This window comes from Halichoerus grypus, chromosome 8, assembly GCF_964656455.1.
Source record: "Halichoerus grypus chromosome 8, mHalGry1.hap1.1, whole genome shotgun sequence".
Lineage (NCBI taxonomy): Eukaryota > Metazoa > Chordata > Mammalia > Carnivora > Phocidae > Halichoerus > Halichoerus grypus.
In genome coordinates this window covers 110,365,590-110,437,678 of record NC_135719.1, presented here as the reverse complement: position 1 = coordinate 110,437,678, position 72,089 = coordinate 110,365,590, and the positions used below count along the sequence as shown (strand labels likewise).

At 41.0% G+C, this 72,089-nt stretch overlaps 1 long non-coding RNA gene across 1 annotated transcript; it reads left to right on the top strand.

Moving 5' to 3' along the window:
- Nucleotides 1-24,956: 24,956 nt before the first annotated feature.
- Nucleotides 24,957-35,629, top strand: LOC144382783 (uncharacterized). The gene is made up of 4 exons (XR_013450184.1): nt 24,957-25,219; nt 27,254-27,357; nt 28,980-29,085; nt 35,500-35,629. It is a non-coding gene; the product is annotated as an uncharacterized LOC144382783 (long non-coding RNA).
- Nucleotides 35,630-72,089: the final 36,460 nt, after the last annotated feature.

Genomic DNA, 72,089 nt, shown 5'->3' with positions numbered 1-72,089 from the left:
GGTAGGGAGAAAAACATTTCCATGTCTGAAAGGATGCCAGGCCAGCTGGGGTCGTATGGGATGAACTCATTAGTTGGCTCCTCTTGTTCCAAAGGGCAGAGTTTACACACTCTCCTTCCGTGGCATAGTGGCCCACCTTCCATATTCATATTAGGAAGCTTTTCCTTATGTCTATCCCAAAATTATCTTGCCCTAGTGAAAGTCCCGATGCAGTTGTCGTTGAAATGAGAGCTTAAGTTTGCATGTCGTCAATGGCTCAGGAATCAGATCTGTTCTAATTCTAGGCACTGATTCTTTGGTGACCCTGGATCACTCACTCCTTCATTGCCTCCATTTCCTCAACAAAAAAGAAACTGCCAAGGAGGAGGCTCTGTTGTATGTTTAGCAAATACCGGGCTTCCAAAGCTTACTGAAGTTTTGGATTGTTTTTTTTTTTCTTCCTTTTCCTGCTTCTTACTGTTTACATGTTTTGTAGAAAGCAGAAGCACCAACATCCCAGGGTTTCTATGCAGATGGGATGAAAAGAAATGAGTAACACAAACTAGGATGAAGTAAAGAATGGCTGCCCTTGATAGTCCATCCAGGAGTTGACCCCAGCCTCCTGAGAGCTACTGTCTTTGTCGTTAGGTCTCCCTAGGGCTGTCATGTGGTTTCTTGCCCTTTCCTGGTTCTGTAAACTGGAATATTTAGTCTGCATTGTGCTCTAACAGATACTTAATGTGATTCTGAACACCAAGCTGTTTTTCCTCTGCACTCTGGTTCTTAGCTGTGGGATGCCTTTAGTCTGGCCTGCTTACCTGGTGACTGCAACCTTCTCTTGCTTTTTGGGGAAGAAATTAGGAAATTGACTGACACCTTTGCTGCACAGACAGACTCAAACTGCAGAACAAATAACTTGGAGTCAGGAATCAGTGTTTCCCAATGTCGCCTAATAATGCTGAACTCATTAGCACACCGAATGTCTTAGTGTGTTTAGCATGGGCAGGTTAAAAGAAAAATTTTTAATAAAGCTTAGCCTGATATTTTGTCCTACACTGATGGACTTCGGAAAAACCATGGGTGTTGCTGCTCTAACATGCCGTTCTTTCATGTCTTAGAGGTATTGTGAGCTATTAAGTTTTCTTTGTGATACAGTTGTCGCACTTAAATTCTAAAACGATCAATATAGCTCTGTGACGAGAACGCCAGGCTTGTATAGCGTATGCCATTGCTAGCTTCAGAAGTTTTATAGCCAGAAGAGGTCTTAGTGATCATGCAATTTCTGTTTCAGACAAGGGAAACTGAGGCGCAGAGAGGTGAGCGAGTCCCCTGTCGTTGCTGGCGAGAGTGAGCGCCTTTCTAGCAGATCAGCGCACTTCCCGCTTGACTGTCCCACGAAGCTCTGCTGCTTCCTGGGAAGCTCTAAGTGCAAAGTGGAAAGAATATTCTAACACCCTAGGACAATCAGCTCAGACTTGGACTTGTCTAGAACTCTGTGCTAGTGAACAGAAAGCGGATGTGGGCTTGTAGACAGCTCCTACATTATTTGCACTGAGGTGCCCTCAAATGTTTAAGGTGCATCCTTATAAAATTTTCTTTCGTTATTTACTGAAAGAACTCCTTTAGACTTACTTAGACACTGATTTCTAGACTATTTTACTCTGTGTATCAATAAAAAGAAGATAGAAGCAAATCTAAAGATATTTCTAAGACTTCTTTATGCACAGGGTTCTTTCGGGCTTGCAGTTGGTGCTATGCGTGTCTTTCTGCCCAGTGTTCTTTGCGCCGTCAAGAATGCCAGTCATGCAGTTTTTCTGAAAAGAGTGCCCTATTGTGGTCTTGGGAGGTGTTTCCTGAGCCACGGGCATTCATCCTGAAGCTTTGATGCACGTGTCCAGGTCAAGACAACTATGCCTTAACTGCCACCCGGTGACAGCAAATTTAAGATACATTCCGATTTCATAGATGTTAAAGTGCTGAAAAAAATGAAACAAAAGAAAGAAAGAAAGATGGAAGGGGTCTTAGAATGGATGAGATAGAGTATGTCATTTGTGTTCCTAGCACGGCTTCTCTATTCAGTGTATAGAATGTATGTGTGTGAGTTTGGGAACCCCCAGCAGCCAGGCCCTTTGAGGAAGGACATTTGCAAAACAAGATAATTAACAATTCTCTCAATTTCCCATATACAGTGGAAGGTAAATCTGAAAGACCAAAAGAGTTTGGATGACATTTGCCTCTGGATTCAGCTACTCTTGCACTTCTCATTGAAGTGTGCCAATCAAATACCTTTCAAGGCTTACACTAGCTTGATCTGGCTCTTTTACTAGCACCCCGAAGAGTTTTGACTAACTAGTACATGGGACAACTCAATGCATATTTAAGAAATGTACTATAGATTTAAACATTTATAGGACAGTAAAAAGAGAAAAAAAAAATTAAGCCTGGCTGCAATGTCAGATAATCATCTTCGTGGACATGGACCAAAAAGAATATTGGGAAAACAAAAAAAGACCAAGACAAATGACAAAGTTTATTAAATAAAGCTGCACTTTTGAAATCTAGTCTGGAAACTACACCCCGAAACGAAAAGAGTGTTTGCTGCTAGAACAAAAGTCTCTGGACTTGCTCAGCTTCCTCCTTCGTCCTTCCGCGGGGCGGTCATGGCGTCTGCGCACCTGCACGTGGACAAAGGCTCTTGGTCTTCCACGTGGTCCCACAGACACTGCCTCTTGTGGAGGATGACATACCACTGACACCTATTTGTCATCCCTGGCTGTCACATAGGAAGTAACTAAGAAATGCTAGCTTGCTTGCCTTCTTCCCCTCCGGTCACTACGCACGGTTTCAGAGGAAAGTTCAGAACCTAGCTCCCCACTTTCCTTCCGCGGAAACTTAATGTACACCCTGCCCCCCGTTGCTCGGGAAGGCCTATCTTTAAGGAAAGCTCAGGAGTCTGGCTGATGGTCATGTGCGTGCACGTCCTCACCCAACAGCGAGGGTAACTAGAAAATTTAGCCTCTAAACTGGGATATGTTGGAGGCTGAAAGGGGACACCAGTACTAAATACTCAGGAACAACGAGTACCTGGACACGCATTACTAGCACTAGCTTGCATAATGCTTTGTCCTTCAACTTCCTTTCCTCATTAGCCAAACTTCTGTCCTCTACTAAGCAGTGAGTCCCTCGAGGACAAGATTCAGACCTCCTTCCTGTTCCTAACGCAGGAGGGCCATACAAGCGCTCAGGGAACATTGAGTATTGCAGAAAACATCGAGAGCAAGGGGACAATAGTAAAACGCAGGGAGGAAAATGCTGTGCTTTTTAATTTTTTCCAGGTGGTGAGCGGCCACCCCGGGCTTCATGAGCACAACTTTCAAGAGATTGAGCAGAGATCAGTAGTCATCCAGAGCAGAAGACATATGACTAAGTCCAGATATCTGATGCATTCATGGGTATGCCCAGCAGTGAGCTTCCTGCCTGGTCGCTGGGCAGACGTGGGAGCAGTTCATGTGACTTACACACAGTTACAGCCAACAGAGGGAGGGAGGTGACATAAGGCAGGAGGTCGCTCTGAGACCTGCAGGCACCTATCCCCAGATCCTAGTGTGTGCTGGGGGGAGGGGGGAGCCTGCTTTCTGTGAGGAGGGGGTGCCTGATCCCCTGGTGTTACTAGTCAGGACAGGGAAGAGCGTAGGTGTTCAGGTGACGTGGGCTCAAAGCAGAGCTGCCTTCCCCTCCTCGTCCTCCCCGCGTGGTATCTTTCTTCATGGAGAGAAACCAGAACCTCAGAATCAGGAATCCCCGGCTTCAGAGCCACACACACAAGGCAGGGGGGGAGTGGGGAAAGGAGGGACAAGAGAAGTGTCACTGACTCATTGGTGTCACTGTCCCTGGCAGGGAGGGACTCGGGCCACCCCCTGGGGTATCCCCTTCCCTCCTCTCCCTCCTTCCCTTCCCTCCTTACTTCAGAGTTCTCACCTAAGTCTGGGGGGGCCTCCGAGGTACTTCCTACTCTAGCAAGGTTAGCTTTATATTCTCTTCTTTCTTCTCCTTTTCTCTTTGCTTTCCTTCCCTAAGGAGGTGAAAAGATGAAGTAGAAAGGAGCAGGAGCAGAAAGTGTGGTGGAAGTTTTGTGAAGGCCGCATTCTGACCCAGCCCGGCTCACAGACAGTTAGGGCTTCACGCTGAAGGCCGCTGGGGCCGGGTCTTGGCAAGGTTTCCCCTGAGCTGCGGTGCGGTGGGGAGGAGGGGGGCCGGACTGGGCCATCTCAGTAGAGAGAGCGTGACAGGTCACGTGACTGAACCAGGGAGTGAGCACTAGAGGGCCAGGCAGGGGGCCACACACACTGGAGACCCCAGAACTGAAGGGGCAGGCAAAGCCCGCAGTGGTGAGGACCTCACAGAGGGACTGGAGAGGGATGGGAGAGAGGGAGGGGTGGGCCTGGGTCATGAGACCAAGATTTCGCAGCCAGTGAAAATGGGACTGAGGCACTTGCCGAGAGGCTGACTGAGTTGCGGGCAGAGGGTCTGGGTCTTGGACCTGCTTTGTGATTTTCCTCTATGGGCCAGGAGGACAGCTTGGCTGGTTTCCAGGCCGGCACTGAATAGACACTGTTGGGAAGGTTGGGGGTAGAGAAGGAGGCGGGGGCACACTTTAGAGGGAGATGATGTTCTTTCTTGAAGCCCTCACTTCCACACGTGGAGATCCTTTTATAATGTTTCTAGGTATTCAGTGCCACAGGCACCCTGGCTGCTGAGGATGCTTGGGGCCTACCCGGGCCTGCCTGCTGGCTGGGGGTGCTTGCCCACAGCTCATCTCCTGTCCTGCTTCTCATCCCTCCCCTTCAGTCAGTGTCATCCACAGAAGTGTAAAGTTAATTCGTTTACTGTTCCATGTTAATAACTTACTAACATACAGCTCTCCAAACATAAGGACACTTGGTCCCGAAAACGATAGGAGTATTGGAATCAAGTGCACCTGGGTTCAGGTGCCTACACTTGCTGCATGGCCCCGAGCCCATTATCTTATCTTTCAGCATCTCCATCCATGCAACTCGGAAACCAGTGTCTCTGCACTCGGGGTTGTATATTAATCACTTAGCCTAGTGCCTGGTGCCGAGCAGATGCCAAGTAACTCTCCCTCTCTTTGCTCCTTTCAACTTCCTCAAAAGCATAGAGCAGTATTCCCCACTTAATGATCAGTACATAACTCGTTTGCATTTGCAGGAGTCACTTACAGGAAAGAGGTCAAGTCACTTTAAACATCAGATTCAGTTTTTAAATGCACGTAGGGGCAATTCTGCTTCAAATGACATTATTTTGCTTATTTGGAGGAAAACGGTAGTTAATATTTAGGCTTCCACTTCTAGAATGAAAAAACGGACTATTTTATCTGCTTCCAATAATCTTTCATAGTAAAACCAATAATTAACTGTGTCCCATCCTGACAGAAGGGCCATCTGGCTGCTCGATAGCAAAGGCAACTGAGCAAACGAGGACAGCAGTGGATTCTAGGGTCTTGTTCTTTAGAGAAAGGAAGTAGATCCTGCAAGGTTGTGGTTCACTGTGTAAGACTGCTCGAAAATTAGAGAAAGGAATAAGAAGAGAATTAGATGAAAGTAGTTAAAAGGTACAGACTCCCAGTGAGAAGGTAAGTCCTGGGGAAGTGACGTACAGCATGGCGACTGTAATGGACTCTGCTGTGGGGCATATTTGAAAGTCGTCGAGAGAGTAGATCCTAAGAGTTCTTATCACAAGGGGGAAAAAAAAACCACATTTTTTTTTCTTTTTCTTTTCCTTTTTTTTTCTTGTATCTGTAGGAGATGATAGATGTTTACTGATCACAGCAATCATTTCACCATTTATGTGGGTCAAATCATTGTCCTATATACCTTAAACTCACACAGTGCAGCTTGTCAATTATATCTCAATGAAACTGGAAAAAATGGAATTTTCAGGTATTTATTTATGAATGGAAAACCGAAATTCTTTAGGCCCGTGGTAACAAGCATAGAACTAGGGCGATCTACAGGCCTAGGGCAGCTTCCTGGTAGGGCCCGGCAGCAGGTGATTTGTTGGTATTCTTTTCTATGAAGACTAACGACTCCACGTCAATACGTATATAAATTCACTGCAGTGAGAAGAACCCGAGTAAATAATCACTCTTCTGGAGAATTGCACAGTTACTTTTTTGGGGGTTCATATCTGAGAGTTGAGGGAATACAAGGGAAGAAAGGATGTGGAAATGGTCTAGCAGGGTTGTGAGGGAAAAGGCTTTTCTCTTGCCTTCCGGCTGCAGCCCTCCCCAGATGGGGAGCAGAGCAGAGCCAATTCAGTGATGAGGAAATGTTTAATGAACTTCTCCGAGTATCCCCACCACTGCCTGAATTAACCAAATGTGCACCAAGCTGATAATAGAGAAGCTCCGGGTTCCTGCCCCTCTCATATAAAATGGTTTCTTTTTCCCATAATTTCTTTCCTGAGAATGTTTTCGGTGGGAGATAATGCACAGAAGGTGTACAATACCACTGGTCGTCAAAGAAAAGAAGCTGGGGTCCCTTCTAGTGGGTGGTAGGTAAGAATTACTAATCCAATCTGCTTGAGTTAACTCAAAACAAGGATTAGTGTAAAGTTCCAGAATATGTTAATCTTCCTTTATAGAAGTAAACTTCAGCACGGCCACCAACCCCATGGTTTATAGTTCCTGGGAACAATGAGCCAATTAAACTTGAGAGGAAAAAGGGATCTTGCCCAAGTTTGCTGATTGTTACCTAATACTCTGAGTTGCTTTGATTCTTGATTATTTGGCTTTGTATCTCAGACATAGGAAATAAAACATCATTTATCATTCATTAGAATGTTCCGAAGTACAATATACCTCCGAATTAAACACATATCGTTGTGCACTGGTATTTTTCATCTCCTATTTTATTAAAGAGGCTGCTTAAAATGGCTTTTGTATATAGCTGATACTGCTTTGCCAAATATGTCCGTCAATATTAATATACTCTTTTCAAAAAGCGTATTTAGAGCTTAATGAATGGAACAAATTATAAGTTATTTAGATTCAGATCTACTTGGAAGACATTTCCAAATGGAAAACAGATTCTTATTTTCAGAGTAAAAACATCGTAGGAAAGACTAGAAAAACATCTCCCCTTCTTCCTGCCAATCTGGCATTTTTATTTGGGGGAAAATTTTGCACCTAAAACTGATGACATGAATTTAATTTTAAGAAGGTTTTGATATCTGAAAACATTTTGAAGTTATTTGCTTTGTTTATTTATGTATTTGTATTCATAAGTCAAGATTGGCTTATTTTATTGAACTATTGGATCAGGAATAGAAGCTATAGAATATCAAGTACTTTGATTAGTAGTCCGATATTTATTAGAAACCACTCTAATCACTAACAACAAACAACATTTGCTAAACACTAGGTATAAGGCAGTTTATATATGTATTTCCTCACCTTAAGTTATTTAAATCAATTTTAAGGTTTAAAATTACTTTGGAGTTTGTGCTGCATAAAATGGGTAGGGACATACTCGTGTAACGTCCCAAGTGATCCCGATTTAGAGTATGTGGTAATATACTTTTTATAGTGAGGTTTTTTTTTTAAGAGCTTAATGGCAAACTAGTTTTTTTAGAAATTTGCAAGCTGATAAGTATATTTTGGAATTCTGTACCTTTCAAAGATATTTTTATTATTAATCTAAATTTTAGGTGCCAGAATCATTTAAAACTAGCTCCATTTTTTAACCTTAGGTATATTATTCAGGTTAAGTAATGACTTGGTAACATCATGTGTATTTTATTTTTCTATAACCAGTTTCCTTGTTTTAATTTTCAGCATCAGGAAGTTAGACACGTGAAAATTGAAAAGGCCACTCATTTAAGTGTAAAAAATCTAGATTCTCTTTTCTCACCGGTGCCCATGCGTAAACCCCCCCATGCATCAAGGGGAGCAGAGTCTCCCACAAATAGGCTTACGTGCATGTGTTTCAAGAATGTGGGCTGTGGTACAGACAGCCTAGCAATATTCTCAAAGGACTGGAAATTGCTTACATTCCAAGTATGTGAAAATGTGGGTGCGTGGTGTTTTTTGGTGTGCTTTTGGATTTTATTTGCAGTATCAATATGCAAATTTATTTATTATAAATTGAATCTCATTGAAATGAAAATGAAAAGGCAATACTATTTCTTTACTATGGTTCACTAACCCTGTTCACACTGAGTTACTTATGCTCAGTAGGGGTTGGCTAGAACCAGTTCTACTCAACCCTTGATGATTATGGAGGATTTAATTATAATTGAAAATGTAAAAGAAAGGAAAGAAAGAAAGAAAGAAAAAGAAAGAAAGAAAGAAAGAAAGATGAAATCTAATCCAAAACTCAATCCTGCACAGAATTTAATAACAGATAAAAGCTCAAAATTCTATAACTAACAAATGAAAAATATCAGCACCAGGAAGTAAAACTAATTCCCAGCATCAATGCAACACCTGTGTAGATGCTTCCTGACCTGGCTTCTTCCATCAACTTCATGACAAAGGGATTGGTCTCACACGGAGGCATGGTAAATACATTATGAAGTAAAGACAAGCATTATAAACAATACAAACCATGTGAAACAAAGGCAAAAACAAGGCTGCAAACAGAAACGGTTTCTTCCTCTTTTATACTGAAGCAGAGATGTCCTCACATTCACAGCCTCTGGTTTTTAGATTCCCCTTCCTGGGCCCGCTGTGACACGTATGGTGAACAGCCCTCAGTGGCCGTGCACCAAGTTAAAACAGCCCAGGGATACCTTCTCTCTCTCAGATGGTTCTTCTGTATTTGCCATGCACTCCAACCGAAAAACCACAGGAAAGAGTAAGCGAAGCTTCCTCCATGTCCTTATTTGGCTTGAATGCCGGAAGTAGGGGTTTAGGAGCGTGGGCCCCCCACTCTCTGTTTGATACATAATATGAACTTCTTGACCCACTACAGTAAAAAGTTAGCAAATATTATTTCAAGTGTCACGTATGTTTCTATTTCGTTTTCTTGATGCAATTATCCATGCTCTGAGAAAGTGGATTTTTGGGGTTGGCTTTTTTTTCCAACATGGACAGAGATAAAATACAGAGGTTTATGAAATGCTTTCCATTTAAGCCAAATCAAAATCCACTGCTCAAATTGCAAAGGAAGGACATCCAAATAGCAGGTGCATCTTACGTCTCAAACCCAGTTTTGCCATTAGGCATCCATTAGGATTTTGTTATTAAACAACTTGAGTGTTCCCCAGCCAGGCCCCCTCACTAGGTCCTGCTGCAAATAAATAAACAGTGCCCTCCCCGGTGTCCTGGCCATCCCCAGGGGAGGGGCCCTGGTTGGTGCGCTTGGACAGCGGACTCGAGCTCGGGGTAACACTGGTCATAATGTAACTGTATTACGGTGCTAGGCTGAAGGGAGTAGGGGATCATTTGCTTGAAAACATGACCTTTTAATTTAAACAAAAGGCTTGAAAAAATAAAAGTGGGTCTTAAATGCAGTTTAGTCAGTCAGGCGAGAGATGTCTAATGAAGCTGCCAGACAGATTTGTAGCCAGGCTGTCACTTCGGCCATCGTGTTTACAGCTCCGGGAGTGAGATTAGCACCTTGTGAAGGCACAACCTCGGTCAGAATCTTCCGTGTCTGCGATGGCTGTAAATTTTGACGATTTGACAAATTACTTTGTTGCGGTGATGACGGTTTGGAAAACCTGACCTGTAAGAGTTTTAGTTCCTTGAGGCCTCCCTTTTTCCCACTGGACCGAGAGAGAGAGCGGTTTATCAATGCAGCAAAGGTAGCAACCTTTGTAAAAAAAAAGAAAAGGGGTGTGTGTGTGTGTTCAAAACCAAAAATTGGTAAGTGGGCTTTCATGTTTTCATCACATATTATTCCATCTAATACCTGCAGAGAAAATTTGCCATTTTGGTCCCTACTTCAGCTAGAAGTTCTTCCCCAAGATTTTTGTTGCTGTTGTTGTTGAGGGGAAAGTCACCCGCGTGTCAGTGTGGCGATATCAGGTCATAAAGCAGTTCTTCCAGAATTTGAATTTCCACTGCATTGTGCCATTGCCAGCAGGGAAGATCTGAGTGTAAGTTTCAAAAGGTCCATCTTCCTTGGGAGGCACTTCCTGAATGCTGGAGAAGCTCAGCAAGTGTGTGTTGCCCTGAGCGCCGTTCCCCGTGCCAAGTCTGAATTCTCCTCTGAAGCAAATGCTCACCACGTATTTGGTTGAGGACCTGCAGTGGGAAGGGGTGTCAGGAAACGCAAAGAGGATATAAACTTTTTTTATTATTGTTTTTCAGAAACATTTTTCAAAAACAGAAAATTAAAGGAAAAGGAATTATCACCCCGGGGCGGGGGGGGCAGTTATGGTTGAGTTTCCTTTCTTCACTTGCCATATTTATTTGCAGCAAATGGCATGCAGTTGTGCATAAACACTAATATTATCCACTTTGTTCCCTCTTAATAATCTAGGGAAGCCTCAGCTTAATCTCTCGCTCATTTCATGCCGAAAGCACAAATGTATTGCTTTTGTTTTACTACATGTTTCATTCCATCTGTTGGAAGCCTAGTAAGTCAATATTTATCACATTTATAAATTCCGAATCACTAGGGGGGGAAAATCACATTGGGGAAAAGCGTGCACGTCATTCCACTTTTTTTTTTTTTTTTTTTTACTATTTTAAAGTTTAAAAGTATTGTCTCTGCAATGTTAATTTAGCTCTTTTGAGTTAAAATAATGCAGCCTGCGTGATGTTTTAATTTAAAAAACATTTTTAACTACGTGTTCTTGAGGTTTCTCATTTCCCCCAAACCTTTCTATAATTGCCTTGTCATGATTATCATTTTCCTTTCACTGTTGCTTTCTATGGAAGCCCCAGGAAAGAGTTCCTAAAAATTAAATTTCATGCTCGCATGTGTTTCTGTGATCTGCAGCGTGTATGATCTCTGAGTGGAAAACTTCTCTAAAAATAAATGGATTACCCTTTTTACTACACTGTCTGATGTCTCTTCTACAGATAGCCCTGCTTCCCTGTGATCTCTTACCCACCACAATTGAACTGACAAGCGTTGAAATGGGAGCCTCACGGTGGCGCCCTCTACCTTTGCCGGCCCCTTCTGCAGCGTGGAGCCGGTCCCACTGCAGAGCACCAGTTCTCAAACTTGAATAAAGCCCGGACCCCTTTTAGAAGGTTAGATTAATCTTCACACAACCCGCAATACATCCGTGGAGTCCACTTGGGGAAACACTGGCTTCAAAATTAAGATCTCATTCTATTAGCTATGTCTTTCAATTCACAATTACAACTGCAAAGAAAAGTTCTGTCTTTATAACTGCTAAAAGGTAGAATGTTGAAATCTTTATTCTCTTATCGAAACAAAGCGATTCAAAATACTTTACATGCCCTAAAAGTCTTGGAATCCTGAAAACACGCCCATGAACTCCCAGTCTGAAAAACCTGCTCTCCCTTTTGCAGGGAGAGGCCTCACTCCTTGGCAGAGGACGTACATTTGACCTTTTATAAACTGCTCTGTAAATATCATCGTTGCTTGGTTTGTGAAAGACTAATGTGTTTCCACTAACAAAACTGTCTTTCCAGGGTTGCTGCTCTCTAGAATAATGCTTGTTTTCCTACTGGGCTTTCTATTGCTGGCGTTTTTTAAAGGCAACTAAATTTGTCTAAGGGATTGCACTTTGAGGCAATCCAAGGAATTTTAATCAAGAACCAATGAGAAAATCAAGGTTTCTAACGGGGGGAAAATGTGACAAAGTAGCAGACCTCAAAAATTACTAACCAAGTAGATTTTCTAATATTTGGCACTTTAGAGACAAACTGTTTTCTAAAACCTATTTTTAAGCAAGTGTTAAAATAATATTTTTTCTGGGATAACTGCTCTTATGTTAGGTAATATCATCAAACACTAGAGCTGGCTTTTCTCTCCTCGTAGCAATCGACAAGCTGGACTTTCTTACGCCAAAACAAATGTCTCTAAAGAATCCATTCTCTCAAAAAGGGTGAATTACAAGGGAACATTGCAGAAATTAAGTTTAGAACATTGGCATTCCCATAACATGCCGTCTACTCTTGTTTGTAACAGAGGAAGCAGACAAACTAATTAATAGTCCTGTTAATAAATGAGCTTTGACTTAAAGTCTTTGGCTGGGAAAATCAGGCCACGTTGCTCAAAGGTACTAGGGCTACCTTCGATCCTTTATGGTTCTTGGAATTCGAGGCTAGTGCTGTTGTCTGCCCCTGAGCCAACTCACACGCCTCAAAAACAAATATATATAGTTACTCATGTGCCACCGTGGGAAAGTACCATAAAACCAACAGAAAGAAAAATAATAAACATGTCATCCAATAAGCACATGGTATGATGCGGAACTTCAGGTTTTCAATAGCTGAGCTTTATTACAGTAACCACAACATGAACAGCTTTGGGAAACAGAACAATAAGGTCAACATGTAGGCCAAAAGAATCTATCACTCAAACGGTCTTCTTTTCAAAACACAGCTATCTGTGCCCAGCTAGAGTGAAGTACCTGGCACCAGAAGACTTTGTTCATCCCAGTAGATTCATAGATAAAAAAACTGGTAAGTCTGACTTGAAACTCATTTTTGATAGGTCATCAAAGTTTTGTAAGGAAATTCTTTGTTATCAATCTTAGAAAAGATTCTACTTTAATTAACCTGATATGTGATCAGGCTCTATGGGGTAGAAGACCCCAGGTAATCTGTCATAAAAGCTTAAAAACTAGAAAAATGTGCATTTTCTGAGAGTCTCAATATGCCTCGTATGTAAGGATAGGCAGTGGTTCTTTTATGTGATTATTATTGGGTGGGCTTAAAATACTGTATAAGAAAATATTTTTAATTTTTTATATAAAAGGACAATTATACCCTCTTACCATGGTGATTCTTAATTTTAAATATATGACAGTTCTCCAGAAAAAAATTAACCCCTAAGCAGTTTCTTTTCATTCAGAAATATAATGCCATTGTGCGAATGTTGTTTTTTATTAAACCAGAATGTGGTAGCTGAGGACAGGGATTTTGTTTTCTCTTCTCACATCTCCTCAGCACCTACATCAGTGCCTAGCATTGTGGGTGCTCGATAAATATTTGTTGAATGAATGAGTGAATTTTATGCTAAGCCTAGAAAAGCTGTATATTATAGTTATATACCACATGAAGATTGCGATTATGGTTATCACAGTAAAAACAGAGATTGCCTTTTGATGTTTGCATTTCCCTACATATGAACAGGGAGCACCTAGTCCTTTTTAATATTGATTGTTGTGCCAAACGGGACTGGTTCTTCTCCGACCTGGAAAACTTTCTGCTTCCATAAAGGATCTTACTGAAATGAATGCTCATCAGGAAATGTCAATTTACGTAAATCACATAGAATTCATTTAGTTCATGCAATTGCTGCTTTGGATCTTTCCCATAATATATTTGTTTGTGTGTGAAATAGGGAACATGTTTTTTTTTTTTTTCTTTTTTACCCCTAATTTACAGAATTAAAGTACAGTATGTGTTTGGTATGTGAGAGTTCCAGCTTGGATGTAATGTATTATCTACCTGACCTTAGGCTCTAGGTGTGTGCGGAAATTTGCTGGCAAAAAATAAAGGCTCTACTTAACGTCCAGAGAAGTATCAAGTCTTAGTTCTTTTAGAAACTCATTCTATTACAAAATCCTAGCACTCGAGTATTTCTAATTTTTTTCCTATGAAGTAGAAAAGTATACGTACTAGGGGCAAAAGAATTATTGGCAGCGATTAAAATATTTGTCCGTGCAATCCAGGCAGAGGAGAGAGATTTCATCGACGAGTATTTTTAAGCATCCATGGTGCCCAGACCTGTATAAGGCACTTTGGGAATTCAAAACAGAAAGAAATAAAGGATCCAACTGAAGGGACCTGTAGTCAATTAAAGGAGTGAAGCATATAGGCGCACGTGCACACACACACACACACACACAAATTAATAAGAGAATAATTAAAAACAACACATGAATAATAAAAATTGCAAGATGGCAAGATTAAAAGCTTATATAGAAATCCATGAGTACAAAGTGCCTTCTGAGAGTGGGATTCGTCAGGAAAAGCCCTCTGAAGTAGTGGGATTTGAGCAGCGCTTGTTAAATGCAATATTTTATGTTGCCTTTCATTCCACAAACGTTTGTGAAGGGCCTCTGTGGGCTGGGTCCTGGGTTAGCTAAAGTCTGGAGGGTCAAGACGAACGAGACAAGGTCGTGTTCCCAAGCCTCCCGGTTTATTTTGCCCCTAGCACATACTGTGTTTGGGATCACGTTAGAATTTTTACTAACTGTTCCTAGGTCTAGGCACTGATGTTGGCTTTCTGGTCACTGCAAGAACAGGGAAAATCCACAGGGCAACAGAGTCTGTTATCTCAGACATCTCTCAGAGCTAATGTGGACCGGGCACCCCAAAACTCTGGACCAAAGGGAGTTTAACTATGGTCTTGGGCACACGCCCACTTCTAAAAATCATCTGGCAGTTTGGCCTCTTCTGTCAAAAAGTGTTCTAGGCAGTTTTGTGCCCTTTTGCTTACAAAAAGTTACTATATTGAACTTTTTTTTTTCTTTTATTTATTTGTCAGAGAGAGAGCCCAAGCAGGGGGAGGGGCAGAGGGAGAAGCAGCTTCCCCACTGAGCAGGGAGCCCGGTATGGAGACTCCATCCCAGGACCCCGAGATCAGGACCTGAGCCGAAGGCAGCCTCTTACCGACTGAGCCACCCAGGCGAAGCTGTATTGAACTTTTCCACCAGTGAGGCAGCCGTTACAGAGATTAGGTTTAAAAGCTCCCTTCCAATTTCCACCGGGGTTTTCCATCTCTAACACTTGTTATATTGTATTGAAAGGTTTAATCATTTTTCATGGAGTATTTTTTTTAGCATTTTTTTTTTTTAAGATTTATTTATTTATTTGAGAGAGAGGAGAGAGCACAAGTGGGAGGGGCAGAGGGAGCGGGAGAGAGGGAATCTCAAGCAGACTCTGTGCTGAGGCCGGATCCCTAGCAGGGCTCGATCCCACCACCCGGAGATCAGATGTCAGCCGAAACCGAGAGTGGAAGCGCAAGCAACGGCTCCACCCAGGCGCCTCTTAGGATTCTAATTAATTGCTAGCTTTTTAAATTGCAAACTTTCATGAAAATGAAAAATGACGGCAGCTGGCCTGTGTGAAGCCCCGCACTCCAGCAGCCACTGCCTCCCCAGAGGCCTCCGCGTGCGTTTCCCCGCACGTCCGGCTTACGGCCGCCTCGCCCCTCTGGTCCGCTTGGGTTGCACCTGATGCTGCGCTCTCTCAAAGGCCTTTGCCCACTTCCGCAAACCCGCACGTCACTGTCCCACGTCTCAAAATCCGTGTATCCAATTTGGATTTCACTATCTCCCCTCCCCAACAGGCTGCTTCTCCCGCTCACTCCGTCTTGGCCAGTGCTCGCGTTCCCAGCCTCCCAGCACGAGGGGCCGTGCTTTCCCGGCTTGCTTCCTACCTCGGGCTCTTCGTCCTCCATCTCTTCTGTAGATTCTTCGACCACTTGTGCCCTAAACACGATGTTCGCCAGATTCCTCCTGGCTTCTCCTTTCTGGTCACCCTACATGGTCTCCCGTGTGCCCTCCTTCGAATTTATGTCTCCAGCCCCGATCCTCAGTTCCGTGTGCCCAAAACTGTATTCGTCATTTCTCCCCAGTGTAGCCGCTCTCCTCGCTCGGCGCATGCTCCCCTGTCTTCAGGCAAACGCATGCACCTGCCCATCCGCTTTCACAGTCTGGCGATCACCCTTGACTCTCTCCTCCACACACAACCCCCTCCCGAAATTAGGCAATCCTGTTAATTTGGCCTCCTTATTGTCTCCGGGGCTTAGACTCACCCTATGCCCACCACATTATCATTGCCCTCTTTCCAGCCCTTGTCATTTCTCAGCTGGATTTCCAAGATACCGTCATAGTTAATACTCATAACAGAAGAAAAAACTAAAATTTAGTTAGATGAGGTACCTGCCATTTTGCTTACAAATATCACACACATGTGATGCGTGTGATGACATTTGTTAGCACCAGGATTTGAGCCACAGATTGTATTGGTTCTTTGCTGCTCACAGCATCACCTCGCCTGGGACCTTGCTAGGAATGCTGAATATCAGGCCGCCCCTGGCCCAGGAACTCAGAATCTGCATTCAACAACATGCCCGACCGACCCATGTGCTCGTGCAGCCCTATTTGGGCCAGCTGCTGAGAGTAATGTGTGCAGTTAAACCCAATGCTTCCTTCACGTCCCTACTCTTTGCCTCCCTCTCAAATGGACTTATCTGAGGTTTGAGATGAGAATTTTTCTCTTAAAACAGTAGCACTCCTAACCGATGGTAATGCGTCTTTCTAACACAACTCAAGAAAGCTTTGGGGACACATGAGAAGAGAAGTGTGGGACTCGGGTCACAGCTGTGTGAGCTGGAGACTATCTGTCCCTCTGGGGTGCTGACTCCATGCCCGGCCATGCCCTGCACTGGTTTCTACCTACGCTAACACGAAAAGGTACAAAAAAAAAAAAAGGTACTTCTGAGAGGCCAGCTAATGTGGAGGGAAAAAATAGCCCCTCCCATAGGTTTATGGCACTAACCTGTGGCCAAGTTATATTCATATATAGTCATGAGAAACAGTGGTGGAGAATCCCGAAAGCTCAAGTGCACAGTGAGTTGGCAATAGATGTAATCACAAGACCCAAGAATTCCTAGCTGTCATTGCCTGGCTCCAGCAATGGGACCACACACATGAAATCACCTTTTGTACTGATTATTGAGTCCTCCTTTACAAAAATCTTGCTCCGGGTACTTGTCTCCATTTCTGAGGCCATGTGCATGGAAGAATCGTGAATGCCACCTCATCTGCTGTGTGGGGGAAACGTTTACTTTCTGCATTTGCAGCGACCTCGGTAGCCTGTGTTCCCCTTCTGTGATGTCCCAGAACTACATCAGAAGCCTGCCCCTGCCTTACTGCTTATATAAGAAAATCCTTATCTCGGCTTTGCAATTAACACGGGAGTGCTCAGTGACCATATTGATGAGTTTGGAGAGGGAACCCGAAGTCTAGGGGAAATGTGTATGAATTTCTTTTTGTTGTTGCTGTTAAAGCAGGCGGTAACATTGATAACACTGAATCCAATCCCATTAAAATGGGTTCTAAAAAAATAAAGTTTCCATGCCGCTAAGCTGCTTTTATGTGGCAGTGGGGTCTTTGCATGCAGCGTCTATGTTTGTGATGCTTCTGTTCCAAATCAAGCTGGCGCCAAGGTAGACCTTGGATCTGCTGCCTTCACGTCCCAGTCTTCCGAGAGAGAGACACCCGCCAACTCAATCTCTCTCTGAGTAAGAGACACTGGAGCCTTCAGGTGGGAAAAAGGGAAAGTTTAATCAAGCCCAGTTTCATAAATACGTGCAACTCATTGTGAAGTCCTCACTGTAGAAACCGCCAGCAGGAGCACATGATGCTGACCTAGTTTGCCAGAAGAGGATTTACTTTTTTGGTGTTGTGAATTTTTCTTCTTTATTAAGGGAGAGGAATTTAATGAACATGAGTTCTTAAGGACACCGGAGGCCGATAAACGGAGGGTGGAGCCGAGTCCCCCTTCTCCTCCATCTTTCCCCGCCTAGCCCAGCCACCGGACCTCAGCCTCCACCTTCAAAACCCTTATCTGTCCACTGAAGTGGCAGACTTCTTTAACCTTTGACCTAAATTGTGTTGGAACCTTCCTCTTGAGGAAGGAAAGTTTTGAACATTAAGCCATTAAAGACTTCAAAAGCCCCTGGATTTATGTCCCATTCTTTAGCAAGAATCTCAATGCCCTTGTCTTTGACCAGCACAGAAAGTGGGACCTGCTCATCCCAATCCGAACAGTTCATATGCTAGGCGAAGAATAGCCATCAGGAGGAAGGTATTTATTTTGTTGGTTGGTTTAGTTTCTTATTTCTACTCACAGGATAAATGTGAACATAGCATAAGACTTTCAATTCTGCCTCCCTGAAAGCACCTTGGAGGCATTTTATAAAAGTAAGTCCTGTTAGTATTTTAGGGTCCAAATTTTAAAAGTCCCAAAGTGAGAATATCTTGTGATCTTTTTTAGAACAGGTTGCATTTGAAGCAACAATGGCTATTTTAATGGACTGCCCTCTACACTCCCAACAAAATTCATGGGGGATTTGCACTTACCCATAAACACACCCAGATGAGGATATACCTCAAAGAGAATATTGGAAGGGCAGAGTAAGTCTGAGAGGATTAGCAGCAAAATAAAACCCAGATTAAATCAAATAACCAAAGGAAAATTAGTAGAACAAGAAAGATTTTAATGTTTGTCACGGGGAAATGCCAACCTCAGTGCGCTGAAAAATGAGGGATACCCGGCAGACTTAAATCAAAGTCCCAAACTAACTTTGATTTATATTTGAAATTCTTCTGACTTGCTCTTAAAAAAAAATAATTTACATTAGTTTTATTTGTCCTGTCAGTTAAAGTAACCGAGGCTGCCAAAACACTGTCATTTCTTATAACTGATTACTCTCCCTTCCCATGGCTGTCATATGTGTCTCAAGTGCATTTGTCTTTGGAATGTTGTTCCTTTATTGCCTTTTGTGGGACCTGTCTTACTCTGGCATTTTTACTGTGGTAGACACATTGCTATATTACAGTAGGCCAAAGGTCACCTACACAGCCATCAAGTCTAAGAATGATTTTTTGGTTAATAAAACTAATTTTCTTAGCTGAGGGCTGCTTGCTGTGAGGAGTTATATTTGCCAGGTCATGTTTTCTAGAAAGTGATAGAATGCCAGCCATTAAACTATCATTTATGGTGCTACAGTAGTTTGTCAAAAACAAAAATTTTCCTTTTTTAGCATGTGGATTTTAAGTCCAATAGGAAATCTGAGGTTCTGAGGTTAAGTGACATGAAGAAGTAAGTATGTGTTTCGGGAGAATGTGTAACAAGGGTGATTTTCCCCCTGGCTCAGAAAGCACCTAGACAGAGAGAACAGAGGTGGAGGGCCGATTAAGAGCCAGGATTTGGGGCCACAGAGATGTGGACTAAAAAACTGCCTTCGCCATCTGCAGTGTGACCTTAGACAACTTAATTAACTTCTCTCAGCCTCGGCTTTTTCATCCGTAAAATGGGCATGACGGTAGTACCTGCCTCCTAGATGTATTTGGAGGATGAAATAGGTTATGCAAAAAAGTGCTTAACTCCACGAAGCGTATCAGTCAGTCTTGGCTGCTCATGCTACAGAACAGACTGCCTCATATTCTCATGGGCCTAAAACAATGAAATATTTCTTATTTATGCTACACGTCCATGTAGGCTGGCAGGGCGGAGGGTCTGCTCATGATAATCATTCAGGGGTCCGGGTGATGGAGCAGCTGCCATCTTGGACCTTGCTGGTCGCATGCAGAGGGGAAGAGAGCTCTAGGGATTCCATGCCAGCAATCGGAGGCTCAGCCTAGAAGTGACACATATCACGTCTCATCAAACTCATTGGCCAGAACCAGCCATTTGACCCCACCTATTCTGCAGGGCACATGCTCGGGAGGCAGAAAGCTGGGAATATTTAGCGAACAGCATTAATGGCTGCTACAAAATGGTGTATGTACCTGCATATGGACATGAGTACAGATGTATATATGTACACACAGATGTGTATATGGTGTGTGTGTGTGTACGTGCACACGCGCAAAGAGAACACCCGATTCACTCTCTTTCCACAGAATTACCCCGGGAGGTCAGTATCCAAGGAGGTCACCGTGATCACATCCAGGACAACCAGACAAGCCGCAGGTGGGAGGGGCCGCTCTCCTGAATGCCGCAGGCAACGTGAGGAAAGAGAAGAGCTCAGACGGAAACTTATTTTTTTTAAGTTTGTATTTATTTATTTGAGAGAGAGAGAAAGAGCAGGGGGAGCAATAGAGGGAGAAGCAGGCTTCCCGCCGAGCAGGGAGTCCGATGTGGGGCTCGATCCCAAGACCCTGGGATCATGACCTGAGCCGAAGGCAGACGCTTAACGACTGAGCCACCCAGGCGCCCCTCAAATGGAAACTTAATGTACCTGGGCCCCTTTTCAAGGGAAGAGCTTCCCTGACTCTACAGGGAAGCAGCCTTTCCAGCATTCTTATTAGACGTTCAGGGGAACAGTATTATTTGAAATAATCTTTTCTTCCAGTAAGTCTATGCGGAACACATGAAGTAGTCGGCAAGACAGTGAGGAGTTAGTATGGCTGACCTTATCCATCAGGCCAAATGCCACACAGGACAGCAGCCTTTGGGTAGTGGGACACTCAGCTGTAGTCAGGGCACTGGCGCAAAATCCACACGTGGTGTGCCTCTTAGCAAGAGTCCCTTCAGCTCTGGACTCCTCAGTGTCATCATGTGTGAGGTGGGGATAAGACGTGGCTTGGCAGGAGGTCGGGTCACAGAGCACAGATGAGAGGACTGTAACTGCAAAGTACGTGGCAGAGCCACTGTCCACAGCAGGCACGAAATACTGTTCATCTGTTCATTCGTCCACTCAGTCCACTCCTCAGGGACCACAGATCGTTCCCTGTGCTCTTTAGGAAATGCAGTGTTCCTCTCGGTTCTATGCCTAAAATCATTTTCAGAAGTGGGGTTTCTCAAGTAAAGTCTGCCCTGGTGATGTGGCGATGTGCACAGAGCGGTATAAATGCCGAGGACCTCACTAGCAGGTGCAGAGGTCCGAGCTAACAGAGTAGCCCTCGCTCTTCCCCACGGGTCAGACTTGCCTCCCCGACCCAGCTGGTGGGTCAGAACTATTCAGAGCAGGCCCTGGCTCATTGGCAAGGTGCCAACTTAGCCCGCTCCACCGTCCTCCCTTGGGTCTGAGCCCAGCATAGCCATTTTCCTGGTGAGACCCAGAACCTCCTGGAATGAAGAGCTCTGCAGAAAGAGCCTCGGGCTGGAGTTGGCAAGACCGGGGTTCTGATCCTGACTCTGCTGCTGAGCGACCCCATTCAACCCACTTCACCTCTCTTGTCCTTGGTTTCCTTTGGTGTAAAATGTAGGATCTGAATTGCTGGTTTTCAAAACTTTTTCCCTCATCTTCAGAACCCAGGGCAATCCTGTGGTCCCCAAGGCAGAGTGAACACCAGCAGGGCTGCTCTCGATTCCAGGGGGAGGAGCTCCAAGGTCCCGCTTAATCATTTCTCACTCTGTGAGAAGCTTCTTCAGCTCTCTGTGTTTCTTTCTTCACACGGGCTTCTGGTGCCTGGAAGCCGGAGAACACCCCTTTCTTGATGTAGAGACTCACAAGCCTTTATTAGGATGAGAGAGTGTTCACGCATTAAGCCCTTCGTTGTGACTTAAGTGGTTAGCTTGCCTTCAGCCACCTCTGTAGGACTCGAGGGAGCAGAATCTAGACAGAAAAGAAGAGGCTAGGGAGAAACAGTGGCCCTGTGGCCTGAGTCAGGGGCAGGGTGAGAACAGCTCCCCCCAGTGTCTCAGCTGTGCGAGGATCTCGTCAAGAAGGCCTTACGGACAAGGGAGTTCTAGAGAGGAGGCTCCGGGTGGTGTCCACAACACAGCTGTGCCTCATGCAACACTTCCCTCCCCAGGACCCCTATGCCAGTTACCTCGGGGAGCCAGCTTTTGGTAGGAGGAAAGACAAAGGAATGTGCCTAATTTGTGTGGGGGGGGGGCAAGGTGGCATCCTAAGTGTCAACGTGTTCTCTTCAGAGCAGAAACAGTTACCTCCATTCTCAACTGTAACTTTTCTCTGCATTGCTCAGGAAGCCATCTGTGGAGGTGGCATGGGGCGGGCAGCCACACCAGCAGCTAACGTTTTTTGAACGCTTACTGTGGACAAGCCCTGCACCCAACGTGGGGCTCGAACTCACCACCCTGAGATCCAGAGTCGCGCGCTCTGCCCACTGAGCCAGCCGGGCGCCCCTGACACACATGATTTCAGGTCATCATGAGCAACCTTCTGAGGAGGGTAAAAGGCTGTTGTGCTAACATCTCTAGGTGAGGAAACAGTGTTAGTAATTACGAATTAAGAAAATTCACACAGAGCCAAAATTCAAACCTCACATATATCTGATTGTAATTCTTGTACTTTCATTTTTTCATCACTTTGCTCTCTTCTCTCCTTTTTTTTTTTTTTTTGGCCTCTCTTCATCTTCTCGATTTAATCACTGCTAGGGAGAAAATTAACACAAGGAAAAGAGTGTACAGAAAAATATGGAATTTCTGTTTCATTCTGATTTTGTCCTCTGCATCTACTCATGTGTTTTCCCCACTTAAACCCATCTTTGGCTTTCCAACACCGACAGAGAAAAGTCCAACCCCTCGGTCTTGTTTTCCGAGCTCTTTATAATCCCATGCCACATCCTTTGCAGATTTTTGGCTGCCACCACGTGGCCAAGGACAGCACCAGCTATCCAACTTCCTGCTGTTTCCCAAACACAACCTGTGCCTTCATGTTTCTGTGTCTTTGCTCATGCTGTTCCTTGTGCCTGGAATTCCCTTTCCTTGTTCATTTGTTCCTTGATTCCACATATATCGAGCTCCTCCTCCGGGCCAGGCTCTGGGGCTACAGAGGGGAATAAATCCAGGTCTCTGACCTCAACTGGCTTAAGTCTGGTGGGACCGCCAGAGATGGAACAGGAAATTATAACACAGTGAGGCTGGGTGCATGGTGACAGCTCACCGGGGAGAGCTAACTCAGATTTTGGGGTGGGGAGGGAGGTGGGGGGAATGATAATTCACGTCAAGGGGCTTTCACAGAAGAAATGCCTGAGTTCGGGCTTGAAGAACGTTCCAGGCATGCAAGAGGGAATGAGAGAACTGGTGAATACAGGGAAAATAATTTGAAACTTTCAAGAGTGGATAAAGTGAGAATAAGCGGGAGGAGGATAGATGAAGCCAGGAGGGGCTTTTGGGTCTTGGAAAGGATTTTGGACTTGTAACTTGAAAAACTGGACAGCTACTGAGGGATTTCTGTACTTAAGCAGGGAAGCAACAATCATATTTGCAGCTTTGGTTAAATCAATTTGAAAAGAGTTTAGGGAAGATGCCAGAAACTTAAATATTTACAAGACTTGAGTAAAGCTGGTCAAAAGTAAGAAAACACATGAGAAAGTTCATCACATCTTCAAAGAAATACATTTCCTCCCATCTTCTTAAAGTCGTGGCCCTACTAATTAATCTTTCATTTTTCGTTATTTTTCTTTCATTTTTTGTTTTTTAGTAGATACAATAAATGAATTAAAGGAACATTTTAGTCTCTCTCAGCTGTAAGAGTTACTAATAGTAAATACCTGGATGAGTGGCAATGTTGATTTCTTGCCTCAGTGGGAGAGACCATGAGGCAGGGGCTGCACTGAACTCTGGTAAACAGGTCCCATCCAAGGGGTGCAGCCCCCATTCAGCTCCAGCTAATTTGCCATGCAAGCATATGGGACAAACCTGGACCTCTGCTTTTGCAAAGAAATCTCGAGATCAAAATTTTAATGTAAAAATATGCCAATTTTAAATTTAAAAAGAAAAGCATGCTGGTCAAACTAGGATTACAAGATGAAGCAAACAAAAGTACAGGACACCCTGTTAAATTTGAATTTCAGACAAACAATGAATGAGTTTCAGTAAAAATACATCCCAGTTAGTGCATGAGACACACTAATAATAAAGTCTGATTTGTTGTTTATCTCAAGTCAAATTTAACTGGTGGCAAACAAAGCACACACACGGATCGCATTAGGTACGTGAGCTACCAGCTGGGAACCTGTAGCATTCATCGGTGGTTCTGGATTATTCCTGAGGAGTGCCACCTTTTCATAGCAAATAGTTCATGTCACCATCTTTATTATGCTGAAATAAAGCTCGTAGATGATACGATCTATCTACATGCAGTATTTTTTTAAATCAACATAAGGCCCTAATTATCAGATAAAAAAGAAATAACAAGAACATTATTTCGACGGGCAATGGGTTTGGCAGCACAATCTTGACTGTGTGGCAAGACGTTCGAGGGACATGTGGCCGCCCCAGGTACTGCAGCCTGTCTAGCTTCCCCGGACCCTGGCAAGGAAATGCTTGCACTGCCTCACAGTCTTCAAGATAACAAAAAGTAACCCCCTCCTGGGTCACCTTTCCCAAATGCCCCCTAGGTGGGGTGCTGTCCCCAGTAATGAACACCAGTTAGAGAAAGGATTGACGATTGCGGAGGGGAGAGGCAGAGAATGGCCCTTGAGTTTGGGAGCACAGGTGGGAAGCTGCTGCTTTTATCTAAGGGAAGAATGACTGGCGAATCAACTGGAAGTTTGGGGGGGGAGGGTGTAGCAAAGAAGGAGTCAAGTGGAACTATTCAAATAGGGAATACAGGAGTAGGATTTTACTACAGAATCAATGAATTCCATTCACTGAGCTTGCGATTTCTGTAGGAGATCTAAGAGGTACTGTCTGCTAGGCTGTGGAAGTGTGTGTGTGGTATTCCAAGGTCTAAGGTGGATCCAGAAATTTGGGAATGCACAGCATATCACCTACAAATTATAGAAGTCATGGGACTGGGTGAGATCGCTCACAGGGAGACTGCAGAATAAGAGGTAATATTGTCCATAAATACAGCCCTGGAGAACACCAACTTTTATGAGATGCCCAGCCTCCATCATGGAGCGGTAAAGCAGTTTCCAGAAAGAAAGTGGGGAATCCAGGAGAAAGTAGTATAATAAAAGGTATGGGAGAGAGGTGCACGGGGCCAACTCTGCAGAGACAAACTTAACAGAGAGAAATTCTACAGAGAAGATAAACAAGATAAGAGTTGAACAAATAAAGGTCCAATCAGAAGATCCCCGGTGGCCTGACTGACCACAGTTTCGCTGCAGTGCTGGGTGTGGAAGCCTGCTTAGCGTTGATGAGGAAATGCAGACAAACTGTGCAAGGTATGCAGACCACTCTGTCAAGGGTCATGGCTGTGAAGGAGTGTAAGATCCTATTCACCTTTTTTTTTTTATTTAATTTTTTTTTAAGTAATCTCTACATCCAATGTGGGGCTTGAATTCACAAAGCCAAGATCAAGAGCTGTATGCTCCACCAACTGAGCCACCCAATCCTATTCACCTGTAAGGCCCTCCTCATATGAGGTCTCTGAAGTTTCTCTTCCCTTCTGTATTTCTCAAGCTGCTCTTGTGGGTAAGTAACAGAAAAGTGAACTCAAACTGGCTTAAAAAGTAAAATCTAGTAGTGGCCTAAAGGCTACTGGAAGAAGTTCAGTATGGACTTCAGGCATAGTTTGATCAGGGCTTTGGATCCAATTCTCTCAGTTCTTTCCTTTTATGACTTCCCTATTTTATTTATTTAAAAATATGTATTGGGCAGGAGTGCCTGGGTAGCTCAGTCGGTTGACTCTCAGACTCCTGATTTCGGCTGAGGTCATGATCTCGGGGTCCTGGGATTGAGCCCCGCATCGGGCTCTGTGCTCATCGAGGAGTCTGCTTGAGAATTCTCTCTTTCTCTCTCCCTCTGCCCTTCCCCCCACTTGCGTGCTTGTTCTCTCTCTTTGTCTCTCTCTAAAATAAATAAATAGATTTTTAAAATATATTTATTGGGCACCTACAGCATTCCAGGAACTTTCTCTGTTCTTGGGATACAAGAGTAAGCAAAACTAATTAAAGATCCCTGCCCCTGTGGAGCATACGTTCAAATGGGAGAAGATACATATTTTTTTAAATGTATATATATTTTTTATATTTATATATTTATTTATATTTTATATACATAAATTTTACACGTATATAAGTCATATAGTATGTTAAATGATGATGAAGCCTATGGAGAAAGAAAAACATAGTGCGGGCTGAGGAGGATTGGGAGTGCAGGAAGGGGTGGGTTGTAGTTTATGTAGGTGTTCAGGGAGCCTTCATCAAGAAAATGGCATTTGCGCAAAAGACACGAGGTTGTAAGAGACATGTGGATGGCTTAAGGAAGAGTGTTCTGGGCAGAAGAAACAACCAGCACAAAGGTCCTGAGCAGGAATATTCCCAGCATGTTTAAACAGCATTAGGAGGCCAGGATAGCTGGAGTGGAGTGAGTAAGGGATCAGCAGTTGCATATTAGATCATGGAAGTAACAGAGTAACAGAGGGCTTTGGTTTTTTATCTGCAGGGCTTTGAGTCAAAGAGTAAATGATCCAACTCGTTTAAGAGGATCTCTGTGGCTGCTGTGTTGAAAGTAGACTGTAAGGGAGTGAGAATGGAATCTAGGAAACCAGTTAGTAGACTCAAAGAGTCACAAAGGGAAAGACCTGAGAGAATTGGATCCAAAGCCCTGATCAAACTATGCCTGAAGTCCATGCTGAACTTTTAAGAGTCTATTAAAATAATGCAGGCAAGAGATAATACGGCTGGACCAGGGTGGTAGCAGGGGAAGTGATGAGACATGGTGGGATTCTGGAAAGAGTCTGAATGTAGGGCTAACAGGATTTCCTGACAGATAGGATGTGAGAGACGATGGAAGAGTCAAGAATGTCTTCAAGATTTTTGGCCTAGGCAGGTTTGGGGAGGAGGATCCAGGCTTAGGTTTTGGACGTGTGGAATTTTATAAGTCTGTCGGACACCCAGGTGAAGATGTTGAGCAGGCAGAGGGATCTGAGTCTACATTTGGGAGAGAAGTCTAGACTAGCAAGATACATTTCAGAATTGTTGGCATACAGATAATATTTAAAGCCATACAATTGGATGAATCACCAAGGAGGCCAAAGTAGGTAGAGAAGAGAAGACCAAATGGAGCCACAGGGCCTTCAAAACCAAGAGGTCTGAGAGAAGAAGGGAAGAACAAAGGAGACTCAAGATAGAAAGAAAATGGAAGGAAAGGTGGAATTTTCAAACAAAAGTCCTAGGTTTCCTTCTGAGAGGATCAGTTTAGGTTCCTTGAACAGGTCCTTACAGCCAATGAAAATAAGAGTCCATTTTTGACCTAATCACCTGAACGGGCTCTTGGAGTGGGTCATACTTGTGAAGGCTCATCCCTAGCACCAAAGTGGGGAACAATCCCTTACAATCCCACCCAAAGGAAAAACTGAATATTTGGAAGCAGCCAACAAAGTGAATCTATGACCTTTCCACACATTCTCCAAGAGGAATTGATAATTTGCTCAGAGCCTTTCATTCATAGTGATAATTTTAGAGTTATCACAGTTGGCTGTCTTATTTACCAATTTCTTCTCAGATCGTTAGCTGCTTGAAGAGGAACCATGTGGTATTCATCTTTGAACCCCAGGGCCTAGCCTAAGTGAATACGTGTTGAAGCAAGTTAACCGTGAACATGTAAAGGTATGTCGATTTTTGGTCTTTCTGTGAGGCCTCCTGTGTGATCTAAAGCCTTAAAAAGAAAAAATTTTAAACTTAGAATAGCTTGATCCATCTGTTACATAACCACATGGACCTTCACCTGGTTAGACTGCTTTTATGAAGCTATTTCTTAATGAGTGTAGCTGCAAGAACAATTAGTTCGTAAATAGCTTTGAGACTAAGACATCTAAAATAAATTTTTGGTAATTGAATTCATGGAGCTAACAGCTGAGAGTTCATGAAAAGTGGCTAAAATCCTATAAATTCATTTTATATATATGTATTTTATATATATGTATTTTATATATATATAGAGAGAGAGAGAGAGAGTTTATGAGTACTAATTAAAACTCAAATGATTGGGGTGCCTGGGTGGCTCAGTTGTTAAGCATCTGCCTTCGGCTCAGGTCATGATCCCAGGGTCCTGGGATGGAGTCCCATGTCAGGCTCTCTGCTCCGCAGGGAGGCTGCTTCTCCCCCTCCCACTGCCCCCGCTTGTGTTTCCTCTCTTGCTGTGTCTCTCTCTGTCAAATAAATAAATAAAATCTTAAAAAAAATAAAAAATAAAACTCAAATGATAACATAGTTGGCCAAAGACAGAATAGTGCACAAAGAAAGTAAAATCCTTAAAAGGAAATCAAGTAGGTAGGCATATGTTCTGCTATGTAAGGTTTTTTCTCTATGCAGTTATGACTTTTTGTTGGATGTGATTTGTCCCATAGCATATCTGAATCTATACAGTGAATGATATTATTACAGAATTCTAATGAATTCTGTGCTTGGCCACAGTAAAGCAACATAGACTTTCGTAGAAGAGAGTAAAGAAGCCAAAATATTTTTCTGCCCAGCATTTGAGTGAAAAAAAAAAAAAGAATGACAAAATGTAAACATCCAAAATATTATAAAGTATATTATATTCATTCAATCTATCATGGACTTAACACTTTTTTGGGAAGGTTTTCCATTGTTACCTCCTCCCATAGACATTATCAGGATATATCTGTCTACATGGGCATTTTCAGAAATTTAAGCATTAATATAACTTCTTTAAATTAAAAAAGATTCCAAAGGTTTACTTGTTTTCTTGTTTGTTTTTAGAAGATAATGGGAGGACACTGAAATAGTCCCTTTGAATAATGAAGGCATTTGATGCAACAAAATATTTGATCCTTATCAAATAAGTTGTCAGTATTTAAAATTTCCTTTTGAAGGCAAATTCTTTAGTTCTTATGAAAAGCATTGATCATAAGGATTAAGACAAAGAAATGCCAGTCACTGCTACGGAATTTGTCAGCTCAACCTGTTCAGGGTGCACGACAGTTCTTGGAATTACTGAGCAAGTTACCAATTTTGTTAGACTAGACTCTCTTCACAGTGAAATAAAAAAGAAGGCGCATCTGAAAAACCAGATAGTGTAATGAATAAGACATTTGGTAAATAAGAGCAATTAAAAGTCAAAAACAGCTCACATCTGAAAAAACAGATAATAGAGCAGGTAAGACATTCGGTAAATATAACCAAATAATGATGTTGCAAACCTCAACCTGAATCAGCTACCCAGGGTGCAACTCTCCATCGAGTGATTCCTTTCCCCCCTTTACTAGGTCCATCTAGAGTCTTGAAAAATCGAGGTAAACTCCAAAGGTCACAATGAAGTTGCCTTGTGGTATTCTGCCTGGGGTGAAACTAGAAATGCAGTGAGATGAGCAGGTATGTGTACTTTGGGGTTCGTGTTAGAGGGAAATGGATGGACCTCCCCCCAGCAGCTCTGAGGTGGGGTCCCAGTAAAGTAGAAATGAGCTGGCCAGGAGTTTCAACGGAGAGAGGGCAAGGCGGGTGCAATGGGAAAGCTTGTGTTCTCCCACGCAGTACTCTCTCTCCCTGTTTGGTAGTGGTGATGGGGGCTCCGTCGTACGTTGTAATTCTCTGCTCACTTGCAGGGCTATCAGATCGCTTCTCTTTTTGCCCTTGAAAATGGCATTAAATGATTCTATGTGTGTGCATTTGAGAAAGCCAGCGCAATATCCTATTAATCCGCTGAGCCACTTGAACAACTTGAAAATGATCAGAGCATGGTTGATGACTGTGTTGGTCAGGCTGCGAGCACTTTACAGAAGGCCATGGGAGTCGTTCCATTTAAGGGATCTTCCCTTCTGTGGTCACCCAGACCTCCTCTGCCCAACAGCTCGGCGGCCTCCACGTGGCCCATTGTGGCCATCCTTCCAGGACACGGGGTCAGTTTGGGGGCGGGGCGGGGGGAGATCGTTGCCTTCTTCTCCCTCCAGGGAGCAACTTCTCTTCATAAGGATTCTTTTTCCCAGCAAGCAAAGATGACCTGGAAATTTGATAGTGCCAGAGTTACAAACTAGACTTTCTCAAGAGAGAAATCTTACCTTATAGAAACTAGCTTTTATCCTGCTGAGAAACTGTACTGTGCTGTGGGGATTGTCTCTTATTAGAGCCGCAAGAGCGGAGGGAAGCATGGAGGGCTATCTTCCGCACACCAAAAAGGCTGCTGGAATCGCGGATGACCCTGAAAAGAAACTGCAGTGTTACTTAGGGGGGAGGTGGGGAAAGACAAAAAAATGTCAACATGGGCCAGTTCCCAGTGCAGACTGAGCTTGAATACTCTTAAACATACCAGGAGAAAAGTTCTCAAGGTTTCGAAACTCCTAGGTGATGGTGGAGTTCTTGGCTAACTTCCTAGAGCATTATTTGGCATTATAAATGTCTTTCAAGTCCATGCAATCCCATAATGACAAAAAAATGGTTATGGGGATTTTAGTATTTAAGCTGCAGGGGAACTAAAGCCTTTATCTCAATGAAAACAAACTTTTATCATATAGAATATGTTAGAGGAGATCGAGAAGTAATTTTATAACAGAAAGGTGTTGAATCAGTTCAATAACATTCACTGAGCGCTTTCCGTGCTCCGGGCACTGTAGACGGGGTGGGATTAGGTAGTGACTGCAAGCACGGTCCCTACCCTCAGGACACTTATACTCTAGTGGGCAGGACGGGTGCAGAGCAAGTGTGACGAGCTAGCCCTGCCTAACAAATGTCAGGTTCGAGTTTATAGTTTCCCAACTCAGAGGTAACTAAGGACATCTCTTTGTAGGATTTAGTATACTGGAGAGAATGTATCCTTAAAACTACGATTCCTTCTTTCCTGCTAAACTGCCCTTTAGGCATGCAGGTAGTTGGATGACCTTTATTTCTTCTTAGGGAAGCTGAAGGTCTCAGTCATTCTTATGCAATACTTTACAGCAGACTTGGGCTGTGTCTTAAGAGGCTGTTGTTTTCCTTTTTGGCTTTTCAGACATATTTATTCCCACATCTTTCCCATATCTGTTTGTTTTTTTAAGTTTTATTTATTTAAGTAATCTCTACACCCAGCAATGGGCTTGAACTCACAACCAAGAGTCGCATGCTCCCCCTACTGAGCCAAATCTGTTTTTACTCTATGATTTTCTTTGTCTTTTTTGAAAAATATGTATAAAAATATGCAGGTTAAACTAGGAATTCCCAAATATCTGATTGTGCCAGCCAGAGATATAAGCTCTAAATTTCTAAGTAATGATAAATGTTCACATTGGCAAACTCGGGCAATGTCTTTTTGTACCAAAACTATAAGCAGAAACATTTCTTTCTTCTGCTGAAAGTCTGACTTTTAAAGATCTATTTTTTAATTTTAATTACAGATATTTTCAAATATACACAAAAGTGGAGAGGACAGTCTATGAACTCCAGCGCAGTCATCACTGAGCTTCAGTAATTTCGTCAATTTTATTTCATCAATATAGCTTCCTCCACCACACACAGATGCTTTTTTTTTCTTCCTGGAGTGTTTATTTATTTATTTATTTTTAAGTAATCTCTACACTTAATGTGGGGCTCGAACTCACAACCCCGTGATGAAGAGTTGCATGCTTTACCAACTGCCAGGCACCCTACATTCTGGAGTACAGACATTATGTAATGTTACAAATACTTCAGTATTCACATCTAACAGATAAGGATACTTTAAATGTCACATACCATTGCTACAACGAACAAAATTAACAAAAATTCTTTGGTGTCAGGTCACACGACCCATAATCAAGTTCCCCTGACTGATCGAAAAAATGTCTTTTTATTATTTGTTCAAATCAGGATCCAAAAATGACCATACGTCATACTTCGTTGTTTTATTTCTCATTTTTTTTTGCATCCATAATGCATCCCTTCCTCTTTTATTCTTACCATTTAAATTTTGAAAAGACCAGATCATTTAACTTGTTGATTTTCCCACATTCTGGATTTGGCTATTAGAATTCTTCCTGGCATTGTTCTGCTTATTCTTCTATCCCGCTGTAGCTTCTGTAAAGAAGTAAGTCTATAAACTCAATTGGAATTAGGTTCATCCTTTCCTTTCTCCCTCCCTCCCTCCCTCTCCTTCCTACCTTCCTTCCTTCCTCCCTCCCTCTGTCCCTCCCTTCCTTCCTTCCTAGGCAAGATTATTTTGGGGTGGTATATTTAATTAACATCACGAGATACTTAGTATCTACTTGTCCCCCTTTTTGTGATGGTAAGGTTAATCTGAGGGCCTCAGTTTTCTCAAACAGATAGGTCCGTCTTTATCAAGCTTTAGAATGAAAGTTATATTAGCATCATGAAACAAATTGGGGGGATTTTTACCTTTTATTATGATCTAGAATAGTGAAAATGATATAGTTTTAAAGATTAGGTTGAACTCAGCTATGAAATCATGTGAATTTTTTTTAAATGATAGAGCTTCAGCTGTAAAATCATCTGATGGTTTTTTAAATTTTTTTTAATGTTTTATTTATTCATGAGAGTCAGAGAGAGAGATAGAGAGAGGCAGCGGCAGAGGGAGAAGCAGGCTCCCCGCTGAGCAGGGAGCCCGATGCGGCCCTCGATCCCAGGACTCTGGGATTGTGACCTGAGCCAAAGGCAGAGGCTTAACCATCTGAGCCACCCAGGCGCCCCCTGATGGTTTTTTTAAAAAAGAACTAGTAGATCTTCAATCACCTTTGTAATCTTATGGTGATTATTCTTTTCAAGTTTTTCATTTCTTCTTGGGTTAGTTTTATAATTTATTTTGTTGGTAAATCATCCATTTCTTCCAGGTTATCAAACTGTCGTCATAGGGTTTCCCAATGTACATTTGTATAATTATTTTCATCTCTTTTATATTTGTGATTATGAATTTATTCTTAATCTTACATATTTCTGCTCTATATCATTTTTTTATTCCAGTATTAATTTATTGATATTATTGCTGTTTTCATAACATCATTTTTTTCTTTTTTCCTTCTTTTTTGTGTTTTCTAGTTTATCAATTTTATGTCTTGTCTTTTTTAATACCTACTGCATACTTCCTTTGATTTGTTTTCTTTTTTTTTCTTTTTAAAGATTTTATTTATTTATTTGACAGAGAGATAGAGAGAACAAGTAGGCAGAGAGGCAGGCAGAGGGAGAGGGAGAAGTAGGCTCCCCGCCGAGCAGGGAGCCTGATGTGGGGCTCGATCCCAGGACCCTGGGATCATGACCTGAGCCGAAGGCAGCCACTTAACCAACTGAGCCACCCAGGCGCCCCTGTTTTATTTTTCTTTTACTAGTTTTCAGATGAATATATTAATTTGCCAGGGCTGGTATAACAAAATACCATAGAGTGGGTGGCTTAACCAGCAGGAATGTACTTTCTTACTTTCTCAGTTCTGGAGACTTGAAGTCCAAGGTCAAGGTGTTGGCAGGTTTGATTTCTTCTGAGGCCTCTCTCCTTGGCTTTTCTCCAAGGCCTCATGTGGTCTTTTTCCAGGTGCATGGCTCCCTTGAGTCTCTTTGTATGTCCAATTTTCTTCTGCTTATAAGGACACCAGTTATATTGGATTAGAACCCACCCATAGGACCTCAGTGTATCCTAATTACCTCTCTAAAGAGGCTATCTCCAAATATAGTCACATTCTGAAGAACCGTGGTTAGGACTGTAACATATGAATTTTGGGTGGATTTAATTCAGGCCATAACAATGAGTTTAAATTACTTTATTTTCAATTTTCTTCAAACATGAAGGAATTTGAGGCTGTGCATTTTTCTCTGAATACAATTAAGCTGTTTTAATATAAAGTATTTCATGTGAATTATTTTTTTTCATGCTTTCTAGATAGCATGTAATGTCATTTTTACATTTCTTTGACTCAGAGGTTATTTAGGAAAGTGTTTCTTAACTTCCAAAATATTAAGATGATTTTAGTCATTAGTTTGTTATTTATTTGTCATTTTCTTGTGAGTACTCTACCCGAGTTTTAAGGATCTTTTTCTAGTCAAATATATCTCAAATTTTTGCACATTTTATAGTCATAAAAAATGCACACTCTGTATTGGTAGGATACCAATGTAATGTAATTTTATTAGTCTGCTTTATTGCTTATATTATTTAATTTCTCTATGTCCTTACTTATCCTTTCGTGTATCTTGCTACTTCTAAAAGTGACTTTTTTTTTAAATTGCAACTGTAACAATGAACTATTACTCAACCTCAGAAGGAAGGAAATTCTGACATATGTTACAACATGGATGAACTAAGTGAAATAAGCCAGGAGAAGGAGGGGAAGGAGGGGAAGGAGGGGAAGGAGGGGGAGGAAGAGGAAGTTTTATTATCAAGTTCCCACAATGGTAAGCTTTTTATTAAAGGGACTATGCCCAAATTTCAGAACTCGTTTATGCTCTGAATAACACTGGTGGTCATTTGCCTTCTTGTTCATTTAGTGTATCTGGCTATGACTCTAGATAAAGAAATGGATTGCCCACGTAATGCAGGGTAATAAGAAGAACATTATTAAAAAGTCCAGGAGCGCAGTCTAGATTTTGTTTTCTCTTTAGGAGTTGCAGATTTTGCCTAAGAACCTAAAATTAAACATATTAGCTTTCTACATGAGAGCTTAAATGGAATATTGAAAAAAAATTTTTTTTATCTTAGAGCTTTAAAATAGCTATAAAAATACTGGTTTTCCCATTGCTGAAAAAAATTATATTATTAAAAGTTATTTGGAAAGAATCTCTCAGACTTTGTGCAATTTTAATGTAATGAATAGAAAATTAAATATAATTTTGCACTGCAATTGACTTTGACAATGAATAAGATATATTTTACCCCATAATGTGTTTATTGAGTTTTTTATTTCTGTTTCTTGTGCTGATTGACTAGTCTTTCTATTTTGAGGGAATTTAATATTTAAAGAAATATATGGATATACTCTAGTCTTTAGATTATATTCCATGAAAAAATATGTACAGTAGAATTTAGAAATCCAGAGGAGATAATGCCAGTAGCCAGGCTAATTTTAATTCATAAGTTTGCAGACCTTATGTGGTTCCTAAGATTTTGGGAAAGCTTAAAGCAAGCCAACATGAAGAAACAGGTGTTGGATTGTGCACTCTAGGGACCCTATTGTCTGGTATATTAGGAAATGCTTTGTTACTAGTATCATGTTTAAGTGAACATTTATTTCAGCAAAGATTTAGATTGGGGTTCTGGAAAGTTTTCAATAAAGAGCAAAACAGTATATACTTTAGGCTTTGTAGGGCCATATGATCTTTTTTGCAACTACTGAACTCTGTCATTGTGCTGGAAAAGCAGCCATAGACAATACATAAATAAATGAGCATGGCTGTGTTCCAATAAAACTTTATTTATAAAAACAGGGAGCAGACCGGATTTGCCCCCCACCCCATAGTTTGCTAATCCCTGGAAGAGGTGATCATTTGTCAATGACTAAAATCCAAGAAGTCGATTTGGGGGGTTTTCTCTTCCTACCATGAAAATTTTAATAACCTTTCCAGTCCACCTCTTCAACAGCTTAATGCTTTTAATTTATGTCTAGGATAAAATAAGTTTAGACTTCTTTCAGCAGCCATGTAAAAATGTACTGACTCTGGTCTTACAATGTTTGGAAATGTATACAAAAGTTTTACTACCACTAATTTGAAATTCTCCAAATGCTGACACCACACGACGTAAGCACTGCTTCTTTCTCTAAGGGCTGAGTTTTATCTCCATAAGGCCCCAATTTTAAGTTCCTAAGCTTTATTAATTCCAATCTCTTCCTTTTGTTTCCCCAGGTCTGGTCGTGGTCACTGCTTCCTGCAGCTGCTATGTCCACGAGAGCATATAGTTCTCACTCTTTCTCTCTCACGCTTAGCCTGTTTAATTACCAAATTAATAATTTTGTATAGCTAACAATTCTTTGAATTAAATTCTCCCTGTTCAAAGACTGATGTGGTTTGTCTCCTAAGTGGACCCTGACTGATACATCTGAAATGAAACTCAATTCAGGTATTAGAAAATTATTTTTTTTTAAAGATTTTATTTATTTATTGGTCAGAGAGATAGAGAAAGAGAGCACAAGCAGGAGGAGTGGCAGGGGCAGAGGGAGAAGCAGGCTCCCCGCTGAGCAGGGAGCCTGACGTGGGACTCGATCCCAGGACACTGAGACGCTTAACGGTCTGAGCCACCCAGGCATGCCAGGTATTAGAAAATTATTAAGTATTTTTGGAACAACTTGGATATATGAATCTACTCTTTCAACTATAAATTTTGTGAAAGCTAAATACAGATCAAATATTCCCAATTAAATTAGTGGCCAAATTGAGGTGCATTATAAATATGAAAAGAATATAAAATATGTCCTCAATAATTTTATGGTGATTACATGTTAAAATGACAAAAATTTAAATACATTAGGTTAAATAAAATATACTGTTAAAATTACTTTCATCTGTTTCCTTTTACTTTTTTAAACGTGACTACTGGAAAATTTTAAATTTATTATTTGGCTTTCTTTTATTTCAGTTGGACAGTGCTGTCCCAGACTTTTTTCCTACATTATTATCATGTTTTACATGAGGATGAGAATCCAAGGGAAGGCAAAAGGACTGCCAGAAGATTGAGAGAGGAAGAAAGAGACATTTTTTATCTTCATTTTTAAATACACCTTCAGGTCAAAATGCTTGAGCCTGGTTTTCAAGAGTAAATTACATTTCAACATATTGCAGGGGGCCATCCAAATTTTCCTTTTGTACAATAATTTAATTCTATTTGATATTGTTTGCATTATCTGAGCCATTGGCTAGAGTTCCCTTAAATATTTTTCAATTAAATAGATTAATTCTGCAACTGGATTAGACTGTATAAGCCTTTGGGGGGAAAAATTGTTCAACATTTTCAAAAAGTATATCTTAGTTTGTAAAAATAAATAAATAAATAACTAGCCTTCATAGTGAACTTTCAACATAACAAACCCAAATGTATAAATGGCATAAGTATTGTGATTAGGTTGGATTCATTAATATTCATTCCACTAGAGAAACGAACTTAAATTTTAAGGAGAATTTCAATAGCTTTTGAACATAGAAGTCAGTGGGGACAGACGTAATCAATGTGGAGCATCAAGGGCTATGTTACCTCACAAGTGAAGGGTGTGACCCTGAAAATGGGGCAATGGAAACTGGAACTCAGCATTTTCCTCTGGAATTTGGGACTGACACCTAGCCTTTCGGGCTCAGGTATGAAACCAACAGGAGCTGAGCTGAATGCTGTCCTCAGCAAGTATTATTCTTGTTAGCCCACAACCCTCCCTTCTATTGGGAACCGCTCCTGCTCTCTTGCTTGTGGTTCAGGCAGAGGTATCAGATACAATAGAGAACGCCCAGCTAAATGTGAATTTCAGATGAGCAATGAAAATCAAATAAATGGAACAATCCTATCTGCCAATCAGAGTGTCCACCTGGCTTCATATAGGTGGGTACATGACCCAGGACTGTCCAATCACAGCATCCCTATTCCCTTGTTCACATTGATTGGTCTAATGCATTAGTATTGTCCCAAGTAAGGCCAATCAGAACCTTTCCAAGCAATTTGCTATGGGGAGGCTGGAGAAGAGATGGTCTCCTTTCCATTTTGGTTGCATGCTGCAGGGATGTGAGCCTTGTAGGCAGCAGCCGTGTTTCCTGCCATCTGAACAGAAGCTGCCTGTGGTAAGGGAAAAGAAGGGTACCTATGACGAATCAAGAGATAAAGACAGATGGGCTGTGCTCTGACGATTTCTTCTGTTTGGAGGTATTCTTGGTGTTGTGTGCCAAGGTTTAATAGTGATTACGTGCTTTTTCCCTACCTATATTAAACTCACCCCGTTGCAAGTTCTTACCGTACAATACACATGAAATTAAGCCAGCATCTTGGCCACAATGCCACGATAAACATTTATTTTCTTATCTGTTTGGCCTTCTTTCTCTAAAGTTCTACTGGGCAGGGTGGTAGTGTCCAGGTATGGTATATATATAGATCAGGACACTTATTCTTTGATAGTAAATCTGTTACACTGTTGCCATGAACACTCTGAAGGCATTGACCTGAATTTCCCTTCCTTGAAAGAGTACTTAACAGAAGGCAGCGTCAGTGTTTATTTCCAACTCCAACCCTATCACCATTCCATTCATTTTCTAAGATGGTCCTGTCATTAGGCAGCCCTTGCAAACATTAATGTGTGGCCTTCTGTTTCTAGAATCCTTAAGGCAGAAGGCTTCTAGTGTTGCCTTCAGAGAAGAAAGTGGCCCCCTCACTTTGGCTTTCATATCACAGTCCGTGGAAGTGCAGTGAGGTGGGAAAAAGTTAGAAAGCAGGACTGGCCGCTTAATCTGTGGGACTCGATACAAATATATATCTTCTTCAAAGATGCTTAAGAATTTCGAGATGGCAACAGCAGGGCACTAAACCAGCCCTGAGTCCTTCTAAGCGCAAGGTTGAACACCCATGGAGGCAGTCCGACCGGAAGGTCACATTTAATCTCTTGCCTTAATTTCTCCATCTATAGAACGAGAGGCAAAACTGGCTTTATAGCATAACAAGTATTAAATGAGTCATTTGTAAAACTTGTGAAGCTCCAGGCACAGAGTGGGTTCTCAGTAAACAAAGTAGCTACCATCTGACTCATTATATGTGGTAGCCAAGAGTGCGGGCTCTCGAGTCAGCCAGAGGTGGACTCAAAGCCTGGCTCGACTGCTTCCTGTAGCCAATTACCTAATGTCTCTAAAGCTCAGATTCCTTACCTACAAAGAGATAATATATGCAAGTTATTTTGGAATAAGTTAGAAAAGGTGATACTGAGGATTAGGTGAAATAATGCATTTAAAGCATTTAGCAGGGGTGCCTGGGTGGCTCAGTCGGTTAAGTGTCTGCCTTTGGCTCAGGTCATGATCCCAGGGCCCTGGGATTGAGTCCCACATCGGGCTCCTTGCTCAGTGGGAACCTGCTTCTCCCTCTGACCCTCCCCCCCTCATGCTCTCTCGCTCTCTTGCGCTCTCTCAAATAAATAAATAAAATCTTTAAAAATAAGATAAATGAATAATAAATAAATCTTAAAAAAAAGAACATTTGTAAAGAACTACCCAAATAAATATATATACTACATTTAAAAAAAATAACAAATTGAATTGGTCTTCTAAGGACCATATCTTTAAGGATGGTCATATGACAAGGTGTTTTCCTGAAGTTGTTGGTAAATGTTTAGGAAGTCAAAAGGACTGGTGACCCAAGATTTTCTAAGCCTCCCAGAACAGGGGGTGTGATAGCAGCAGCTTAAGCCTAGTGTAACCAACTGGTCTACCCTGTATTCCCATGTGCTATGGTGGGAGCAAACACTGAGTGATTTAACTTTTGGTAAATGTTGGCTGTGCCTTTTTTTTTTCACAAATTTAATACAAATTATTATTAACCAAAAGTCAGTAAAGAAGTAGATAGCATTTTACTGCTGGATAACATCTTTGATTCTAGTTCTTTCACTGTATCCAGGCAGGTCACTCCAAAGTGGAAAAGGGAAAAAACCACGGTAAGGCTCTGTTGTAGAGTTCTGGAGAAGAGAGTATCATAATAGCTCTATCTGAAATGGACTTAGGCAGTTCCCCCCACTAGGTAAGAGTTGTTTCCTGTTCAGCATTGGGTGGCGTTGACAGGCTAAGAGAAAGAAGCCTAGCATTGTATGGAATGCGTATGGCAAAACGGTGGAAGTGGAAAAAGCAGCGGTAACAGAGAACTTTTTTTTTTTCTGTTAGGGTAACAAACTTCTGTACTATAACAAGACATTGAACAATTCACAGAGGGAGTCAGGAAAGCCCCGTAACCTCTGGGCGACTACAGGCAGCGTCCCAGCAGGAGATGTCAGCTGCTCACCTAGGACAACAAGGGACCTAAGAAGAGGACAACTCAGGTCAGGACAGAAAAGGACAAAGCAGATGAGAACTGGAAAAACAGTGGGGTGGGACTCAGTTGTGTGTGGCTATAGATCCACTCTCTAGGGAAGGAGAATTCTTATTGAAATAAGACCATTGTCCGTCTAAGTTAACTGCGATAATTCTGTATATAAATTCCTCTATAGGGTTATTCAGATATTTTCCAATAGTTTATTTGTAAAAGAACCTCATTCAGATTTCATTGCAGTAGGATGTCTGGACTGGGGTAACCTTAAATGCTCAGGCATGGCTTAAAGAGGGCATCCTATCCGAAATGAAATTATAGTGCAACCTGCTCTCCTGATTAGTGGAAGGACTACAACTCTAGAACTGAGGCATAGATAGGGAGAATCATCAAAATGACAACACAGAAGGTAAGATTTCCATGAGTGCAGCAAAAGAATACATGGTAGGGGTGCCTGGCTGACTCAGTCAGTAGAACTTGCAACTCTTGATCTCAGGGTTGTGAGCTCATGCCCCACACTGGGTGTAGAGATTACTTTTTTAAAATGCATTGTATAAGAGCATTAAATAATCACTTCTGATTCCAAGGATATGCATACTACTTACTTTATAAACATTTAGAGGTCATTTATTATATGTCAGGCCCTTCTTAAAATGTTTCACGCGTATCAGTTTACTTATTTCTTACAACAACCCTATGAGTTAGGTGCTATTATTATCATATTTTAGATTGGATTAAAAAGCTGAAGCAAAAAGTGATGCAGTAATTTGCCTAAGTTTGTCTAGGTAGTAAATGGTGAAGCCAGGATTCAAATCTAAGTAGTCTGATTCCAGAACACACAATCTTCTGTGTCTCATTTCAGTTGGAAAGCCAGTCTCTGTTTTCCTTGAGGTCTTTCTCCAGATTTTAGATGTTTGAGGAAATCTACCAGAATCCATCCTAGACAAGAAGCCAAGAGTCAAGATGAGGAAAAAAGGTGGGAACGCTTTTCTCATGGAGTTTACATACTAGTGGGGGAAATAGACCGTAAGCAAATAAACAAGTGAACATGTAGTACATTAGTAGTGATGAGTGCTACAAAGAAAAATAAAATATGGTAAGAAACTAAGGCTGTTGGACAGATGGTACTCCATTAGACAGAGTAGTCAGGGAAGGCCTCTCTGTCGACATTTGAGCAGAACCTTTTTTTTTTTTTAACTGTTTTTTTTTTTTAAAGATCTTATTTATTTATTTGACAGACAGAGACACAGCGAGAGAGGGAACACAAGCAGGGGGAGTGGGAGAGGGAGAAGCAGGCTTCCCGCTGAGCAGGGAGCCCGATGCGGGGCTCGATCCCAGGACCCTGGGATCATGACCCGAGCCCAAGGCAGACGCTTAATGACTGAGCCACCCAGGCGCCCCTGAGCAGAACCTTTAATGATACATTCTCTCACCTGAGGACCAGTTCCTTTAAGGGACCATATCTTTTATATTTTGAAACAGACTTAAGCACTTGTCAGGTTCATAAAAAATATGTAGAGAGTTAGTAAATAAGCACACTACTATTCAGATATCATAGCCTACTACCAAAGACGACAAGGACACTACCAAAAAAAAAAAAAAAAAGGAAAATAATGAACCTATGACCCTCATAAACATAGAGCAAATATTCTTAACAAAATATTAGTGAATAATATTCAACAATATATTTAAAAATTAATACATTATGACCAAGGTGGGTTTATCCCAGAACTAACTACAAAGTAGTTTTAATACATAAAATCAAGCATATAAACAGAATCACCTTATTAATATGATAAAGGGAAAAAACTATATAATAATTTATGTAGAGTCAGAAAAAGCTTTTGACATGATTCAACATCAATTTATGATTTTAAAAAACTCAGCAAAATAGGAAAAGGGAAATTCTTCAATCTGACAAGGAGTATCCATGAAAAACCTACAGCTAACATACCTAATGGTAAGGAGTTGAATGCTTTCCCCCTAAGACTGGGATCATCGCACAGATGCTTGCTCTCACCACTTCTAGTCAACACTGTTTGGGAGCAAGGGAGGTCCTAGCCATTGCCATAAGGCAAGACAAACACATAAAAGTCATAAATATTGGATAGGAAAAAATAAAATGTTTATTTGCTGGAGATATGACTATTTATATAGAAAATCTTAAGGAATCTAAAATACAACTATGAGAACAAATAAGTAAATTTAGTAAGATCACAAGATAAAAATGTTAATATAATAAAATCAATTATATATTTATATACTGGCCACAGCAATTGGAAAATTAAATTTTAAAAATCAATCCTGAGTGGCTCAGTCAGTTAAGCATCCAACTCTTGATTTTGGCTCAGGTCACGATCCCAGGGTTGTGAGATGGAGCCCCATGTCAGGCTCTGCACTCAGCAGGTTGTCTGCTAGAGATTCTCTCTCTCTTATTTTTTTTTCTCTCTCTCTCTAAAATAAATAAATATTTTAAAAAATAAATAAAAATCAATTCCATTTACAATAACGTCCAAAACCAAAAAATATTTACATATAAAATCCTCAGGCCTCTACCCGAAAAAGATCTCTACATTAAAAATTGCAGAACATTACTAAGGGAAAATTTTAAAGTCCTAAGTAAGTGAAAACATATACCATCAGTTGAAAGACTTAGTATTCTTAAGATGTCAACTATCCCCAAAATGATTAATAGACTGAAAATAATACCAATCAAAATCCCAGTAGACAATCTTACAGAAATTGGCAAACTGATTTAAAAGCGTAAGAAAATGCAAGTGTTTTGGAATAGCCTAAGCAATTTTTTTTAAATAACAAAATGGGAGGATATCACTACCTAGTTTCAGCTTACTATAAAATTATAAAAATCAATGCCATCAGTGTGGTATTGATGAAAGGTACACACATAGATCTGCAGAATAAAGAGTCAGAAATAGACCCACACATATTTGGTTAATGTTTCAACAAAGTTGCCAAGAAAATCTAATAGGGAAAGGAAAAGTCTTTTTCAACAAATGGCACTAGAATTGCATATATGTATGAGGGAAGAAAACATAGACTTTTATCTTACATCATACACTAAGATTAACCCAAAATGAAACACAGACAAAAACTTGTATCCAGGAAAAATAAAGAACTCTTGCAAGTCAATATAAGCAAAAAAAAATTTTTTTTTCTTAAATGGGCAAAAAATTTGAACAAACACTTCACAAAACAAGATATAAGAATGGTTGGGGTGCCTGGCTGACTCAATTGGTAGAACATATGACTCCTGATCTCAGGGTTGTGAGTTCAAGCCCCACCTTAGGAGTAACGTTTACTTAAAAATAAAATTAAATTAAAATTAAAAATAAAAAATAGAAGAATGGTGAGTAAGCATATCATTCAGGTAGGGAAATGCAAATGAAAGCCACAATGAGACACTACTAAATACTCATTATAATGGCTTACATTACCAAGGCTGACCATATCATGTCTTGCAGAGGATGTTGTGTAACTGGAAATCTCATACTCTGCTGGTGAGAATATAAAATGGTACGATCACTTTAGAAAACTTTTTGGCAGTTTTTAAAAAGTTAAGCATACACCTATCATATGACCCAGTCATTTCACTACTAGACGTTTCCCAAAAGTAATGAAAATATGTGTCCGCACAAAGACTTTTATGTGGCTGTTCATTGCATCTTTAATCGCAATAGCCAAAAACTGGAAACAACCCAAATGTCCATTAATTGAAGAATAGATAAATAAAATGTGGTATCCAAACAGTGGTAATAAAAACAAATGACCTTTTGATATGCACAAGAAAGTGGGCGCATCTCAAAATCATTCTGCTGAGTCACAGCCAGACCCAAAAATGTTTATAACGTACGATTTCATTTGTATAAAATTCTAGAAGATGTAAAGTAGTGATAGCAACACAAACCAAATCAGTGGCCGCCTGGGGCAGCAGTGGAAGGAGGGGTCAATTGCAAAGGGACATGAGGAAACATTCGAGGTTGATGGAACATTCTGTATCTTGCTTGTGGTGATAGTTTCACTGCGTATATATATGTCAAAATTCATTGATTGTACACTTTAAATGAGTGCAATGTATTATCTGTAAATTATTCCTCAATAAATTAAAAAAAAATAAAAATACTATTTGGTTCTTTTCCAACCTGTCTTGCCATTTTTGATAGTCTCTTATTGTTGACTCGTTTTAGCAATTCCAACTTTAATTTTTAAAAACATTTCATACCTATTTATTTTGTATTCTGTATCTGATAAATTCTGATCATTTAGTCCTAAAAGATCTAATGCTGTTCATTGTTTCCACTGACTCTCACTTATAGAGGATTATTTTCTTGTGTCATTGGTGGTCTCTGATTGGAAGTTTCTATTTCATTAAATCTTAATCCCTTGAAAACCTGGGGGTCTAACCTGATGACGCTTTACTGCAGACAGGATTTGGGTTTGCTTTTACAGGAAGCCAGAGGTACTGCTGAAGCTGAAAGCACCCCAGCTTTCCGGGGCATCCAGCTTAATGGTGGGTCTCAGGTCCAGCTGTCAGCCTTGTCTCCAGCCCAAAGTGGAGCCCATCTCAGCCCCGCCCTCGGAGAAAACTCACAGGCTCTTTCTCCTCAAATGCTCCAGTTAGGACTCATGAATTTCTCCCCTCCCTCACACCAGAGGCTTCTTTTGCTCTCTAGGAACTCAGCTACAGGACAGAAAGTACATGGACAGGAAGTGCATGTGGATTTACAGCAGAAGGAGACCTCAGTGAATCTGTTATATTGCTGGAAGGGCATGGTCTGTTTGCATTCATTTTTTGGAGCCTCAGGGAAATGGGAGTAAGCCCTAAATGGTAAAATGATAGTCTTGCCTTTTAAGGGTTTTGAACTAAAAATAGGTGTGATCATATGCATCATATCCCCGAACCCAGGATCTTTCTCTAAATCTGATTATGGGCAGCGAAGCTAAGTGCTAGTTATATATAGCTGTCCGCTTTGTGCTGAGGTGGAGGAAAGAAACATTCAGGGCAGAGATGACAAAACAATTCTACAAAGAACATCCCGGAGAACAACCGAATCATGTAAAAATCCAGAGCATCACATTTAACCTAACTAAAATTACTTAGAAAGAGGTCGACTATGGCTCTTTACAATTGCCAACATTTCTTTCTTTTCCCTCTGAATTTTTACCCAGACTATAGTTTATTTATCCTTCAGAATCAAACTATAGTAATTTTAATTATTTGGATTTTGAATGTTCACTCTATTTTGGATGTAAGAGACTACTTAAAAGGACTAGCTCACCCCCAGGTTTTGTGAGGTTGATAGGGGTGTAGAGCTGTGTCTAATTCAAGATTCCAGTTCCCGTCTCTCTTTACATAAGAAATGGAGGAAAAAGTTCACGGAAGGTTTTAATTAGCATGCAAGCTGAGTCTTAAATCCAAAGGAGACCCTAATACTACTTTTAACTGCATCTAATACAAGGTGATGAAAGAATACAACATCGGACTAGTATAGGGTAAAACATTATCGTTGCTACTTGTGACGGCAGTATAATCATTTATTAAGCGCTCGTCGTGTGCTAGGAGCTGAAGGAACCTTGTCTTTTTCTCTGATTAGCACACTGCCACAGTGGAGGATTGCAGCAGTTTATTGTTCTGGTTTATGATCTTGGTCTGAATTCAGAATGAAACGGCACTGTGCCAGCTTCAGCCCCTTCGTATACTCGCCTTATACCCTGGGTGGTTAACGGGGATGTAGGGCCATATTTTTTCCCCCCTAGTTGGCTGTGGGTAACTAACCTGCTCAAAAACACGGCTTCGGTTAGCCAATCAGAAAACAGAAATTAAGGGGATGCCTCTTCCCGCTCTGTTTTACTGAATGAACTTGACTGAATCACTTGGAGACCAAATTCTTCCTCCTGACAGCCTGCCTCACATCCAGCTATTATCTGGTGGGTCTCCTTGGCTGGGGAACCGGGGGTGGCTCATGATGAGAGGCGTAGCCATATCCCAGCAAGCCTCCTCGGGCTTTGAACTAAACTTTGGGACGTGACAGGACCTGGCAAAAATGGAAATACCTTCCCTGACATTTTTGCTCATGTTTTCTAAATTCACTTTCCGATAAGGGCAGTGAGTTTGCTCGAGTGGGAAGTGCTGACAGACAAAGTGTAGTCTCCGACAAAATTCTTCCTAGCACTCTAATTATCCTTTCCTTCTCGACTCCAGTATCACATGTAGCCATGTGTAGAATCATAAAATAATTATGCAGTGTACAAGCTTTCTGGGAGCATGTACCACTGTTTTCCTAATTCTTTATCTCTCCCATTGATCGTGGCGTGTGTGCATTGATCCAAGTCGGCCATCTGGTTAGGCAAGATAAGCGTGCTAGTGTCTTTGCATTTGCACTGTCACTAGGGGAGGGGGCACATTTTGGCTGTAGGGAATTACGGGGGCAGGATTAGCCCTCTTCCTATGAGGAAACTGAATTTTAAATGCAATGTTGCAGCTGCATGGACCATGTCACTAACTTCTGTTTTTGCCATGAACTGGGTAGATCTTTCTTCTTGTTCATATTGTCTCCAAAGGTAGAGCGATGCCTTGTATTAAAAATGTTAGCCACATTCAGAGAGAGGGGTGGGGGTGGGCGTGGAGAGAAATTTCATTTTTAGCCCATGTTAGACTTGGAAGTGACAGATACATTCCAGGATTTCTAAATGGTAAAACTGCTTTCAAATGACTACAAAAGGCTGCTGGACAAAAAAGTGTTTTAAACTGAGACTCGTTGCCCCCTGCCCCCAAACAAAATTATTTTAGAGAGGGAAGAAATATTTGTATTAGTCCCCACAAAAGAAAAATAAAAAGGAAACTGAAAAAAAAAAATGATGCATGTATCATAGCAGAAGGAATTACTGCATGAAGCTCAGAGCGGGCCGTGGTGTACCCTCCCCGTCTGTCTCTCTCTCTCTCTCTCTCTCTCTCATGTATTGAAATTAATGTTTGCCCCAAGTTGATGACCACTGGGACTGACTGAATGTGCTGTTTAATTCAAAGAGACTTTTTTTCCAGCCCTGTTGGCCACTGTTGTTTTTAAAATTTGATTGCAGCCATTGTTGTCTCATATTCTGCAAATGTGTGGAAGACTCAAAAGCTTTTCCTCCAAAATTGAACAATTCTGTCAAAAAAGATTAGTTCTATTTTGTCTGCTGGGTGCTGACTATTCATGAATGTAAAGAGAGAGGGCTTGGGTGTCATACTAAGTTGCTAAGGTGGCTGGATTTCAGCTATTGACTGGAAGATACCAAACTGCAGTCTACAAAAGAGCAGCCAGAAGGAGAGGGGAGAGCCGGCCGGCCATGTGTTTCAGCTGTACCTTCTTTAGCTGCCCATTTATTTCTTTTGTTGCCAGAACTTTTATTGTCATACAGTTGAAAAAAATGTTAGTCACAAGCTTCGGGCAGCACCAAGCAGAAAAAAGGATTAGCATATCACTAGGATCATCTTACACTGAACCGAAGTCTTTTCGGGATGTATAATTAGCGAGAATACAGTCTTTTTTTTTTTTTTTTTTTGGAGCCTATGGACAGAAAAAAAAAAATGAGCTCAGATCTTTGGCTAGAATATTAGAGGAAATAAAAGACAGTTGCCAATTTCAGGGAGATACATACATATTAACTGTTTCTTTGCAGAGCCTTTGCAATTCCCTCAAGAAATGCCTGGTTGAACGGGGGAAAACTTACTATGAATTCCTGTCATTGTCTCAGGTTTTCTAAGAGGGAAGGACTGTGTCGTTGAACACGTTCAAAATTTGAGACCGATGAAATCAGATTCGGGATTAAATGAATGTAGAAGAACTTTTCTGAACCTGAACAGGGGCGGCGGCCGCCGGGGGGGTGTTGGGGGGAAGTTTAAAGGAAATGTGTGGTTTTCACATGACGACATTTTACTCTGTGGAAGGTACTGGGTAATTAAAAATGTAATTGGGCAATTGAAGGCAGTCAAATGTGCATTTGGGGTCTATTAGTGAATAATTCTGTGGGGCTTCCTTCAAGCTTTCTAAAACTTCCCTCGTAATTCGTAGGTGTTAAATATGTTTATCTGCAAGTAGGAAAACGAAGTCTTGGATCCCTTCCCTTTATCTGCCTTTCTCTCTCCCTTCTCTTCTCTTCAGAGTTGTACATTTAGGCAGTTTTACATTCAGCTCGTAGGTCAAAGCAGATTTGTCTAATCAACTCATATTTCACAGGATGGATATCTACTTGTATTTCCAGATATGCAGGCTTTTAGAGAAGCCCAGGTAAAGCAGAGGGGGAAAAAGAATGTTTTTTTTTCCCAAAAGTGTGTTTTTCAGAATTAACAGAATATTCACTAAAGGTAGAAGTGCTTTATCTGAATGTATCTCTGTTTAAATTTCTTGAGATAGCGGATGTTTTTGTTTAACAGATGAGGTGTTGTTATGCCAATCTGGGTTCTTCCGGATTCTTGGTTTTGAATCCTTAAGACTTACCTTCGTTGTATTCCCTCTCCTGTGGATAGCCTTTCCCTGTCCCGCGGTCCTTCCCCCGCAAAATACTCTCCCATCCCCAGCGTCGCTTCTGACTCAACTTCATTTCATATTTTCTGAGGACACTCTTAGCTTATCTTTGTGGCAATAATTTTAAAAGCTAGCTAACTTTAACTATTAACAAGACGCAGTGGACACTTAGGTCCGTAGGAAGCAGTTATTTCGAGTTCGACAACCCTTAGGATACTGGAGGAAGTGTTCATTGAGCTTCTCCTTGGAATTAGAGAACTCAGCTCTGGCTCTTTATTTTCATATTTTTTCGGGTTTGAAATTTTTGGTCAAATGGCTCCCTGTTGGCTACAAATCAACTGTGGACCTAGGTAGTACACAGAATTCAATTGTGTTGTCTTTATTTCGGGAAGACCACTTTGGTTTGCATTGGTTATGTCTCCATGGAAGACTATGTGTGCAATTAACAACATGGCAAGGAAGAAAGAATAAAAATAAATTTATTGTAAAAATTATGAATTAGAGATGGCGTTCTTTATTTTCTTCCATTACCATAACAATATTTTTTAAAGATCACGCTTTACTATTTAAGTCCTTGTAACTTCTATCATTTGTAATTTCTATAATTCATAATTTCTGTAATTTTTACTTACGGACAGAGGCATCAGTGCCCGCCAGAAACTAGCTATGTATGCAGTTGCTCATGATTTAAGACAATCTTAGGTCACTAACACTTCCGCTAATTTTCCAGGGACATAGTTTAATTTTCCAGGGACATAGTTTAATCAAACTTGTGTTTTGTTGTCCCCAAATCATTGGCTGTTTAATTATTCACAGAAGTTTTGTGGTCTTCCTCCTGCTCAGGGCATACCACCCAGATCCTTCTAATGCGCACATACTCATACCCACACAGATCAGAGATCTGGACGTCCCTTCAGGGGACCAGCCTCGGAAACATGGCTCTCCGCGGTGTAGGGGATAAGAGAACGATGCTTAAATCTAGAGCTCAAACTGTCGAATTCAGAGAAAGGTTATGTCAGGCAAACACAGAATATCCATTGCTGGGTAACCTGAAAGTGCGTTCAGGAGTTTTGTTTAAGGACTTGAGCGCAGAGGCACTGAGATGCGGGGTGGGGTGGGGCGGCATCTTGTAAAGTGAAGTTTAGGTAATTCTGGACCCTGGGGCAGCATGATGTCAGCAGTGAACAGGGAACAGAAGGGTGCGGCCCGGAGAGAAAACCCAGCATGCGACAGAGAATTCACAAAGGTAACGATGCGCAGGGAAGAGGGGAAGAGTGGGTGATGATGACACACTTTCTATTTTAGATCTTGTGAAGATCAAACACAGAGAAACAGGGCGAATATCTTTCTAAATATCAGGTGTGAGCTTTAAAGAAAAGTAATTTGTGATCAATCAAAATGTCAACTGCTAATCTTCACAGGATCTTTAATATTTTTAGCTGCTCAATGTATCACTAGCAATGTGATATTTTTATACAGAATGCTGCATATACGTTTTACATTGTGTACATGGTGTGAGCATGTTGCTCAGATTAACCTACTTGATCTTTCTATGACATTAATAATGTCCCTTCTAAAGTTTAACCACCATAATGGCAGGGGCTGTTTAATATAACGTGTCATCAAGTCAGTGCCACACATTCATTAAATATCACTAGCAAAAGAATTTTCGATGACTATGATTAGGTAGGCCTTCAAAGACAAAAATAAGATTCTCCAGAGTATGGGTATTTAAATATGACTCTAGCCTAACAAACCTTGTGCCTCTTATTAGGGAAGAACAAAGAGACTTGGCATTTTTAATTTGTAATTATGGCATAGTTCCTATTTTTTAATATTTGTTCATTTTAATGTATACAACTGGGATGTTTTAAACCACTTTTTGCAGATAGACCCAGCATAACTTTTTTTCCTAAATGGATCATTACCTCTATATGACTGAATCAACTGGCTTTTTGACACTGTACATATACTCCACTATTAAGAAAGAGGAGACTCTGTGCTCTTAGAAGTAGAAATTGTCATGATGAAGATAAGATAAGCCCGTATAAATTTTTTATAATGTGATAAAAGCATACCTCCCCATCAGGGATAGCTCTACAAGCATTATAGCTAATGTTCAAAAAAATTAAAAAAGGATAATATCATGAGCTATTTGTGTCTAACATGTTCTTGTATGTTTTACCGATTAATCTATAATGTGAAAAGAAGAGCTATTTCATTTTATTATTTAAAAAAATATTTTAATAAATAAAATCTTTAAAAAAAAAATATTTTTAAGTAAACTCTATGCCCAACATAGGGCCTGAACCCACAACCCCGAGATCAAGAGTTGCATGTTCTACTGACTGAGCCAGCCAGGTGCCCCTGGAGCATTTTAATGCCTAATATTTTTTGAGTCCTAACCAAGGTCTAGGCACTGTTCTAAGGGCTTTACAACAACGACCTCATTTAGTCTTTGTAACCTTATGAAATGCTATTATGATTGTACCCTCCTTATGGATGAAGCAACTGAGACTCAGGAAGGTCAAGTAACATGCTCAAGGTCACGCAGCTGGTAAGTAATGAAGCTGGATTCAAAACCAGGTAATCTGACTAGAGTTCCTTTGAACAACATTACACTAGCGCCTTTCACACATTCGACAGAACTGAAACTGTCAAGTTACCTCTAGGCCTGCAGGGTTATTACGGTGGGAAGCGTATGCCCGGGGAAACCCAGGAAGATCTAGATGGAGTCAATAGGACCCGCAATAGACAGCAATTGTCGTAAGCCCCTACCATCCTTGTTGGAAGTTTTAATCCAGACCTCTACATAGGATGAGAGAGCTGGGAAGGAATTAATAGTTCATTAAGTCTAACCTTCTTGTTTTCCAGTGGGGGAACCAAGGCTCGGACAGAAGAAATGACTGACACTGTTTGCACCTAGAGATTTTCCAGTGTTCAAAATCAATAAGCGACTTCAGGATTCTTTGGGAGCGAGCAAGGGGGGCGAAAAGGTATGTATGAAGACGCTGTCTGCTTCTGCTGGTAGGCACAGACACTGCTGAGATGTCCTGAAGTTGTTAAAAGGAAGTGTCTGTAGGGTTGAACTGGTAACAGATACGAAAATAAAGGAAAAGAATGCTTCCAAGACTGAATTTCAAGGTATTCACCCCATTGGTGAAATGGGGAGGGGAGACAGGACAGAAAATAAGTTGTTGAGTATTAGCATACTTGGATCTCCAAGTGCAGATGCCATATTGCCATTAAGAAGTTTGGAAATGCAAAAGGGAAAGAAGTTCTAGGCCAGGGATGTAGATGGGAGAGTCAATGCAACACAAGAATTGGCAGCAAGAGGTCCAATAAATCTTTATGCACCGTGTGTGCGTGTGCTCACACACACACACACCTTCACCTTTTTTTCTCATTTTGCTTCTTGCCTCAAGATATCTTTTAGGGATAAGAAAATACCACCTTTAGGAATGAGTTTCCAACTCACAGTCATTGAAGTAAATCTGGTCTGGAAAAATCTCCACAGCCCTTCAGCTAGAACAGATAAGGAACCAGTACACAGAATAACAGAACAGAAAATGGAGCTCTGGAGAGTACTCATAGGTTTTTTTCCATTTTATAAGTTCTCATTATCACTGTTCAAGATCATATTTTTTGGTTAAGAGTGTTGTAGGATATTTATTTAAGCAATAATTTGGACTGGCATTTATAAAACCTTTAGTTCTACGCTCGCTGCCACTAAATTAGATCTTATTCAAATAAAGAAGGTTAATTGCACATTTTCCCACATGTTGTCTATTTTAATTATAACAAAACTTTTTCAAGGCCAACAACTGTGTGGCATTTTTTGCAAAAGATACATGTGAATTATAAAATGGCTGGAACAGGCCCTCATCCATGTGTGTGTACATGGCTTCAAACCCCAACCACTCTCATGTTAGTTTAGCGACCCAAGTTAGCATTTGCAGAGCAGGAAAGTGGGTTGGTCACCAAAGAAGGGAGTTCTGTTTTTACTACGGGGAGAATGGAGTCTTAATTAGGTAAACAAAGAGGTTTTTCATTACACTGTAAACACATTTCACAAAAAGACCCATTTAAGTTTCTTTTTAAAGAAACTGGAAAATATTAAGAAAGTTAATTGGAGGGCACTCAAATGACAATTAACAAACAGGCACAATTACCTTCTGACTAGTGTGTGGCTTAGGGATATTTTTTATCTTTTATTTATGGCACTATTTTAAAATGTGGGAATGCCAACCTAAGTAGAGACAGGCACAGTATTAAAGGACACATTTCTCTATTTATATTTAAATAACCATCTGCATGAAATTATGCACAAATCATGGAATAATTCCTAGCAGAAATTACTGTTTAGAAAATTAAAAAAAAATCTGAGATATGGTGTGCTTTTCATATTAAATTGCCCATTTCCAGAACATCACATACATTCACACAATGTAGAGATGCTGCATTGCAGGCCAATACAAATTGCTCACAATGTTAATGAAGATGGATGGGGAAGGCTGAAAAACATTCATTTACAAGCAAGGGAGGAAAAGAGAACAGCAGTGTTCACAATCTCTACCTTAATTTTTTTGCCTTGATAATATCCAACCAAATGATGGTAACTTTAATAATACAGCTCTTAGGAAGGTTTTATGATGAATTTTCCTTTCCAGTTTTGAATATGGCCTATTTTTTCCCATTTGGGGTGAAAATTGTGTATGTGAAGTTTGAGGCTTACTGCTGAGCTAGGAAAAGGAATCTCACTCCTTGAAGAATGATGAACAAAGTAGGATGACTACAAAATTTAAATAACCTTTAAAATTGAAAAGAAAAAAAATAATTCCTCGTCCTGAAGTGACTCCCTGTCCAACTGAGCCTGGACGCTGCCCCCCAGCCCCCCCGACCCCCACCCCAGCCCAGATAAACCCTCCACCCTTCCCGAAGCTCTTTGGCTGAGGGGTAGCTATGGTTGAGTCTGCGAAGAATAGGACGTGCTCTAAGGACAGGGAAATCTATTCTAAGACTACAGTATCACGACCTCCTTCAGCTCATTACAACCCATCAAAACCCATCATCCTAAACTGTAAGAGGTTGGGAACGGACATACATGCAATATCTGGAGGGGAGGGCATGCCCTTTATCAATGGGTAAAGGAAGATGAGCTGGGGATTTGAGGCTCACCATGGCTTCATCTCCACCAATTCCCCCCAACTCCTTCCCACCACCCCCATATCCATTCCTCAGTCAGCCAGGACTCCTTGATAGCTCTGATAGCCAACTATGGGATATTCCTTTGCTTTGAAGGTAGAACCGACATTTTGCAACATCCCTCAGGAGAGTGAAATAAAGGCACAGAGCCACTCAATCAAATATATTAAAAGGCAGCCATTCCTTGGGCCCCAGGATGATTCATTCTTCTGGAGTTCTCCATATTCAACAACCCATATTTGCTTTGTTTAGTCATTGTTTTCAACAAGTGTCTATTGAGGTCAGTCCTATGCTAGATACTGGGAATATCAATGGACAGGAGAAGTACAATCCCTGCCATCCAAAGCAGACAAGCCAATGAGTGACATGGGAAGCTAAACGTGAACATACAAGGAACACATGACCCAAACTAACGAGGGCTCCCTGGAAGAACGAATATCGAAGCTGAGACCTGAACTGGTTGAGTCCCTACTTGATGCAAGAAACTGTACTAGGCTCTGAGGGGGGAAAACAATTATGAGTGAGTCTCACCAGCTGGGAGAAAGGGTGCAAATAGTAACAAGCAGATATAATTAATGCTGTGAAGTAGAAACAGAAGGCTCTTAGGGGGAGGGATCAATTCCAATTTGGAGTGTAGAGAAAACTTTGCAAACAAAATGGCATTGGGGATTAAGTCTTAAAGAATGATTGGACATGAATGCATAAGTAGAATCAAAAGCCAGGCAGTCCAAGCAAAGGGATATGAACAAGACCACAGAGGTGAGAAATCCTGAGGAACAGAAGTTGTTGCACTTGGCTGAGCTGGGGGAGGAACAAGAGGACACACGATGAAGGACCTTGGAGAAATGGACCATGTCCCTTGGAGGATTGGCTGAGGGAGACAATGGCAGACACTGCCCTCTGAGTGACACTCCACTAACCCTCCCTCTCTGATGTTCCTGGAAGGGAAATGAGGTATGTGTGCCCAGGGAACACGTGGGGCTTAGGCCCCAATATCCCTGTAGCTGAGGAGCAGCTCAGGGCTGGATCACTTGGGTCACTCACAAGATCCCTGCCCAGAAACCAAAGTTCCTCTTTAAGCCCTGAGATACATACTTAATAAGATCTCTGCAGAAAAGTTTGAACAACACATTGGGCACCCATTGTGTTCCAGCTTCTGTATGGAGATGAACAGACACACACATAGACCCCACCCTCAGGGAGTTAATGTTCAGTGAGGGGAGAGCTGTGACCTGTAAGAAATTATTTACAATACAATATAGAAATTGCTTAAAGTACATTTTTACAAGGTATAAAGGGAACAAGGAAGGTGATGTCTATGAGTAGAATCACAAGGGTAAAGTTTGAGGGGAATCAAGAACAGGGGGATAACATAAGTGCTGAGACTTAAGGTTGAAGAAAAGTTGTTTGAGTCTATTACAGTATTCCTGACAGAGAAACAGCATATCATAGAGATATGCCAGAATTTGGTATGCTCACGAAATACAAGCATGCATACATCCATACATTGCACTCTCTTCAGAATGGTTGTTATAGAATGTGTGGAGAGGTGATATTCAACAGAACATCAGGAGCCAATCTTAAAGCTCCTTATATTTTAGAACATTTGGATTTTACACAATGAGAGCCATTGAAAATTCCTGAGCAGGCAGTAATGGGATAGAAGATGTGGGAGAAGATGGAGGCAGGGAGATCTGCAGTTATGGGAATCCATCACTAGTCTAATTCCTCGCAGGTCTATCAATTAGATAAACAGCAGACAGTAGCCATTCAAAAAATAGTTGATGAACTGAATTGAATTTAATTGCTCTAGTGTAATGGTAAATCAAGATGGAGAGGAAGAGAAAGATGAAAAAGCTATTTAAAGATAGAATGGACTAGATTGGATTTAGATGCATGAGCGATGAAGGGAAAGAGGAAATTCTAAGATCATCCGCAGATGTCCAGCTTTACATGGATGGTGATGGCAACTCAAGATGGCGACAGAAAGAGGAGAAATGGATTGGCACCAGGAAGAGTCCAATCTTGAACATGTTGCATTTCAAGTGGAATAAGGATTAAGAGCTCAGAAGAAGACCTGGATTGGGGTACCAATTTGGAAGTTACTGGTTTATAGTGTTGGTTGAAGGCATGTAGGTGTTTGAAATTGCCCAGAGAAAGTGGGTAAAGTCCAACCACTCTTGAGACAGAACCCTGGACAGCGTCAATGTTTCACGGGTGACTTCTGAGAAGGAGCAGCCTAGTCTTAGAGTTGGGGGGACTCTGCAGGGACTGAAGATAACTGTAACTACGAAGATAACTTTTGGTTCTAGCGATAAGACTCATGGTTGACATTCACAAGACTTTTAGACATGCAATAGTATTATCTGGGTAAGACCATAGACCTTAGAATATTAAATATTTCCCCCAAATTAAAATAGATGAAATATGGAAATAAGTTATGGCTACATTTCATAGACTTATAGGCTTCTACAAGTTAAGAGTTAGGACTCTACTCACTCTTGTCCACATTAATCTCTAGTTATACCAGGAAGCTTACAGTATCTGAATACATTGTATCTCTGGCCTTTGGCATGTGGGGTTTTTTTTGTTATCCTGGGACACCCCTCTCCTCGTTGTACCTTGCATCCCTGCAACCTCCCACCCCCATGTGCTTAGTGGTTGCCTTGTACCTTTCAGTGCCCATCTAAAGCACCCTCTCCTTTGAGCAGCCTTCATCCCTAACCCCCAGCATACCCCACTTCCAGATAACTTAGGTGCCTCTCCTCTAGAGTCGGGTTCCTAAAGCACCTTAACACTCTGGCTAATAACAACTGATTTTCTGGTCTGCTTTCCCTCCCAGACTACAGATAGGTAAATACATCTCACCATCCCTATATCCTCAGCCCCTAGTACATACAGTATATGTTGTCTGACATAGAGTAGGCATTTGCTAAACGTTGTTGGAAGGTTAAAGAAATATATCACTCCCTCACTTTCCTTGCTCTCTTTCTGCCTCTTACTTTGTATGCTTTTTAATTTGACAAAGATTGAGAAAGGAGTTTCAAAATTCCCTACCAGCTATGTCAACTTCTCCATTTACAGTCTTTCTCCTTACCCCCTTTGTTTACAAGTCCAACCTCAGCCGACAGAATACCACACTCCTAATGTAACCCCTTTCTATTCAGCAGCCCTGGACAGCACGCATGAGAGGGTCTGAATATCTTGTGTGTGATATTTCAGAGGGAAGTGGTAGGTTCAGGGAAAGAACTGGTGTTATTGTCAGCCAAGTAGGAGATGTGAGCTCACATTAAAAAGATCACGACGTGAAAAAGCCCACGAAGTGGAGCCTGGATCCCTTGGGGAATCTCCTTAATCCTGGAATCTTATGAAGATCCGGAGGCAGAGAATACTCTCTTTTGTTATTGTTGTAAGTCCTGGGTGGGCAATGGGGGTGATGGTAAGAGAGCCAAAGGATGGGGAGTGGGAAAAAGAAGTCACAGAAGCAAAGCTGTTGGGCGCCTGGGTGGCTCAGTCGTTAAGCATCTGCCTTCGGCTCGTGTCACGATCTCAGGGTCCTGGGATCGAGTCCTCATCGGGCTCCTGGTTCAGCAGGAAGCCTGCTTCTCCCTCTCCCACTCTCCCTGCTTGTGTTCCTGCTCTCGTTATCTCACTCTCTGTCAAATAAATAAATAAGATCTTAAAAAAAAAAAAAAGCGAAGCTGTTGGCTCTTGCTTATAGCGTAAGTGAGGCATACAGAATGCCATCTGGGAACTAATAGGACAGATCTGCTGATGAAAACATTGAAAAGAGCCTTCAAAATGAAGTCAGACATTTATTTTTTATTTATTTATTTATTTATTTATTTATTTATTTATTTATTTATTATTTTAAGATTTTATTTTTAGGTACTCTCTACACCCAATGTGGGTCTCGAACTCACAACCCCGAGATCAAGAGTTGCGTGTTCCACTAACTAAGCCAGCCAGGTGCCCTGAAGTTAGATATTTAAAGAGAAGAATGAACCACTTCTGGTGAATGTTAGGCTTTGACGCCCCTTGAGGGATCATTTCTATCATGAGGAGGTCCATTCATGCACATATCTCCCTGTTCCCTGGGCTCAGTAGACTAGAATAGAGGTCAAGAAATCCCTGCTCCTACCCAAAGGACATGTCCTACCTGGGACTGAGTGAGGTTCTCTGCAAAGAAATCCAGTGTGGGCAAACTCATCCATTTTCCAGTTTTTACCACAGCGTGTCCTTCTAAAAAATAATAGCGCGTCTTATCTTCATGATCATGTGGGTCCTTAGGGGCCAATCAGAGGACAGGGAAGTTAGCAAACCGCATCTTATCAGCACAGAGCAAAGGCGGTGGGAGGGAGATGCGTTTTAAATAAAAGTAGAGCTGCAGCAAGGAGGCAACTCTGGCGTGGACAAGTTTCACAGCATCTGAAGACAAAATGGCTTGAGGCTTAGTCATTGTTTAAAAGCCATTCCTCAAATTCCTTGTTTACTGTCAGCACAGTGAGTTGTGGACTCTGTGACTTTAGCTGTTAATGGGACTAAACACTTATGCCAACAGATTAAGCCTTGCTGAAACATTAAGAAAATTGGCCCAAACAGAGTTTGGGTGGATTGCTGTTTAGCGGCTGTTTCTTTTTTGGGGGGGAGGGGTGATTGTCCCAAGACAATGGCTTCTTGATAACGTGTGAAACCGTGGCACTGGGTGAGAGCCACTGGGCAGATTTTCTGCTAAAGGAAAGAGACTGTTAAAAAAACAAACATTTAATTTCAGTCGTTTGGACTGACTACACAGAATATTAATGAGATTTTCTAAAAACAAAACTGACAAATACTTTGAGGACCACCAAAAGTCTTGGAAAGATGTTTTTGTTTTTGTTTTAAGTTATAATACATTTCTAGGAGAAATGAAAAAAAAAAAATCACTCTTCCTTTCATTGCAAAAACCTCCTCCACGCAGCTGGATGATACTGAAGGCAAGAAAACTTTTCTCTGTTACCCTTGTGCCTTTTAAGATTTGTCAGACCTATTTCCTGCCCTTGAGAAGAGGAACAGTCACTTGACAGTAAATGTATTAAACCCCAAAAGCAGTTTTTTAAGTCTTTCAGACATCATCACCCCCTTCACGTAAATTCATATCTGTAACTTGACATGTCTTCTTAAGCAAGGAACGTTTTAAGGTGGCTTTTGTAAGTCTTCCAAAACGAATCGAGAACAATTAAATGTACCGGTCTGATTCAAAGTCTTAAACTTACAGTTCGGAAAGAACTTTACATTCAGAATTTGAACATTGCTCTAGTTTGCTGTAATCAGACTATATATATATATATATATATAGTCGTAATCATACATATCTTCCAGATTAAGCCCTCTTAAACGGGTCACAATTGAATGGAAAGTTGATTTTGAGTTTGGAAACTGAAAGTTCATACTCTCTGTTACTCTTTCTATATATGTGTCATGAAAACTACACTTGACTAGGAAAAAGTAGACCAGAGGATGAGGGACTAGGCTATTCTCTCTGAAACTGCTTACATTTTCTTCCATGGCCAAGCTGTTTATTCCATATTTATTATCACAAATCACAAATTTCCTTTTGCTACTTTTTTGATAGTCCTTAAAAGAGATAAAAGAAGAAAGGAAGACAGGACGGAGGAAGGGAGAGGAGGAAGAGAAGGGAGGGGGAAAGAGAAGAAAGAAAAGAAACCCTCAGTGCTTTTTCTAAATGCTAGTATTCCAAGAGGTGCTGCGATTTCTGCGATTCCGATGTCTTTGGCAACTTCAAACTTGACTTTGATTAACCATGCTAATAACCGGGGAGTTTCTTTTTCGTTTTACTCCTAATGTCACTTACCAGAGCTGTAAAGACATGCTTATATTTGCTTTTCATCTGAATCAAGAAGGCAATGCTAAGCAAAAAAAGTATTTAGCAGTGCATATAGGATTGAAGCGATGATAATCAGAGACCCTGGTAATTGAAGCTTTTGGGGAGGTGGAGAGAGCCTTTCTTCTGGATCCTTCAGTCTGTTTAATAGGATAAAATTAGCTTGAGTGGTTTGGTGTTTGAAGAGGATATGATGTAATTGGAAGTGCCTCCTGGGTTTGCTGCTGGACGAAGCAATCAGGTGGAGACACGGGAGAGGGCATGGGAAGCTCTGAAGTATGAATCTCGGCGTCCACCATCCTAATTAGCCTAAATTAGCTATGCCGTTTTTCTGCTTGCTTTTGAATTGCCTTGCTAATGCTTCTCTCAGAACTGAAAGAAATATGAAATGCCCACCAAGTTCCTATCTCATTGACAAACGACGGCTTCTAAAACTGGAGGGTCGGGTTTTATGGTTAAGGCCTCAAAAAGTGAGCCACTCGCAGGACGTACAAATGGGTGTGGGGCACAGATCCTGGCCCGGGGGTGCTGTAGCTCCTTTTGTGTGATGAGGAAGTTTACAAAGCAGCTGTAAGATCAATTCTTTCAAGAATTTTCCACGCACTCACTTAGAAGCCTCCCCTGAGAGCACTCACATTAACAAACTTGAGGTGAACTAGCTACTTCTCCCAGAGACAGTTTCTTCTCAGACTGAATTTCAAAATCCGGGCGGGCCAAGAGAGACATTTTGTGTGTGTGTATGGGAGCTCCTGCAGTTTCAGAATTTTCACTTCTGACACCAATTAGTCAACTTTAAGTGTGCAAAGAGATTTGCAGTACATTCCAAGAAGTCTAAACAGATCTATTGTGTTAAGTTGATTTTATTTTTTTAGTAGTATCAACACCCAGCGTGGGGCTCGAACTCAAAACCCTGAGATCGAGAGTCTCATGCTCTTCCGACTGAGCCGGCCAGGTACCCCTGAACAAATCTATTTTAGTTGAAGTGGTATTTGGGTAGAAATAAGTAATATCTCAATCTAAAAGTCACAGATTTTTATTTTTTTCGTTGTCAACAAATAGAATAAAATATAATGGTATATATGCCAAATTTTTTAAAAAGTTACAAAATTGTTTCATTAGTCATTATCTACAAATGATGTTCCCTCTTCCCTCTGCCCCTTGGAAGGCACCCAAGCAGGTTGGGGGCTGGGAAACTCCATCTTCATCAGCTTCAGGGCAAATCTGCTTCCGGCTAGGACTTCCGGTGTGTCTTCTGTCCTCTTTCCATACCCGGAAGTCCATCTGATTTCCTTCCTCTGCTTCTTTTGCAGGAGTTACAGTGACCATTTAATAAAACACTCCATGAGCCCTTCAGAGACACAAACTTCCTGATTTCAAAATATTAACATTACGCAACTTGGTTTAGTAACTCAAAGGGTGACCAGGAATAATTGTGGACTACACAACGGGCGTGATTTGGTTTGTGTTTGCAGCATTAGCAAACAGATCATATGGAATTGGGTGGTGCCCAGGCGGGCAGGTGTGATATGGCGCGGCAGTGTGCTTTGCAATTTGCCCTGGTGCAACCCTGCACACGGTTCCCTTGCTCTAGGCCCTCGGGCCATTTCCGGGATCTCTCGATCCAGGGACTGGCTCTTAGCAATAGCGAATGGAATTGTTGAAAGCTTTCAGTTGTGAAATTGTGTTTATAGAACGCACAGAAGCCATGTTAAGAGTTAAGATCACATATTGTTCTGAATGATTCAGTAATTTTCAGCCTTCAGTTTAAGAAATGAAATTTTGTTCTCCCTACAGTTATAAATGGAAAGTCGGGCAGCGCCGTGATTTTCTTATCAACCCAACTTGACGCAGTAGTCAGCCATTTAGGACCTGGATTTCTGTGACATAGCTCCCTCCAATACCCCAGTGAAATATTTTTGTTCCATTTGCACGTGGTCCAAAGCAACCTTAGTGCTGGGCAGCTTGAAAAGGGAGCAGGATGCAGTTGTCCATGCAAGCTTTATGAAAATTATTAAGTGATTCACTTTGAATTCCAGTTCTGATTACTGGGGCTTATGCACATTTTTTATGACACCTCTTCATTTAAATTGTGTTTGGTCTTCACTTTTAGAGGTCCTAAGATAATGGTGTCCACTGGCTCAAGGCTACCAGAAGGATTTTTCGGATGCCTAATATGAGCAACTGTGGACTTGCTATCTAATTCATGTGCTATTGTTTGAGCATTGATTTTAGCACAAGCAACGTTAACAATAGTCATGTAGTGCTGTGGGGAGAGATCATCCGTGCATTCATTTGTTCAACAAGATGCCTACACGTGACAGGAACAGTTTTGGATGCTGAAAATATAGAAGTGAACATAATGAAAGGGGTCCATGGATTTCCAGACTAGTAAAATAAGTGAAGAAAAATAAATAAACAGGATCTTCATATAATGTTAAAGGTTAAGAAAAAAAATAGAATCACAATGAGATACCACTTCATACCTATAATTTTAAAAAAAAGGACAATAACAGCATTGGCAAGGATATGGAGAAATTGGAACTCTCATACATTGCTAGTAAAAATATAAAATGGTACATCTGCTGTGGAAAACAGTTTGGTCGTTTCCAAAAAATTAAACACAGAACTACCATAAGATCCGACAAATCCTAGGGATATATCCAAAAGAATTGAAAGCAGAAACTCAAACAGATACTTTATATACAATGGTCACAGCAACATTTACTCACAATATCCAAAAGGTGGAAACAACCCAAGTCAGATGAATGGATAAACGAAATGTAGTATATACATACTGTGGAATATTATTCTGCCATAAAAAGGAATAGACTTTTGATATACGCTACAACATGAATGGACCTTGAAAACACTATGCTTAGTGAAATAAGCCAGATATAGAATGACCAGTATGATATGGTTCTACTTATATGATGTACCTAGAACAGACAGATTCATAGACACAGAAAGTAGAATAGAAGTTACCAGGGGCTAGGGGAAAGGAGGGGAAGAGAATTATTGATTAATGGGTACAGAATTTATGTTGGGGATGATAAAAAGAAAGTTTTGGGTATAGATAGTGGTGATGATTGCACAGTATTGTGAATGTATTCAATGCCACCAAATTGTACACTTATGAATGGTTAAAATGATCAGCATTATGTTCTGTATATTTTACCACAATTTAAAAAGGCAAGCAGGGAGCTGTGGTAGAGAATGACCGGGGTCGGGGTGGAGGAGCACTTTTTAAGGCACTGAGGTAGGAGCAAACTTTTGAGGAAGACAGAAGGCAGATGTGCCTGGAGCAAAGGGAGGGGACCTGTGGCCAGAAATGCGTTGGCCAGGAAGCAGCAGAGCATCCACGCTGGTGTTCCTCACTTGCACAGGCTCCGGCAAGGGTACTGGACCTCATTTTATGTTAGAAATGTTAGTTTTTCTTAAAAAGAGTCCTTAAATTGTATTAACTTTGGGCTCCTCAAAACTTAGATCTGCTCCTGGGGATAAACGATATAAAAATGAGACCTGAATATGAACCTAAGAAGAAGCTGGTGTCATTACATAGACACTGTTTCCGTGGGAAGTTAAATTTATGTGTTTATTCATACACTCATTCGTTATATTCATTCACTTATGTAACAGACATTTATGAAGCCCCTAACATGCCTGCCACGTGCAAAATCTTGGAGGAGATATAAAGAATATGCCCACGGCTCTCAGGTTCAAGACCAAGCGGGGAAAAAACACACCAGAGCAGTTACAATATAAAGTTTAGAAACATTTCCAATTACTGAGCTTGTTTCATCGTCATACTGGATTGTAAGTTCTTAGAAGACAGGATCTATGGAATCATCATATTTTAGAGTTACACGGAACTTAAACTGAGTTTGGAGATGTATTTCTTAGGGCGCCAGGCTGGCTCAGTCAGAGGAGCGTGCAACTCTTGATCTCAGGGTCATGAGTTCAAGCCCCATATTGGATGCAGAGATTGCTTAAATAAATAAAACTTAAAAAAAAAAAAGGAAATGTATTTCTCTAAAATTTAAGAGATATGTAGAAATTGAAATAGCATGGCAGCTAAGAAAACTTATAAATAAATACTGACCATCCCCTATCACTACTACCATTTATAATCCGTTCAAATCACATCATCCCAGCTCAGGAGTCACCCAAATAGTAAAGTAATTGAAAACCACATTCTCTGGCCCTCTTGCTATTTGCCCCGGGCTGTTTTGAAGGCTGTAAATAGATCTTAAAGATGAAACATTGGCAGAAGGGTGTAGACAAGAGGCAGGAAAATCAAGAAGGCTTGAAAATGATGGTTTTACAGTCAAGATAAGAACATTTCTCTCTTCAGTACTGCCAAACTGGTTTATCTCCTTTCATGTGGACAGTTATAACATTACTCATGTTACTAACTGGAACTTTTACTCAATGAAAATAAAATATCTGTCACACACTTATTTTTCTTCTGATCAGTAATAGATTGAGGTACACAGAATCTATAAGATGGTGAATTTTATGAGCTTGTTTCATCGTCATACTGGATTGTAAGCATGGATACATGCTTTGCTGTATTTCTTGTTGAAAGAAGGAAAGTTGTGTGAGTCACATCGCCTTCCCCCTCAGGTTCACACAACTACACACTCTGCCAGTCAGTGTCTGTCCCGAGAGTAGAGGTGATGCTTGGGAAACATGCAGGAGAGAAAAAGTTGGTGGAAATACTAACCTGCATTGCTCCAAATAGTGAGTGGGCTCGAGGAGACGATTATAGGCATTAGCTGTATGTATCTGTGTGCGCCTGTGTGTATCCGTAGTTTTTCTTCTCGATGTTTTTTCAGATTTTTCCTTTATTCATTTAAAACCTGGGGTTCCATTTGCAACACAGTTCCAATCTGGATGAACTTCTTTTGCAAAAGTTACAGGTGTCTTTTTTTTTCCGAACTTAAAGATAAGGTGTGAGTTCCATGAATGATTACCAAATTTATACCATCCACGCTTATGAAGTAAGTAATTGAGTAGAACCAGCCAATAAATGACAGAGGCAGGAAAAGCAAAGGTAGTAGAAACTCAAACTTCTGTTTGGTGAATGTCATATTTCATTGTTTTGGGATAATTTATATCTAACTTGGAATTTGCTTCTGAATATGACATATAACTTAGGGTCAGTGAAGTTTTCCAACACCTCATCTTGTTTTATATTCTTTATGGTATTTACGACCATCTGATACTTTTTGGTCTGTCTGTTGGCTGGTTAACTGGTTGGTTTATTGTCTGTTTCCCCACACCAGAAAGGAAACTCCATGAAAAACAAGAGGCTTGCTTATCTTCCTTACCTTTCTATTCCCGCACCAGCACAGCGCCTGGCTCACAGTAGACTCCCCACAAATGTTTGCTGACTGATTCAATCAATGTCTGTACTCAATAGAACTGTGTATCTCAAATCATGTTCAAGAGGACCAGAACTTGGGGTACTATGAGTGGAATGAGGTTCTTTCCATTGTTATGGTTCAAGAATGGAGTTCCTTCTGCTTCAACATTTTCAGAAAAAAAGATAGTTAATGTATAAAGTTTCAAAATTTTATATATATTTTTACCACAATACAAAATGGTTAAGATAAAAAAATAGAGAGGGAAATTTTTTTAACGCTCTAGAGATGGATAGTAGTGATAGTTGTACAGCAATACAAATGTACTTAAACCCAGAACTGTACATTTAAAAATCATAATTTTTGTTATGCATGTTTTGCCACAATTTAAAAAATGGTTTGAAGAACAGATAGCCAGTGACTACTGAATACTTGAAATGTGTGGTGTGGGGCCCTTCAGTGGCTCAGTCGGTTAAGCGGCCAACTCTTGATTTCGGCTCAGGTCATGATCTCAGGGTCAAGAGATCGAGCCCCGAATCCAGCTCTCTGCTGAGCATGGAGCCTGCTTAAGATTCTCTTTCTTCCTCTCCCTCTACCCCTCCTTAGCTCACGAGTGCGTGTGTTCTCTCTCTAAAAAAGAAAAAGAAAAAGAAAAAGAAATGTGTGGCTAGTGCTACTGAGAGACTGAATTTTTTTTTTTTAAGATTTTTATTTATTTGACAGAGAGAGACACAGCAAGAGAGGGAACACAAGCAGGGGGAGTGGGAGAGGGAGAAGCAGACTTCCCGCGGAGCAGGGAGCCCAATGCAGGGCTCGATCCCAGGACCCTGGGATCATGACCTGAGCCGAAGGCAGACGCTTAACAACTGAGCCACCCAGGTGCCCCGAGACTGAATTTTTAATTTAACGCTTTTGAAATTGATTTATATTTAAATTTAAATAGCCTCATGTGCTTAGTGGCCCCCGCATTGGACAGTACAGGCCTAAACACCTGGCTAACCTCACTTAAATAATGCCACTGCGGAGCTGATTTTTAAAGTTAGCATTTGGATGGACTTTTCTCTTGTCTTCTGACATTTTATTATGAAACTGTCAAACTTACGCAAAAGTACGGAAACTAGAATAATGAACATTCATATGCTGATCACCTAGATTTAACAACATGATACATTACCATATTTGCTACATTAATACTTGAGATCCAACTACTTTAATGAGTTGAGACCAAAGATATGCATCTGAGAATGGCTTAGTCATACACACATCTCTCTGGAGTCAAAACCAATTCCATTAGCACCGCCCTTCCCTATCGTCAGCTAGTTAAATGTTCTCCCCATACTTTCTAGGCTGATTGTGCCAGAAATGCCAATAATGTAATGACAGTTACTTGTGAATACGACAGTTACAACTTCTGAAATCTTCTTGGATTTCAGCAGGGGCTGCTTTGCTATTAGACTGTGCTTTCTTTTGGCACTCAGGTATTCACAGGAAGAAGTCACCTGCTGCTGAGTGTGGGATGCCTCAAATGAGACATAGATGTGACCCAGAAAATATGGCCAAGATGACAGGTTAATTGGTTCCCCAAATTTATATTCACTTTTAATTTGACTGGGAGGTATGGCTATAAAATAATCATAAAGTCTTTCTGACCACTGCTTTACATCCTGATGTAGTTGTGGTCATGCATGTTAGCAGGATCATAGAAAGCAATAGGCTTTTAGCTTTACCCTTCTCTCTTTTGGGGTTGTCCTTCGTTGGCATGGTTAGAAAGCTGGCTAACTGCAAGTTAAAACTTGCCAAACTAAAATGGTGTAGGAAAAAAAGCACAATGTCTCAACAGGGTATCTAGAAAATGCAATTCCGGAACCACAGGGAAACATGCAGCCTGACCAATAAGTCTCCAAAATTTTTTTATATGGAGACTATGGTCTCACTGACAGAGATCATACAGACTTCTTATTTTCAAAGCCTAACTTTGCCACGTACTGAATATGGGCCTTGGCTGAGTTATATAAACTTTTCTATTCTTCAGTTTTTTCATCTGTAAAATGGAATTGATCACAGAATTAAACGAGATACTTAGGATAGTGTGTTGCACATAAATTGTGTTCAATATTAAATTATGCAGCCAAACAAAAATATTCACATTTAAAAATAATAGCTCTTGGAGGAAAATAATAAATAAGGGCAATTTATATTTTCATTAAAACCACAGTCCTCACGGTCAAAGGAAGCCTCACATTCCAGGAGGCAGGATGTAGGAAAGGAAGGCTTGAAGGATACTTGTCAGCTGCCTCTACAGTTTTTGAGAAGCTGCCACATGATACGTAATTCTGGGATCCAAAAAGGTCTAGAAACCAAAATTCTTTTCATAGTTTTTTACAAAAATTCATTTGAGGACAAAACCTGAACTGAATTGCCACTGAAGGGGCTCCATTTTAGAAAGGCTCCATCTCTGCTGTTTTTCTACGAGGCCCCATTTACTCATGATCCCAGGGTCCTGGGATCCAGCCCCGCGTCAGGCTCAGGCTCCCTGCTCTGCGGGAAGCCTGCTTCTCCCTCTCCTGCTCCCCCTGCTTGAGCTCTCTGTCTGGCTGTCTCTCTCTCTCTCTCTGTCAAATAAATAAAATCTTTAAAAAAAAAAAAAAAGATGAGCATCTTTGTCTACTCCTTGCAATTGGACATAAAAGGGGGAATTTTTGGTAAAAGAAGGAAAACAATTAAAATTAGATTTTATTTTCATCTCAGAAGGTAAAGAAATTTATGGTATGGAATATATTTTAAGAGAATGGATGTGGATAGTACCTGGCAATAACCCAAACCTAGTCATTGGCAAAATCTAATTTTTCGAATATAAATGAAATGCAAGATGAGCAAGAAAGAGATAGTCACAGACAATAACAAAACAAGATTCAGTCTCTGGCTTGGGTGCAGTAAACTGTAAATAGATCAATGTTGTATAGTTGTATGAGAGTTACCTAGCTGGCCTCTGGAATCCAACTTTATTTTATGCATTCCTTGTTGATTCCTGTAAGGATGTGCTTTTGAATGTCCAATAGTTAAATCATCAAATAGCGATGTCAAACTTTATGTATTCCATGGGTTCTTTTTAACTTTTTAAATAGTGGTTTGTACAAGTGTTCCAAGGAAGTTTAAATAGATAAGTATGTTGGAGAGTGTCAGTATTTTCCAGCCTAAAAGCTAAGCGTAATATAAGTAGACTGTACTTTGTGCATTTCATACATTTTAATGGCTAGTCACTATTGATTGCTGTGCTTTTTTTTTTTGCAAGTAAGGGAAAATTTACACATCACATTGTATATTTCCTTGCAATGGAAAGTTATTTTGGTCACACCTTACAAATGATCCATACTGATACTAAGTTTACAGCATTGGGAGGAGGAGGAAAGAGTGAACTTAATTTGAATTTAGAAAGTCTCCAAATGATAATTGAATCACAAGTCTGGATTATAATTCTAGGAGCAACACTTGACTTGGTCAAAATCACTGTTATGAAGAGATGCAATTTTTACACAGTACTTCACATTGATTAAGTAATGTGTGAAAATGGGAAAAAAAAAGTATTTGAATCTTAATCACAGTCATTTGCATGAAATAAAAGTCTGTGTCAGGGGAATGCACATTATAATAACTCCTGGGTGTTTTGGTTGCATCAGTGAGCAAAGAAGTTGTATGCATTTTTTTCCGCGCTGATATACAAGAATTCCTTTTATATTTATTGTATCTTTGATTGTACGAAAATGCAGCAATATAGGATTTTGGCTGGTGAGAGACGACAACTGATTAACTACCTTACAATGGCTGTAATTAAAACAGATGTTTGATAATGCGTGCGCCCGAATTAAAATGGGAACATTCAAGGAGAGAAAAGAGAAATAGGAATTTGATATAAACCTCATTCTCAGCCAGGCTCTCCATTCGATGGAAAGGTAATAATTGGGGAATGCATTTCAGAAAATTCTGCCAGTCTCTTCCAAATATTTCCCCCCTGCTGCTGTTGGTTTGGGATGCTGAAAACATAGAAAACTGGGGTTCTTGCTCATGTGCTTGCCCCTACCCCGCCGGCCACCGATCATACCTGGGACTGGGCCGCAAATCTACAGATCCTATTCTTCTGCACCAGTGCATATGAATACCTCGAACCCGGCCACCCTGCGGAGAGTCTGCGGAAACTTCAGACTCCCGCTACACTCTCTCTTGCCTTCTTCAGACCTCCAAATAAAGGCAATCACCTTTTAAGACCGCGAAATCTCCTACTTGGGTTGATATGCATTTCCTCTAATGTTGAGTTAGGCTTTTTTTTTTTTTTTCCCGTATTTTGATTATCTACTTCTAGTCAGAGGCCAACATTATTTGGGAACAAGAGATTTCAGTTTGTAAAGCTTTTTGCCTTCCCTGTTTTGTGGAGGAAGAGAGGACCTTAAATAAAACAAGAGTGTTGGTCCCTGAAGATATCCAAAAGGCCAAAAGACAGTAATAACTATTTTCAAAATGTGTAATTCTAATTGTTCAACCCAGGCCAGAAGAAGAAAGTTGCCAGGAAGCTCTGCCCGATATGGACCATGTTCAGGGATAAATACAGAGCAGAGATAGGACAATAATGGATGCACTAGTGTAATTAGAACTGAATAATAGTAAAAATTATACCAGAACAATAATAATAAAGACATATATATATATCACTAACTAAAACTAAGTAAAAAATACAAAAACAGTACAAGAAAAAAAAAAAAGATTACCATTTCAGTGACAACAGAGAATAATTGTGAGCTCAGTCTCACCTTTAAGGGAGAAACAAACACTCTAAGCAGCTTCTGGCATCCATAAAGTTTCAAAATGGATGTGCTGAGATGAGTTCCTGAAATTATTACAGGCTCAAAAAATTCACAGTGCTCCAAAATGTAGGCTTTCCTTCTCAACAACAGCACGCTTTCAACCTCAGAATCTAGGAGTTTGCTCTGATTCCTTCCTCTTTATCTTCTAGCAAATTGAGAGCACTTCTGCAATATATATATATATATATATATATATATATATATATATATATATATAGCATATATATATATTGCATATATATATATGATTTATTTATAAATTATAGAATTTATATATAAATATAAAAAAATACATTTTTAAAAAAGCACTCTTGCCTTAGTATGCTCTCTACCACCAGCCCATCCGGCCCTTGCACTTTCCCAAATCATCTCCCTCCTCCTCTTTATCTGGGCAGAATCCCTCCCTCCTCCAAGGCGTATTCAAGATTCCCTCTGCTGCAAAGTTTCTCTGATGGCTCCAGGCCACAGTGGTTCCTTCCCTCTCTGTTCTGCTTTTGCATCAATCGATGGACAATCAATACTCCCTAGTTCAGCACATAATTGTTCTTTATATCAGTTTGTAGTGTTTCTCCCTTCCTAATTATAAGCTCCTTGAAGATGGGAATGACATCTTACCTTCCCTTCTTTCTTCCCACTTTTCTTCCTTCCTTCCTTCAACAAGTATGTTTTTAGTAGCTACTCTGTGCCAAGCAGAACACTTACTGGGCTTCTCCTATAACATTTGGCAGCGTGACACCATACAGTAGAGTAGATGTGAAATACATATGCATATTGCTTGCAGAAGTTTACGGAGCAGCTCCTATCATCCTAGATGAATCAACTGCTCCTTCCTCCCAGCATACATTTAACCCCTCCATGGGGGCAAAAGATCAGACCTTCAGTATCACCACTAAGGCTATTTGGTTCTTTCTGATAGAAGGAAGCAGAGAGATTCATGCCAGAGCAGCCAAAGCTTGTTTGTGAAATCTGTTTCTGTCCCCGGTTCCACCCACCTTCAGGTGTGTTGTTGCTCGAATTCCTTGACTTCTTGTGCCATCCTGTCCTTTCTATAAAATAAAGAAAATAACACAGTCCATGCACCCCCAACACTCCCTAGGGTGAGGGTTAATAGGATAATGGCTGTAAAACACTTGAAGCTCATCCAAAGAAAGGTGCCACACTGCATGAAAATGTAAAGAGTTATTATGCAACTAATCAGATTCAAAGTACAGGTTGCAAAGGGACCTGTGGAGTGTTGAAATGAAGCCTCAAGGAGAGATGCTAATGCTTACCTTGCCCTGCAGGCCTAGGCAGCATTTCCAGAACTTTTCTCTTGTATGAATTCAGAAAATGCATTTTAAATCCATTTATTAAAGGGAAGGGAGTTTGGGGTGCTCGGCTGGCTCAGTCAGCACAGCACGGGATTCTTGATCTCAGGGTTGTGAGTTCGAGCCCCATGTTGGTGTAGAGATTACTTTAAATGAATAAATAAATAAAACAATTAATTTAAAAAATAAAGAGAGAGGAGTTTATGCCTGCAAAACAAAGATGAACTCGTACAGCAAGAATTCAGATTCCTGATATTTGTTCCCATTTGAGGAGGCACCACCTTTGAATTTATTTATTTTACTTTATTTTTTTTTAAGATTTTATTTATTTATTTGACAGAGAGAGAGAGAGAACACAAGTAGGCAGAGCGGCAGGCAGAGGGAGAGGGAGAAGCAGGCTCCCCACTGAGCAGAGAGCCTGATGATGCAGGCTGGATCCCAAGACCCTGGGATCATGACCTGAGCCAAAGGCAGATGCTTAACCACTTAACCACCTGAGCCACCCAGGTGCCCCTCCTGTTTGAATTTATATACAAACGACAAGAATGCAAACTCTCTGCATGGATGGCAGGATGAGGAACAATTCCATCCTTTAGTCTGAAAGCTCTATGAGGGCAGGAACTTATTTCTTATTCACAATTATATGGCCAGAACCTTAAATAACTCCTAGCACATAGTAGAGCTTATTATACATTGTATGTTCTCTTTATTGCATGAATAAATCTGGACTTTTGGTCCTTGAAAGGAGAGAGGAAGCTAAAGTAATTGGGAACCAGCAGGCCCAACACTCATATATTTGAAGAAGGTGCTGAGAAAGTCTATCACCCACTAGGCTGGCTGTGTAACAGCCACATCATGTGGGCATTAGCACTTGCTGCTCAGGCCCACGGGGCTAGATGGGTCTAGGAGCAAAGATCATTTGAATCCCACATTCTGCTGGAATGTGCAACTTGGAGCATGTCGGGTATAAATAGGAAACATGCCAGGATCTTGAGCATAGAGTTAATGTATGGAGTTAGTTATTATTGACCTTTCAACATTATGAGAATTTGGGCCATGGATGCCACTCAAGGAAAGTGGTTAGCCTAAATTCATGTAGAATCAGAGCAGCCCCATCAGAGAAAAAGAATAGGATTGTAGCTAACCTTTCCTCCCCACCAGAGTTTCAAAGGTATCATGATATATCCAATAAACCAGAGTGTCTGACTAAGGCCATGTTGTAAGAACAGAGGGACTCCTAAGAGGAAACTCACCAGATGGGAGGAGTCAGGGTGCGCTGCTGACCAGAGTCAACCCGAGGCTTGGATCCTCAGAGCTGTGC